At 38.8% G+C, this 72,089-nt stretch overlaps 1 protein-coding gene and 1 long non-coding RNA gene across 5 annotated transcripts; both read left to right on the top strand.

Annotated features, from left to right (window-relative positions):
- The first annotated feature begins 27,995 nt into the window (after positions 1–27,995).
- rab11fip4b (RAB11 family interacting protein 4 (class II) b) lies at positions 27,996–59,298 on the top strand. Of its 4 annotated transcripts, XR_008387262.1 has the most exons (15): positions 34,262–34,813; positions 39,753–39,904; positions 40,131–40,307; positions 41,078–41,206; positions 41,779–41,814; positions 43,501–43,603; positions 43,731–43,834; positions 44,141–44,281; positions 45,388–45,469; positions 48,322–48,459; positions 50,251–50,409; positions 52,413–52,556; positions 52,845–53,180; positions 56,856–57,134; positions 57,994–59,298. XR_008387262.1 is itself a non-coding variant. In XM_053638031.1 (13 exons), the coding sequence occupies exons 1-13, from the start codon at positions 28,358–28,360 to the stop codon at positions 52,959–52,961; spliced, it is 1,542 nt and encodes a 513-aa protein (XP_053494006.1). In that variant the 5' UTR covers positions 27,996–28,357; the 3' UTR covers positions 52,962–55,245. The 4 variants fall into 4 exon arrangements, 3 of the variants coding, with proteins under 3 accessions (XP_053494006.1, XP_053494008.1, XP_053494007.1); XM_053638031.1 differs by lacking the exons at positions 34,262–34,813; positions 56,856–57,134; positions 57,994–59,298 and adding an exon at positions 27,996–28,417 and having other exon boundaries at positions 52,845–55,245; XM_053638032.1 differs by lacking the exons at positions 56,856–57,134; positions 57,994–59,298 and having other exon boundaries at positions 34,725–34,793; positions 52,845–55,245.
- On the top strand, positions 28,592–29,939 carry LOC128615722 (uncharacterized). The gene is made up of 3 exons (XR_008387263.1): positions 28,592–28,629; positions 28,857–28,906; positions 29,098–29,939. It is a non-coding gene; the product is annotated as an uncharacterized LOC128615722 (long non-coding RNA).
- Positions 59,299–72,089: the final 12,791 nt, after the last annotated feature.

Consider the following 72,089-nt stretch of genomic DNA (forward strand, 5'->3'; position numbering starts at 1 on the left):
ATATTCCGGTTTAGTTTTTTAGATTCAATTTGAGGACAGATTTTCTCACACAGCTAATCATTACAACTGTGTCTGTTTGAAATATATGATTAAATAAGAGCACTTTGATACATAGATATATATATGTATATATATATATATATATAATCAGCTAATCTATGTATATGTATACATGTAGGCCTATTTACGTGTGTGTGTGTGTATGTATATATATATATATATATATATATATATATATATATATATATATATATAAATTTTATTCCTTGCGTAGCTGTTGTTGTCATGTCCAAGCAGACAGACAGATGGGTGAAGCTAATAGTTGATAGTGATAGATGTAAGGGGATATCAGTAGGGCTCTCAAAGAGAATGATTTCTTCAAATCCCAGCAAATCGCTGCTTAAACGAAACATTAGAGGCCTGAAAGCGCCTCTCGACCCGACAGCATGACATCCTGTAAACTACCGCCATTATGCTCTCACACTTAGTGTGTGTGTATAACACACAGTTTAAAAGCTTAAAGCCTTTCACATAACATGGTGGATGAAACCAGTGTAATAAACACATTTCTTTTGAATTTGATTAGAACAAATAAGATGATGTTATAGATGCAATTGATCGAACATGGGGGGGGGAGACATAATTATTTTTGTCTTTGAAGGCATTAAAGAAAAGCATAGTTTATAGTTAACTCTATAGTTTTTTTTTGTTTATTTTACTATTGTTTTGCAGACAGTTTGTTCTTGCTAAATTATGTATCGTGATATGCATCGTGTATCGTAGAAATGGCGTCAAATATCATGATATGATAATTTTGTCACATCGCCCCACCCTAATAGTAATGATAATGGTTTTAATGGTTAGCTGATGGTTTGTTATGATATTTGTAGTGGAAAGCATTAGAAGTTATGTGATGGTTTCTACTGGGGTTTTTTTCAGCAGGGGTATGAATATCCACCTTAAAAGTGCTGTGAAAATATTATAGAAGCTGTAGACACAGAAACCAGGGCGGCTCTCTGTAAATCAGAGGAACAGGGTGTAGTGTATCTCTGAAAATAAACTCTCATATCCTGGATAAATTTAGCAGAGTTTTTTTTCCTTTCAGCGAAGGTCAGCTTTTAGCCATTACCGTCATCACATCAGAGCTGTCTCACACCTCGTTCTCCATCAGACACGCTTGCTCCATAGATACTTATATCTGTGCTGGAATGGAAGCGATGACTTCGTAACGACATAATGACTTAACGAGATGTCAGAGAGTGACAGATTCAGCCGTGAGGATTCTGTGAGCAGCTCTGGTTAAGACAGTATTGTTAATGGCGGCGGCGGTGGGATTGATCTTGGGATTAAAAGGCATGTGTGAGTTTCTGTCGATACAGCACTTAACGCTTTAGTGAGTTAATCAGGCTTTTAACCAGAGAAACAGAGCGATTGATCCTGTTTGACCCTGTGTACACCTTCACTACAGTATTAATTCACAAGATGCAATCACGTGAAATATTCTTTCATTATGTGAGGAAGAACCCGACGCTTGGGGTGCTGCTGTAGAGAAATAATCGACAACGGGGTGGTGTGATGAAGTTACTTCATGTTACTTCCTGTATTATTTCCCTACAACAGCACTGTTTTATTCCTCTTATACTGTACCACAGCAATGTATCAACAATTCATTAAAGGCTTTTTATCCTTTTATAGCTACATGTAACAAGTCAATTCCTGTTCTCACTTACATTATAGCAGCTATAAAGACTTGTTCCTTCACCAAACTCATCTTTTTTCACTCTCTCCAAATTAATAAGACAAAAATAACACGTCTCGTCATGTTACAGAGAAACTGCAAAGAAGTGTAAATTCCTCTGTCATGAAGATGTCAGAAAACTTCAAGGTACAACTTTACCTCTGATTGTTACAAAGTGCTGACACTGGAGACTCCTTACAGAAAACTTCACCATATCGTTGATTACACACGTTTTTTAACCCGTTTATATGGAGCGTCCATGGTACACATCCTTGTGAACGAGCTGTTACTATAGAAACAATAACATATTAGAATAAGTGCATTAATTTAAAACCTGCGCTACTGTCAAAGCTGCTGTTATAGAGAATTAATCAACACCTTCTGACCAATCACAAGAATTCATATTTTTTTGTAAAGTAGTTGATTAGAATATATAGTACAGTATATAATTACAGATTATTTCAGTATAATGCAAAGTAGCAAGATGCATATGAATGAATGAACTTCTAAAAACAAATAAGACAAAAATTGATTGCATAAAAAAAAAAAAATGTTTTGTTTCATTGGCTATAATGTGACTTATCTGTAACCACAACAACACTCTTATCAGTGCTAGCTAATAATGTTAACGTTCGATCTAGTTTAGATTTATTATTAGCTGTAATTTAACCCTGGCATTTTCTTACATTCCTAGACAAATTTCTGTAACACAACAACAAATAAATTGTGTTTTTGTTAAATTCTATATTAATATGTTATTATTGTTAACATTATTTAATGATGAACTGCATTAGTGTCTATTGTGTCTTATACAGAATTCTACACCATGACTTTCATTACAAAAGCAACAACATTCTGATTATGATATTCAAATGTAAATAGATTTATTTTGTATTTAATGACACGTAATGACACATGAATCAGTCATGTGAGGTGAGGAGGTCAGGGGGTTTACAATGTTTCACTCGTTTACTTTCCTGTCGTTTACATTCAGTTGCATTCGAGCAATAAAGTTAATGTTTATTCAGCATCTGAGCTGCTCATGTTTGCTTTGTAATTTGCTTTATGGACCGTATCCTGCTGTGTGTGATACAACACACACACATACACACGCACGCACACACACACACACACACACACACACACACACACACACACACACACACACACACACACAGTTACATGGCATATTTAACAACCAAGGAGCATACCGCTATGCAGCGCTGTGTAAAAATATTATCTTTATGTCTATAAAATAGATATTAATATCATGTATCTCTAGAGACAGAGGAATATAGAAATGGAGATAGTTAAAGCAGAGAAAAAAACAATTTAACAATAAATATGAAACAAAGTACAACACTGAAGAAAAAATGTAAAAGAGAGAAAGAAAGACATATTCTGTGATTTAAAAAGAGAGAGCGAGACAGAGAGACAGAGAGAGAGAGAGAAACAGACAGAGAGACAGAAAGAGAGAAAGACAAAGACACAAACAGAGAGAAAGCAAGACAGAGTGAGAAAGAGACAGAAAGAGAGGGAGAAAGTGAAAGAGAGAGAGAAAGTGAGAGAGAGAGACAGACAGATGGACAGACAGACAGAAAGACAAAGACACAAAGAGAGAGAAAGTGAGATAGAGAGACCGAGAGACAGAAAGTGAGCGATACAAAGACACAAAGAGAGAGCGAGAGGGAGAAATACAGTATATAAAAAAGAACAAAAAAGCAAATAGCGAGGGAAACAGTGACAGACAGAAAAGAAAAAAGAGAACAGATGAAGTAAATTCTCTGAGGAAAAGAGAAAATACAGAGGGCAGAAACAGCTGAAGAAAGAGATGTAAATACATAATATATGATATATGATATATATATGAGAGAGAGAGAGAGAGAGAGAGAGAGAGAGAAATGATAGACGTATAGAAAGAGAGAGATGGAGAGAGAAATGAAGAGAATAAAAGACAGGAACACAATGAGAGAAATATTAAAAGACTGAGAGAGAGAAAGAGAGAGATGGAGAATGACAGAGGAAGCAACTTTCAACAAATGTGCCTTTTCAGGCAACCAACTGAAAATAACAAATAGGAAAAAATATTATTAATATTATGAATTAAATATTAACAGTATTAGTTAAAGAGTAAAACATTTTAAATAACTTTTAAATAAAAAAATGGTGTAAGAATATAGATTTGCACATATTAATTAGATACAACGAGTGGAAAGGAAGAATGAAAGAAAGGAAGGAATAAAAGAAAGAAAGAAAGAAAGAAAGAAAAGAGAAAATTTGCAGCGAGGCAGAAACACAGCTTTGGGAAATAAAAAAGATAAAGAAAGAATAACAGATGGAGAGAGGTCAGCATGTGTGTGTGTGCGTGCATGATCCCAGGCTTTATATATATATATATATATATATATATATATATATATATATATATATATATATATATATATATATATAATTGTTAGTTTAATATCCTGACATCATATGGAAGCCACATTCCCAAACTTCATAACCCTCCCTCTATACACTCCTGACTTATTTATCTTATTTATGTGTGTGGGGGGGTGTGGGGGGGGTGCGGAAATAATATACCATTGCTTTATGAAAGCTGCAGCAGTCTGGAGGCGCAATAATGATAATGCAGGATTCCATCACAAACACTCAGACACACTCTTTTCTCTACTAATGACTAATACAGAGAGTGAGACAGGGAATATGAGACAGAGAAAATGAGAAGGGGTTAATGAGACAGGGAGGTTAAGAGGGAGAATAAGACAGAAAAACTGAGGCAGAGAGAATAAAATAAAGAGAGTGCGACAGGGGGAGTAGAACAGAAACTGAGACATGCAAAGTGAAACAGAGAGACATAAGGCAATGAGAGACAGTGAGACACAGACAGAGAGACATAGACAGTGAGACAGAGACTGTGAGACAGATAAAGAATCAGAGATAGTGAGCCAGAGACAGAAACAGTGAGACAGAGAGACAATGAGACAGTAAACAAACAGAGAGACAGAGACAATGAGGCAGACAGAGAGACAGAGACAGACAGGTAGACAGAGACAGTGAGACAGAGACAGTGAGACAGAGGGAGACAGGGACAAAGAGACAGTGAGACAGACAGAGAGACAAAGAAAATGAGGCAGACAGAGAGACTGAGACAGTGAGGCAGACAGAGAGACTGAGACAGTGAAACAGACAGAGAGAAAGACAGTGAGACAGAGACAGTGAGGCAGAGAGACAGTGAGATGGACAGAGAGTCAAAGACAGCCAGAGAGAGAGACAGTGAGACAGCGACAGTGAGACAGAGACAGTGAGGCAGAGGCAGTGAGACAGACAGAGAGACAGAGACAGTGAGACATACAGGGAGACAGAGACAGTGAGACAGACAGAAAGAGAGAGAGAGAGTGAGACAAAGAGATTGTGATAGATAGATATTCAGTGACAGTGAGACAGACAGAGAGAGAGACAGTGAGAAAGAGACAGAGATACAGAAACAGTGAGGCAGAGACAGCAGGACAGACAGATTGACAGAAACAGTGAGACAGACAGAGAGACAGAGACAGTGAGACAGTGAGACAGAGAGACAGTGAGACAGAGACAATGAGGCAGATACAGATAGCCAGAAACAATGAGACAGAGAGACAGTGAGACAGACAGTGAGGCAGAGACAGTGACGCAGAGACAATGAGACAGAGACAGTGAGGCAGAGGCAGTGAGACAGAGACAACGAGATAGAGACAGTGAGGCAGAGACAGAGAAACAGTGAGACAGAGACAAGACAGTTTGGCAGAGACAGAGAGACAGCAAGACAGAGACAGCGAGACAGAGACAGAGCGACAGAAACAGTGAGACAGAGACAGTAAGGCAGATACAGTGAGGCAGAGACAGTGACATCCTGAAAATCCTGAGTTGTAAATCTGGACGTTCTGCTGATATTATTATTAAGAAAGAAAGTAAGAAAGAAAGTAAAAATAAAAGAAAGAAAGAAAGAAAGATATTCATAAAAGACATTAATGGCCATGTAGTGTTAAAACGTTCAGCCACTAAAGCAGCAGAACAGCGAAAGACACTAAAAATCCTACTGGATAGCCAAAAACCCTGAGACACCCAGAAAACCCACAACCCAACCGCCCAACTATCCCCCTACCAAACACACACACACACACACACACACACTCCTGTCTTTGTGGCTCAGACATGGTTGCTAATTGAGTTAGCCTCATGTAGTGGCCTGTGGGATTCCTGTCTGTCTGCAACCTGCTCACATCACAGAACACACGTCCATGTGGAACTTCACTCAGAGCTCCAGATTAAGTTAACACTGAAAGAGTGATGAGAGGTTCCATCCATTCATCTGTTCATCCATCTAATCCATCAATCAATCTTTCCATTACATTTCCCTCCAGAGAAAAGAGTCGCTCTCTTACTCATTAAATACTTCAGTGCCAAGAGGGACTGAGAGCGAGCTACAGAGTGGGAGGGTCTCCAGAGCGAGCTACAGAGTGGGAGGGTCTCCAGAGTGAGCTACACCGTGGGAGGGTCTCCAGAGCGAGCTACACAGTGGGAGAGTCTCCAGAGTGAGCTACACCGTGGGAGGGTCTCCAGAGCGAGCTACACAGTGGGAGGGTCTCCAGAGGGAGTTACACAATGAGAGGGTGTCCTGAGCAAGCTACACAGTGGGAAGGTCTCCAGAGTGAGCTACACAGTGAGAGGGTCTCCTGAACGAGCTACAAAATGAGAGGGTGTCCAGAGCAAGCCACACAATGAGAGGGTGTCCTGAGCAAGCTACACAGTGGGAAGGTCTCCAGAGTGAGCTACACAGTGAGAGGGTCTCCTGAACGAGCTACAAAATGAGAGGGTGTCCAGAGCAAGCCACACAGTGGGAGGGTCTCCTGAGCGAGCTATACAGTGAGAAGGACTATTGGATGAACTAAACACTAATAAGGCCTCTTAGAAGAGCTAAACACTAAGACAGCCTCCTGGAAGAGCTACACACTATGAGGGCCTCCTGGATGAGCTGCACACTGAGAGGGCCTCCCTGATCAGTTACATAGTGAGAGAGCCTCCTGAAGGATCTAAACAGTCAGAGGGCCCCTTGGATGAGCTATACTTTCAAAAGGCCACCTGAATGATCTACACACTGAGAGTGCCTATATTCTATACTCTATATACTATATTCTTTGTCACAGAGGAAAAATATCTCCTACCTTTAATATCACACTTTAAATGCCCCCCCTCCCCCACACACCCCCAAAAAAAAAACAAACCAAAAAAAAAAACCACAACCTCCAACTAAACAACCAGAAAGAACTGGTTTCCTGCAGGCTTCCCTCAGCATGGGTTATGATTAATGTGCATGTCTGCGTGATGGTAATTTTATTGGGTACATTTTATGAGGCTGGTAGATTTTACTTGAAATTAAACTTGAAAAAAAAAATTCTTGAAATATGCAAACTGTTAAGTAACATTTAATGGCTTTTGTGAGGTGTGTGTTTTATACAGTATGAAATGAGAATTTCATTTTCACCTGGTGTTGATTATACCCAAAATCCCAATCTGCAGGTAATAACTGAATTATTTTACAGAAATGTAATTTGTAAATGCAAATGTATTATCAAATACAAAAAAAAATTCAACACCCCCCCCACAAAAAATCATCTGTTACAGTGATGGGTCTCCTGACAGAGCTGCACCGTGGGGTCGAGCATCTCAGCAGGAAACCAGACAGTGGAATCAGATTGTCTGAAGGCTAATTTCCTGTGACACTTCTTCTGGTCCGGTTGTCGAGTCCCTCAGGCAATCTGCTGAAGCTGCCGTGGAAATGAGAAGAGAAGCTTCTGCTGCCCTAAGCAATTCACACACACACACACACACACACACATTGTGTAGGAATTGTAGGAATGTAGGTACTGTACTTCATTTTCATGTACACTATATACAGTATATACTTTACATCTATTACATAAAGATGTTTTTCTTTTTGTATATTATATACAATTTAGTATTTTTATAAATTTCTAAAGGTTTAAGGTTTAAAACATACACAGCAGTCAAAAAAGTGCAATCTTCATCAGAAAAAGCAACAATGTTTTGGGTGTAAGCTGCTTTAAGCAACTTCATTTTGCATAAAGTATTGATTAACTAGTTTGTTTTTTATTATTTATTTGACAATATTTATTATTATAAATATTAAACATTTTTTATTATTCCTTCATGATTTAAAATAATTTAGATAATAGATTTGTATCAAATTATTTTATTATTGCAAACAGTTTCATTAATGTGCATTATTATAAATAGTCCATATTATAATCTGTAAATCTTCGAAGCACTATGAGATTTTGGAATTGTAAAATGTAAAAATGACTATATATATGTATAATAAAATTTTATACATAAATGTTATTAGAAAAAGTGAAAAATCATGAGGACAATCATGTTTTTTTTCTAGTAGTAAAAACTGCAACAACAAAAAAAGTAAACAATGAAGTCCAGCTAAAAATAAACACAGCTAAATATCGCCTCCTAGTGGACTCTGTAAATTATAAACCTTTTGATATACAGTAAAGTAGTATTTGTAAACGTTATGACGTCACAGCAGCACCAAAGTACCCTGTAATAATTATTGACATGGGTATACATTTATGGAAATGATAGCAGTCTGAAAAATATAATTAAATAAAATATCAAAAAATAGGCCACGCTGAACTATCTGAAGCCCAATTCTTCTTCTCCTCCTCCTACTACCACTACTTCTTGTTGTTACTGTTGTTGTTGTTGTTGTTGTTTACATGTAGTGGGGGGGGGGCAAACAATGAGCAAGTGAATTGTACTTGCCTCTTCTGCAGGTTTACCTCTTCTGCAGGTTTCAGCTAATTCCTGGTGCTTGTACCATGAAGCTGGTTAAGGTGGCTAGCCAGGTAAGTTACAGTTTAATTTCTCATATTTCCGCATAATAATTTGTTGCTTTTCAACCGCAAGTATGCACACCTGCTTTTTACCCATGTTGAACGCTATTGGCTGTTCGGTGCCGACGTCACACATTTACGTGCACATGCTCTTGGACTAATCATAGCTTAAGGATCAAAGCCTAAGTTGACAGAGAAAGTTGATAACCAGCGTCATGGTACCAATAAAGCCTGATTGGATTAGTTTGGTTTTGTCAACTCAAAACTAATCTCATAACCCTGAGTTTATTCAACTAGCTTCATGGTACAGGCCCCTGGTCTGGGAAATCAGTAAACAAGATTTCCCCCAAGTGAAGGAAATAGTCAGATCCGCTGCCTGGAAATACTGAAAATCTCATTCTTAATGTTATTTCCTGAAACGTTATGATTGCTACAAATCACAGACTGCACCTTTAATACTTTAATCAACTGCAGATAGCTTTCTGTGTCTTAAAAAGTTCACATGCTTGAAACATGTTATACACAAACACCTGAAAACACACACACACACACACACCTGCCCTGAAACATTCACGGAGTAGAGTTCTCTGAAACATATATAATATAATATAATATAATATAATATAATATAATATAGTGTGTGTGTGTATATATATATATATATATATATATATATATATATATATATATATATATAATATATATTGTACTATATATTATATAGTATAGTATATTACTACTATTATTATTATTATTATTACCGGTTTTGTCCACTGGGTGCTACTATATTTATTGTTAAACCCATCCAGAAAACTTCCAGCAGCCTCTCAGCTTTCCTGAACACAGCTTTACATAGAGTTGTGTGTAATAAGTATCATCATTATCGATTATTGGCACACGTCCAAATAATTACACAATGAGCGGGTGTTGTTTTGTTTTTGGACGCGTCATGTACAGACTTGTGCACAGGTTAGTTCAACTTTTTGATAAGTCCTGCATCTAGACACTGGATTTCAGAAAGGGAGTCTCGGATTTATTCCTCGTCCTGTTAGTTCGACTTGTTTATAATTATTGTGTCTAATTTGTTTTAATCTACTCACACATAAAGCTAATTATGAATCGAGAGGAGGAAGTGAGCTGAAGTTAACATATCTTGTGCCTCTGTAGCCTCTGTAACCCATTTAAAGGTGCAATACACATTTTCTTTATTTATATGTATTTAAACTTGTATTTACAATTTGCAGTTTGTTTAGTGTAAAAGTAATGGTCCGGTCTGTGCAGGGATCCGCATTTCATTTGGTGCTAAGTTAAAGGATCGGTTTGGATCATGTTCAAGTGTGACATACAATTACAGTTAAAGGTGCAAACTGCATTAAATGACAAATTATAAAAACCTACATTCTAACATCTACATGCACATTTAGAGGTGCTAGACATATTTTCCATTGTGCTACATCACAAATAAATAAACAATGCATGTTTTCATCAAAGAATTATTCTGCATTATAAGTCATGCAAAATGTATTTAAAGGTCCAATGCATATTTTTAATAAATGCTCAATCAAAGTTAAAATCACTTTAAAGAGGAAGCTTCGAACATAATGTTAAATGTGTTTAAATGAAAAATGCTTTCTTTAAGCAGATGACAGTATTTAAGATAATCTAAATGAAATTTGCATTTAATTATATGGTTTGGGTTTGAACTGAACTCCTGTTGGACACTGAACAGAAAAAACTGGATATAAATGAGTGATGTTTCATTAACACAGAGTGGATGTGTGGCGTTTTATTGATTTACAAGTGAGATGTGTATTGCGTACCCAATTTATATTAGACATTTCGGACTGATTATTGACATCTGACGTAGGCTCGTTAATGGTGTGTTTTTGTTGTACAGCAGTGAGTCAGTATCAGTATGTGATGAAGTCAGTGCATCATATTACGCTGCGTTCACGTTTACATTAATGACCAACAGCAATTTTGTACAATTTTCAAAAGTTCTATGTTACTTTATACAAATCGCATGTTCACAACTGGAAACCTTTGACAAAAAATCTCACGTCTCAATATTATCAACATTTTGAAGGTGCAGGGCCCTAAGGGGACATGGTAATGGAAAAAATATGAGGATATGGGAGGAAAATTTCAAAACTTTCACGTCCTCCTGTCCTTGAGATCATACAAACAGTATTCTGGTTTAATTTCTCGCTGGCAGCAGGGCAGTGGTTCAGACATAACACGTTCACAGTGGAGCATTTCATAAAGTTTTATTTTGAGCTTGGACTCAAGTATAAAGAAATAAAGTCAGTGGTTAATTTATGGCATGGTTTTCACGTAAGTGAACGACACCTGAAAAGGATATTATGCAAAAGAGGAATATCTCGACAGAAAAGTTTCTAAGGCTTAGTGAAATCGCGAGAGAATGCAAAGTTTCTCGGGGGAACGCAAAAAAAAAAGCATTGAAATGTAAATTTTCCTCTCATCTCATATTTTTTTCCATCACTATGTCCCCACTATGTCTCTGGATGCAGAGAGTTCAAGGGGGCGGGGCTACAGCTAAATATTTTGTGGCTGTAGAAGGTTAAAATTCTGGACATAAAGTAAATCTATAAAGTGAGACAGAAAAAGGACAAATTGTTGTGTGAATCCCTGTTGTCTTATAAGGCATTTATTTATTTGTTTGCTTTTCAGTTTATTTATTCATTCATTTATTTAATTAGTTTGTTTGTCTGCCTATTTAAAATAGATATAAAAAGTATACACATCCCTGACAAAAATCTGCTGCTTTAACAGGAGTGTGTATACTTTTTATATCCATTTTAAAATTGACAGACAAACAAACAAATTATACATTGCAATTTCACATTAAAGGTAGGAAAAGTTCTGATATTATTTATCTTAGTTTCATTCTTTTACTTCATTTTAACAGGGATGTTTTTAAAAATATTTATTTAGAATTTATATCGTTCTTTATATACACCCAAGCTCGCTTTATTTACACAAAACATGGAAGAGGAAAAAAATACAAGAAATAATATGGTGGGTAATAAAATAGAAAACAGGAAGCTGTAAACTGACACTGTAATGTTCTGCAAACAATGAAACACAGTTCTTTTTTTTCTCTCAGAGATACAATCTCAAGTGTGAAAAACCTTTGTTTTGTTTTTAATAACAATTCGTGAGGATTTTAACAGTGTTAAATCTAAATCCAACCTGCTACTTCCCTGTATGGAAAAGATAAAGGTCAGTGTACTAAGGAAGGATCAGGTGGTATATTACAGGCAATGAATAAAACACAAGCTGATGAAAGATAAAGAAGGGTAAAGAACAGGACCTGAGTGGGGTTTTTTTTACTTGTTACCCGCGACTAAAGTTTAACAGCGTCACTTATTACCAGTAATAACTGTAAATGGCCTTGTGTCAGTTTCTTCCTCGTTCTTTATTATCACAAACACAATGACGGCATGTGAGTTCAATGTTTACTGACATTAGCACTCCCACTGTGTGGATCTGGAAACATCACGATTGTCTTTCTATTGCTGTAAAGATAGCTGTTGGAAAAGAAAAAAACAAAACCAGCAAATCAATATGAGGAAGTGAGAGTCAGGTGAGACTGGAGTTTAAGTGGTTGAAATTACAAAGAGTTGCACTCAAAATTATTCAACCCCCACTGCAAATCAGGTTTATTGTCAAAATTTACAGACTGTCAGCTGTTTGCAGTGAACAAATCAAACAAAAGCAATTGAAATAGTTCAACACAATGAATGCTTCAAGTGGTTTCCCCAAATTCAACTGTAAATGCAATTCATAATGACTTCTCCAGTTTCAAAATTATTCAACCTCTTCATGGCAAGCATCTTTAGTACTTAGTAGAGCACCCTTTTGCTGTTATGACCTGCTGCAAATGAGATGCATAGCTTCTGGCAGCATTCCTGAGGATTCTTAGCCCTTTCCTCATGAGCAATGGCCTCCAGTTCAGTAATATTCTTGGGTTTGCGTGCTGCAGCCGCCTTCTTCAAATCCCACCAGAGATTTTCTAAGGGGTTCAAGTCAACTGACTGTGATGGCCTTGTAGAATAAGTACAATTCTGTAGAATCATCCAGGACTTCTTCTGCAACCATCCTTGGTGGAATGTGAGGTATGCTTGGGATCATTGTCCTGTTGGAAGGTCCAGTGACACCCAAGCTTCAGCTTCCTCACAGACGACATGATGTTTTCTCCTAGGATTTCCTGATACTTTAGTGAATCCATCTTTCCTTCCACACGCTGCAGGTTTCCAGTGCCAGAGGATGCAATGCAGCCCCAAAGCATCACCGAGCCACAACCATGCTTGAGTGTGGACAGAGTGTTCTTTATTCATTCTTCTTCCTCCAGAAACACTGCTGATCCATCGTGCCGAAAAGTTCCAGTTTTGTTTCGTCACTCCACAGAACAGAATCCCAAAACTTCTGTGGCTCATTTATATGATTTTGAGCCAGCTTTTCTTGTGCTTTTGGGTCAGTAGTGGCGTACATCCTGGAGTTCTGGAATGGAAACCTTCTGCTTTTAATATGCGCCTTACTGTGCTCACTGAAACCTCAGTGCCTGTTGCCACCAAGTCTTGCTGCAGGTTTTTTGCAGTCAGTCAAGGGTTTTTCACAACCTGCCTTCTCAGAAATCTGGTTGCAGCTATTCATAGCTTCCTTTTTCTGCTCCGTCCAGGTATTTAATATGTTTTCTGCCCCTAGTCAATTAAGGTATTTTATGTGTTCCAGCTCAAGCACACCTGGTGCAACTAATGAAGCTCTTCACCTATTTTGCATATTTGTGATGTTGTGAGGGATTCTGTTCAGGGGGCTGAATAATTTTGAAACTGGAGGAATCATTATAAGTTGCATTTTCAGTTGAATTTGGGGAAACTACTTGAAGCATTCGTTGTGTTGCATTATTTCAGTTGCTTTTGTTTGATTTGTTCATTACAGCTGAAAGTTGACAATAAATCTGATTTGCAATGGGGGTTGAATAACTTTAACTGCAACTGTATCTTCCTCGACTGTTAAACAGAAGAGCAGTTTCTAGATATCGTTCTACAAAAAACGCTTTGAGCTAAAAGTCCCATTTAGCAGCTTGCTAATGGATGTATATGGGAACACATGAGCTTAACACTCTCCTTCTAAATCCTGCAAATGGACACAAAGATGCTAAACACATCTGACTGTTAGCTCAACGCACATCATCCACTCCATAATCCCTCTTTCTCTCTGACAATTTTTGCAAAACATCTTACTGCCACGTTACCTGGAAGGAGGCAAGCGTGGGCCGAGGATAAGCAGATAGGAGAGCGAGTCATGAAGCGTGGAGCACAAAGTCCGAGGCAAACACAATAATCCAAAACGTAAATCCAGAATCGTAGTTGAGAATGAGGTGGAAGTTCCAAAACCAATGAAGATACAATGTTTCGTAGAGAGCGTGGTAACAAGCCAACGTAGAGAAAGCTTTAGCGTTACTTCGCGCAGGTGTTTGCACTCAGTATTCCGGCGAACTTGAGCGCGGGTGTGGCTGGGATGTGTAGTCCGCGCCGGCACAGCAGCCGCGAGTTCGCCGTGGCGTAACAGAGCCCCCCCCCAAAGGGCTCACTCCGGGAGCCGACTTCTTCCGAGGCCGTCCTCTCCTCCGGGGTGCCGGTCTGTCTGGATGAGCCACGTGGAAGCTGTCATGCAAGCTTGCATCCAGAATGTCCCGGGATGGGATCCAGCATTGATCCTCTGGGCCGTAACCTTCACAATCTACCAGATACTCACGCCCCCCTCTCCTGCGTCTGGAGTCCACGATCTCCTTCACACGGTAGGCTGGGCGACCTTCAATCTCTAACGGGTCAGGCGGGGTATTCTCCGGAACCACTGTGGCTAAAGGGCCCGGTGTTACTGGCTTGAGGAGGGAGACATGGAATGAGGGAGCGATGCGGCTGTGTTTGGGGAGGTCTAGGCGGTACGTAACCTCGTTTACCCGTTTCAGGATCCGGAAAGGGCCGGCATACTTGGGTCCCAATTTGCTGCCTGAGAGAGGTGTTCTGAGGTTCCTCGTAGAAAGCCATACCCTGTCCCCTGGCTGATAATCAGGGTGCGCTCCGCGATGCCTGTCCGCTTTCCACTTGGCGATGCGAGAGGTTTGTACCTGTTGTCGATGTGCGCGCTCCCAGACCTGCTCGCTGTGGCGAAACCACTCGTCCACGGCCGGGGAGTCAGTGGTGGCGGCATTCCAGGGGAAGAGCGGCGGTTGGTAACCCAAGACGCACTGGAACAGGGTTAGTTGGGTGGCGGAGTGTCACAACTGGTTCTGGGCATACTCCGCCCACGGGAGGAAATGACTCCAGTCCTCCGGGCTGGTGGCGCAGAACGTTCGGAGGAATCAGAGAATCTCCTGATTGGCCCTCTCTGCCTGCAGGTGGTAACCGGAGGTGAGGTTAACAGTGACCCCTAGGTTCTCCATGAAGCTGGCCCAGACTCGAGATGTGAACTGGGGCCCCCTGTCGCTCACGATGTCCTCTGGGAGGCCAAAGTAGCGGAACACCTGCTGGAACAACAGTTCGGCTGTGGTGAAGGCAGAGGGGAGGGCCGGAAGTGGGATCAGGCGCAGGGACTTAGGAAATCGGTCCACGACCACGAGTATAACTGTGTTGCCTTGTGATTCCAGCAGATCGGTTAGAAAATCCAGGGCTAGGTGGGACCATGGCCGTGCGGGTATGGGAAGTGGCACCAATTTCCTGACGGGTAAAGCACGGGGTGTCTTGGAGCGGGCACAGGTGGAGCAGGAGGACACGATATGCTGTATCTCCCTGGGCATGTGGGGCCACCAATATTTCTCGGCGAGCAGATTGTAAGTGCGGTAGGCTCCCGGGTGTCAAGTCACTCGCATCGTATGAGCCCTGGTGACAAGCTCCAGACGGTGGCGTTCCGGAACGAACTGCTTCCCTGGGGGACAGCCCTCGGGGATGCATGATCTCGGGAGGCGAGTTAGGGTTCTGTCCAGGGCCCACTCGATGGCGCCCAACACGCAGGAGGGGTTTACTATGTACTTCTCCCGATCTGCCAGGCCTTCGGGAGAGTGGATACGAGACAGTACATCCACCTTCATATTCTTGGTCCCTGGCCTGTATGACAAGGTGAACTAGAACCAGGAGAAGAACAGAGACCAGCGTGCTTGGCAGGGTGTGAGCCGCTTAGCCGTCCTCAGGTACTCGAGATTTTTGTGATTGGTGTAGATGAGGAATGGATGGTCGGCTCCTTCCAGCCAGTGTCTCCACTCTTCGAGGGCCAATTTGACGGCCAGGAGCTCCCAGTTCCCCACATCATAGTTGCGTTCTGCCGGAGACAGTTTTCTCGAGAAGAAGGCCACGGGGTGCAACTTGGGTCTGTCCCCGAACCTCTGAGACAGGACGGCCCCCACTCCCGTCTCAGATGCGTCGACCTCCACGACGAACGGTCTGGAGGGGTCCGGGTGATGGAGAATGGGGGCGTTGGTGAACCTCCGTTTCAGCCTGTTCAGGGCCTCCTGGGCCTGAGCGGACCAGACGAGGTGCCGAGGTTTCCCCTTAAGGAGGGAGGTCAGGGGTTGTGCAATCTTGCTAAAGTCGCGGATGAACTGCCGGTAGAAGTTTGCAAAGCCCAGGAATCGTTGTAGCTCCTTGACTGTTCGGGGCTTGGGCCACTCCACTACCGCCCTTACCTTGCTTTGGTCCATGGCAACCCCCTCTGGACTGATGACATACCCCAGAAACTTGATGGTGCGTCGATGAAATTCGCACTTTTCGGCCTTCACATACAGCTGGTGTTCCATCAGACGTGCCGGCACTTGGCGGACCTGCTTAATGTGCTCCTTCAGGGACATCGAGTAGATCAATATGTTATCGATATACGTGACGAGGCAGTGCCCCAGTAGATCCCTCAGGACGTCGTTGATCAGGTTTTGGAACGCTGAGGGAGCGTTAGCAAACCTGTACGGCATGATCAAATATTCATAGTGCCCGGAAGTTGTACTAAAGGCCGTCTTCCACTCATCGCCCTCCCTGATGCGGATTAGGTTGTACGCACTGCATAAGTCCAGCTTCGTGAAGAAGGACGCAGATCTCAGCTGTTCAAGGGCGGCGGGCACTAGTGGCAGGGGGTAACGTTACTTGACAGTCACCTGGTTGAGCCCCCTATAATCAATACATGGTCGCAGGCCCCCCCTTTCTTCTCCACGAAGAAGAATCCAGCCGAAGCAGGTGACGTGGACGGCCGAACGTACCCCTGCTGCAGTGCCTCTTGAATATAGGCATCCATGGCCCGCTGTTCTGCCTGGGAGAGCGGGTACACTCAACCCCGTGGTGGGCTAGCGCCGGGGAGAAGGTCTATGGCACAGTCATATGCCCGATGGGGAGGTAGATGGCTTGCACGCTCCTTGCTGTATACCGTGCGGCGGTCATGATAAGCAAGTGGCACGGTGACCGGGACTGAAGACAGGGGGCTTTCCACTGTAGTGGCAGCTACCGGAGCTGTGGGGCCCATCAGGCAATGACGTAGGCAGAAAGGAGACCACCTGGTTATCTGTTTGGTGGTCCAGGATATCTGGGGGTCATGCCATTCGAGCCACGGTAAACCAAGAATGATGGGGTGACGGGTAGATACCGTGATATATAGGACAATGGTTTCCTGATGGAGGGCACTGGCTTGCATAGTGATTGGGGCCATGCGATGGGAGATGACCCCGCCTCCTATGGGGGACCCATCGATAGAATGTACCTCTCGTGGCTGGAGCAGGGCTTGACTAGGGAGGCCGAGGGTACGCGCTGTCTGCTCATCTACAAAGTTTTCCGCTGCCCCCGAATCGATGAGTGCCGAAAGCACAAAAGATTTCTCTGACCATTTGAGCTACACAGGTAACACTAGAAAATCAGCTTTAGATAACTGGAACACACTCACCCAGGGACAACGAGGTTGGTTGATGGGACCCTCCTCTGTTGATCGCGCCCTCCGCTGTGGGCACTGGCGAACGAAGTGAGAGCTCTCCCTGCAGTAGAAGCACCGTTCCTCTCTGCGTCACTTCTCTCTCTCCTCCTCACGGATCCGTGCCCGGCCGAGCTGCATGGGCTCCATGGGCGGAAGCGGCTCAGTGGGTGTGGGATTCCACATCGCGGGGCAATTAGTGCGGCGAAGGCCGCTAGGTCGATGAGCTCGTCGAGGGTCAGCTGTTCACCGCGGCATGCTAGTTCCCGGACCAGCTCGGGGTTGAGACCTCGCCGAAAAGCGGTCTTAAGTGCCGGCTCATTCCAACCACTCCGTGCAGCTACGGTGCGGAATTCCAGGGCATAATCCACCACATTGCGAGGACCCTGTGCAATCGCGAGGAGCTCCTGCCCAGTCTCCCAGCTGTCTGGGGAATGATCAAATGCGCGTTGGAAACACGCGAGAAACTCTGTGAGCGCTGGTCTGACCATTCCACCTTGCGCCCATTGTGCCGTGGCCCACTCCAGGGCGCGACCGGAGAGTAGTTCAATGAAGTGCGCTAACCGGCGCTCCTCCGGCATTTCCGGGTTATTTTCGAAGAATAAGGTACACTGCAGCATGAAACCCTTACATTGGTCGGGCTCGCCGGCATAGCGCTCTGGTGTCGGCATGGGCGTATAGTGTACAACCGGCGGGGCTGGGGCAGCTGGAGCTTGTGCGCGGAAAAAAGCGGAACGAAAGCCGGCTGCAGCGGGAGCCACGGGTTGCCCCTCGGTGACGCGGAGCTGCTCCAGTTGTTGCGTGAGGCAGTCAATCTGTTCGTCTTTCGCGCTTAGCAATAGGGCTTTCTCCCGACACACCTGTGCCCAATCCGGGCCGCCCGCTGCCTCCATGATAGGCGAAGTAATCTGTCACGTTAACTGGAAGGAGGCAAGCGCGGGCCGAGGATAAGCAGATAGGAGAGCGAGGCGTGAAGCGTGGAGCACAAAGTCCGAGGCAAACACAATAATCCAAAACGGAAATCTAGAATCATAGTTGAGAACGAGGCGGAAGTTCCAAAACCAATGAAGATATAATGTTTCGTAGAGAGCGTGGTAACAAGCCAACGTAGAGAAAGCTTTAGCGTTACTTCGCACCGTGTTGTTGTTAATAGGGTCTTAAATACCCATGGGCGGCGCGCAGGAACTTGAACTTGGGTGTGGGTGTGGCTGGGATGTGTAGTCCGCGCCGGCACAGCGGCCGCGAGTTCACCGTGGCGTAACACTTACAATAGAAATGGTTCTGTACATCACGGGCACGCTGTCACACTGCACTTACACGTTCCCTTTATTTGCAGAAATTCATTAGATTTAATTCTGATTATTTGCTTTAAAACAAAATTGTTGCAACTATTTTTTTAAAAAGTCAACAAAGAAAAAAGAACACACCACAGACTTATCTACTTTTCCCACTATATGTACCTGACATTATGACTTTAATACTGGCTAAGACACACACTATTGGAATGATCGTAAATACATTTAAACAATTCTAGCAGGATTATTTTTTTTATTTTAGTTATGGTTTTGTTGGTTATTAGTTGTTGTTTTTTTATTTAAGAAAGGAATTCATGAATCATTCAGTCTAACAGTTTCTATTCCCACACTTCATTATCCCTTATTGACGACCTGTCTGCTTCCTCAGCGACTGATTGGTTAAGTGATCAATTTTACGATCTGTAATCCCACATCATTGATTGGTCAGTTTGTTCAGCACATTTTCCTCATCTGAGTGGCCAGTTCTGTTTTTCTTTTAAAGGTGGAATGAATGTGTCCTCTTTCAAAAAGGATACCAAATAGTCACCTATCAGAGTGAGAAATATGAACAAATATCAACAGAAACTTTAAAAATGTCTTATTGACTGAGGAGCACGTATTTTCTTAGAACCTTCATCAACTAATATTAGTAATCAGAAGAATTTGCCCCCTTCAGATGACGTGTATTTTTTCATAAAAAATTTAACTGTTTAATATTGGTATGTTTTGGAGCAAATAAACAATACACAAACGGTATATTACTTTTTGTATTACTGTAGCTGAGATTGTGAAGTAAATGTTTTTAAAAATAAATAAGTAAGTAAGTAAATAAATAAATAAATAAATCCCTTTAAAAGTCACTGTGAGTAATCTTGACTAAATGTTCACCAAAATGTCACACCAAAATTCCTCAGATTGCATTTCAGACCTTACACCTGATTTACTCCAAATTATTTTCTGACAGTAAAATTACTCTCCTGATTATATAAGCTGGAACATCCATGCTAGAGTCTATTAATTATCTATTTATAATTAAATATAATAATGGCTAAATGATGCCTTTGACTGTATGAAAAATGTCCTTGTAGATAATTGACGTGTTTGTGTTGATTTAGGTGCAGCTTTGACTTTCACGTACTGTACATGTTCCTGCTGCTTTTAGCCAATCAGAACTCACCATTTAGGATGTAACTATGCAAAGAAAAAGTTGACAAATATAATTGGAATAAAGTTTGCCCTGGGGACAAAATGGTGACATGCAGTATGAGACAGAGATGAAATGCTTCGCAGCTCATAACACAACTTAAATATTTTACAGTAGGCCTAATTGAAGTTTGGCTATTAACCAGGACATGTGCTGCCTGAAGGGAGGATCGGCCCTATTGCCCTAGTTCTGAAGGGCATACTCTGTCTAGCTGGTTTTATTCTATAGTGCATTAAAGAGTCACAGTTCTGTAGGGTCTCTTTTTCTCATATTTTCATAACTTTCTTACCGAGCTACAGGGTTTACCAGCTATCTTTATTTATATTCTATTACATCTAGTGTAATTCAGTGTAATTCACGATTTTCACAATTTGACTGAATCTGGGGCAGGGCTACGCACTAGCTCAGTTTATGATGTCACTAAATAAGCCCCACAGTTTTTTCCACCAATCCTGTCCAAGACTAGAAGATATCTAGAAACCTTCAGCTGAAGAAACTTTGTAGTAAGTTAACTAGCAAGCAAAGGTGTTTAATGTTAGTGATGGACAAAATTGTGGTTGTTATAGTAACTTGTATTATATTTTTGTAAATAAAGTAGTAAGGGTGTAAATTAGGACTCGGTTAATCTGTGAGTGTTAGTGATATTAGGCTGTTAGGGCTTGCAGGAGGACATGGGGGCGTTTCCCAATTTGCATAATCATGCATATTCATAGTTCATTTAAAGTTGTGGGTGATTTGTTGGCTAAGACTTTTTAATAACTAATAAAAAAAAACCTCAACCATTTATTCTTCTATGTAGGTTATTTGTAATGGTTTAAAATATTCAGGACTACTTTAAAATGAAAAAAAAAAAACAATTTTATGAAGCAAAAATTTTGACCAATGGAATACGTAAGTCCAAAATAATATATATTTTTTTAAATGCTGAATTTTTTTTATGAAATCTAAAGCAGCCAAGCATTTAAAAAAAAATTATTTTAATTTGAAATTCAAATTCTATTTCATATTAAATATAGCTTTTTTTCAAAGCTTGGATATTTTGAATTTCATTCAATTTTGGAATGTGATTTTTTTCAAATGCCGGATTATCATATCCGAGACAAATGGGTCATAAAAATAAAATCAGGATGCATTCCTCTGGTAAAGTTTTGATTTGTTTAGACTGCTGACAAGTAAGAAATATAAAACACCACTGGTTAAGCATGTTACCAAGAAATCATAAAGAACCGTGTAAACTCCTCTGTCCTGAAGGTGTTGGAAACTTACAGCTACAGCTTTACCTCTGACTGTTACAAAGCGCTGACACTGGAGACTCCTTCCATAAATGTTACAGTAAAACCACCACATCGACAATATTTGGTGAAGCGTCCTCTGTGAATGAGCTGTTATTATAGAAAAGATAACATATTAGAACGAGTGCATTAGTATAAACCTGCTTTACTGTCAGAGCTGCTGTTCACGCCATAATCCTTCTTTCTCTCTGACAATTTTTGTAAAATATAAAAAATGGTTCTGTATAGTACAGTACAGGCACACTGTCAACCTGCACTTACACGCTCACTTTATTTACAGAAATTCATTAGGTTTAATTCTGATTATCTGCATTAAAACAAGAATATGACTTTAATACTGGTTAATTCACACTCTGTGCATATTGGAATGATCATAAATACAGCATATCAGTTATAATTACAAGTGAGAGAATGAAACGGATGCTTTCACTGGTTCTTTTAAATACAGTTTAGATTTATTCATCACTGATTGCATGATGTACACCTTTTCGTATGAGGATCAGTAGCTAAAAAGCTGATGTTAGATGTGTAACAAAACCTTTATAAACATGACTTAGTAAGTCGGGAAAATAATCTGCAACTTCCAGCATTTAGAGTGTCATAGGAAACTCCAGCAGAATTATATGTTTTTATTTTAGTTATGGTTTTGTTGGTCATTAGTTGTTTTGTTTTTTTTACTTTAAGAAATGAATTCATGAATCATTCAGTCTAACAGTTTCTATTCCCACGCTTCATTATCCCTTATTGATGATCTGTCTGCTTCCTCAGCGCCTGATTGGTTAAGTGATCAATCTTACGATCTGTAATCCCACATCACTGATGGTCAGTTTGTTCAGCACATTTTCCTCGTCTGAGTGGCCAGTTCTGTTTTTCTTTTAAAGGTGGAATGAGTGTGTCCTCTTTCAAAAAGGATACCAAATAGTCACCTACCAAAGTGAGAAATCTGAACAAATATCAACAGAAACTTAAAAAATGTCTTACTGTAAATGATAAATTTTGGATTTAGGATGTAACTATGCAAAGAAAGTTGACAAATATAATTGGACTAAATTTTAAAAATGGACAAAATGATGACATGTGGCATGAAACAGCCAACTCATAACACAACTGAAATATTTTACAATAATTGAAGTTTGGCAATTAACCAGGACATGTGCTGCCTGAAGGGAGGATCAGCCCTATTGCCCTAGTTCTGAAGGGCATACTCTGTCTAGCTGGTTTTATTCTATAGTGCATTGAAGAGTCACAGTTCTGTAGGAGTTGAGCTTGTCAATTATGACAGAATTTAGGACCATAGTGTGAGCCGTGACAAATTAATTTACCTTCTGATAAACTAAATTGAATATTTTCAGTTAATTTTACAGGCTGTATGCAAAAGACAACAACCGTTAACCTGTTCCACCTTGTAAACAAATACAAAAAAACTCAGTGTTCAGTCTTTGAAGTCTGCTCCTCTTAAATATATTTAAAGCTACACTATTAGACATTTTCCAAATACTCCAAAGTCAATTCTCAAACTGCTCTGCATATATTGTGTATATACAGTATCTCACAAAAGTGAGTACACCCCTCACATTTTTGTAAATATTTGATTATATCTTTTCATCTGACAACATTGAAGAAATGACACTTTGCTACAATGTAAAGCAGTGAGTGTACAGCTTGTGTAACAGTGTAAATTTGTTGTCCCCTCAAAATAACTCAACACACAGTCATTAATGTCTAAACTGCTGGCAACAAAAGTGAGTACACCCCTAAGTGAAAATGTCCAAATGTGGGGCTCTATATTTCTGCTCTCGACGTCTTCTTCCAACGGTGGATTGTGATCCCTTCACCCCTGCCCTGTGTAGGTTGTTGATGTCACTGACTGTTGTTTTTGGGTTTTTCTTCACAGCTCTCATAACATTTCTGTCATCAGCTGCTGTTTTCCTTGGCCGACCCACTCGGTGTCTGTTGCTCAGTACACCAGTAGTTTCTTTCTTTTTCAGGACATTCAAAATTATTGTATTGGCTATGCCCAATGTTTGTGCAATGGAATGATTGAATTTCGCTCTTTTCTCAGCTTCAAAATGGCTTGCTTTTCTCCCATACACAGCTCGCTGATCTTCATGTTAGTTTATTCTTTTTAACAACAAATACTGTCTTCACAGGTGAAACCTACAGTAAGGCTCAAACTAAGAGAAGATGCTCAGAGCTTTTAGTTCTTTAAACAATCAATTTAATAGTTCATACCTGGGCAACAAGAAACACCTGTTAGTCACATGTTCCAACATAAATATGAGGAAATATGAGGAAATATGAGGAAATGAAAGCTGAAATTCTGATCTAGTGTCGGTTTTGTGGAGCTAAATCTAAACTGGTGCTAGTGTCAGAGCTGCTGTTATAGAGAATTAATCAACAACTTCTGACCAATCACAATCCAGAATTCAGCAATTCAGAATTCAGTGGTCTAAGGATGTTGAATTGAATTTAAGCAGTTTTCTGATGGGACTCGTGTTATAGAGTTCATGCAATAATATTTCTACATTTATGTCAGATTAAGAAGACTCTCGGTTCAGTCTGACCTTTTAAGCATCATCTTTAAACTCGGAGTTATCTGAAAAGAATCCTGATGAGCCTCATCTGAGAAACAAACACACAAATGTTAAACACACAGCCTGAGGGAATTACAAAACCAAACTCACTCACTCACTCACTCACTCAGAGTCCACTCAGGAGGGTACATTCCTTTCCACTTCATTAGCACTCATCCCTCTCTCCCTCTCTCCCTCTTTCTCCCTCTCTCTCTCTCGCTCTCGCTCCCTCTCTCGCTCTCTCTCTCTCTCTCTCTCTCTCTCTCTCTGTACTACAGTCCAGTTTTCCTGACAGACCGCTGTGTGATGTGAAAGTGAAGCCGCTGTGACTTGAGGAAGAGAAGAAACTTTATTAACTCTTGTTTTGATGTTGCACACATTGGAGGTGATGAAGCTGCTCCTCCTCATCAGAGCTGTGTGTGTGTATTACTATGTTAGAGGAGATCACACACAGCATGATTGTGACTTCATGAGTTTTCTGGATTAACTTTAAAGACAAAATGACCAACCTCTTTAGAACAATGCAAAATTCACATGAATCGTTTCTCTTCATGTTTATAAATTGTTCTCACCATTAGGAGAGGTCAGAAGTCAGAGGTTAACCAGCTGCACTGCAACAGATCTATGTCTCTGTTCTGAACTCTGATTAGCGATACAGCAGCCGGTAGAGATTAGATTCGTTTCCTTCACGATCCTTGGCTTGGTTAAGCTCTTTACCATGACATATAATTAATCCATCTTGTTCTGGAGATTTACAATTATTTTTTTATAACTCTGGACTTTCAAGCAGAAGATAATCTCACTTCCTGAATGTTGGTGTTGTTGTGTTCAGTGACACACTTTTTTATGTTGGTCTTGAGCAACAGGAGCTCATGTTGAGAAACACAACTTCCACCTCTGTAAATTGAGATTTAGTGAACAATGTGTGTGTGTGTGTGTGTGTGTGTCTGTGTCTGTGTGTCTGTGTGTGTGTGTGTGTTTGACACCACTTCTCTGCTCAGCAGCTTAAATTCAATTGACTAATCCTTCAGTAGCGAATTATTATTCTGAAATGAGTATTATTCAGTAAATGAGTCATTAATATTACATCTCTCATAAACATCAATCTCTAATCTGCTCTTTTAACATATTTATGAGTACTTAATAATTAGTAATAATTAGCAAACGAATTATTTTATTAGTAGTTATTTTTTTATCATTCTTTCATGACATTTAATGTCCTTTTCATATATTTGTATTTGTTTTGTTTGTTTATTTAATAATTGATTAATTAATATAATTATTTCATCATAATAGGATTAACCCACTGCACAGTTATTAATTAATTAATTCCTTCATTCATTATATTACAGTCAGCTCTCCACATGTGTGGGTTTAATGTTCATATATTTGATTATTTGTGTAAAAGGAAATTATTTTTAGCACTTTGCAAAGTTTAGCAATTTAGCATAAATGCATTATATATATATATATATATATATATATATATATATATATATATATATATATATATATATATATATATTCTATTTATCATTTACTGCCATAAATATATACACAAAATTATTATAAAAAGTTACATTATGTGTAAAGTTTTAGTTGGCTGAAGAACTACGGACTACACAGTGTGTTTGGGGAGGTCACGCTCTCGGCCTCACTCACCTGTGAGTTTTGTCTCTCAGTGTGCGGTGTATCTCCCATTTCTCTCAACTTATTGCAGTCTTTAAACTGTAGTAAAATATCGACTGTAATCATGAGTCCAAAAGGTAATGCTTCTAGTGCTTCTGAAAGAGTTCCCAAGAGACAAAAGAAAGTGAAGACCTTACAAGAAAAGGTCAAATTATTTAGATATGCTTGGTACAGCGAAGTCAGATGCTGCAGTTGCTCGCCATTACGCCATCTGTCGTAGTACAGTGTATTATTTCACTTTGTTTTTGTGTTAAATATGTGGCCTAGAGATATTCACAATTTTTCCACATTCGAATTCGGTCCTGCACCTCTAACCCCTATCAATGTGGAGGGCCGACTGTACTATCATTAGAGGTGGTGGAAGTCCTTATTCAAATAAAATTTGTGCAATTTGTAAAATTTCACAAAATCGAACCATGTCTGTGCTTCACACTTCACCCAAGAAACAAAGAAAAAGCTAACTGACGGCAGCTACATCTCGACTCTCTCTAATCTTAGCTAGCATGGTAACAACTTGGACGATTACAAGTGAACTGAATGCAGAAAGCTACAGCAGCTACTCCCTTTGACAAGTGGAAATGTCTGTCTGCTGATTGACCTAAAGCTAATACGTGTGTATACACTTAAAACTAAAGATACTTCAATGGTTCTTTATACCACCATACGTCCTACAAAGAACTTTCTTCTTGTCAGGAACCATTTTTCATTGTATAGGGTTCTTGATTTTGGCTGTATGGTTCTTTACAGTTTAAAGAAGTTATGTTTCATTATAGGTTCTTCAGAGCAGTGTATTGGTTCTTCAAGGTATCATCCTTTAACAGGTTAGAATGAACTTTATAAAGTTTTTTTGTGGGAGAGGAAAAGGTTCTGCTGGCATCACTCTAAACCTCTAAAAACTTAGGCTTTTATTTTAGAGAACTTACTGTATGATATCATGGTTCCTTGTGGCATTGCTGTGAAGAACCATTTCTGTGTTTTTTAAAGCACCAGTAAATACATGGTTCTCTGGAGAACTTGAGAGTAAAAAGTCCTTTGAGGCAACTTAAAAAGGTTCTCCTATGGCATCAGGCTGAAAAATTCTTTCTGGTTTTAATCGGAACCTTTATTTTTAAGAGAGAGAGAGAGAGAGAGAGAGAGAGAGTGTGTGTGTGTGTGTGTGTGTGTGTGTGTGTGTGTGTGTAAGTCATTTAAAAGCAGGAAGTGCTGCTGTGTGTAACTGTTCATGCTGTGAGCGGCCATTTTGTTTTGACCTCACTTGGGGTTGAGGAGACCTTTCTGAGTCCCCAAGTAGGAATTCTGAGTCAAGGGGGTGTTTTCTTTCTTTAAGTCAAATGCAGCATCATAGCTAGCTGTCACAATACAAACTGCTGTGATAGAAAGAAAATAATTATCAAAAAGTCACTTTATGATGTACAAAACTTTTTTATCTTCACTTTATGAGTAGATTTTTTTTTATCTTTTGCACTGTAATGACTAAAAGCCAAAAGTAAAAGAAAAGTGAAGTACAGAGACATCTGAGACTGAAACTAGACTGATGTTAGCTAACACTAGATCTGTTGCATGTGTGTAATTTCCACTTCCTGTTTTTTTGTTGTTTGTTGAATGTTCCTGTGTAAATGGTGAAATTCCCGCTCACGCTTCCGCTCTCTACCACAATATCAACAGAGTTATGCAGAACTGTAACCTTATAACTTTATATACTATTTAGTTCATTTTATTTTCTGTGTTTGTTTGTTTGTTTTGATTCAATTTCTATCCGTATCTGTCTTTAGAACTCATAACTCATTGTAAATGAGCGTTCAGGTGATCACAGATTTCTAAAGTTTTCAATTAAATAAATAAAAACAGCGAAATAAGAGTGTAAGAGTGAGGATTAATGTATTTGGCTAATATTTGGTTATTAAAAGCATTTTTATTATTTTTTGGCCTAATTATTTATCTATTTTTTAAATCAAATAATAATATAATATTGTCCACAAATCGAATAGGTTCTAATGGATAAAATTGAGAAATTGAGATTTATTTTATTTCATGCACAAACTTCCTGTTTTACTTTTACATGAATTATGTCACATTAAAAAAAAGAAAAACAAATTCCAGTTTAATGAGTAACAGTGTAAGAATTTAGCATTTTAAAGTCATAATTACATTGTTACATAAACAATCGCAGCATATATATATATATATATATATATATATATATATATATATATATATATATATATATATATATGATTGTAAAATTAGTTGTGTTTAAAGTGAAAGTGTGTGTGTGTGTGTGTGTGTGCGCGCGTCTTTTCAGGTCTCATTTCCCTGTTTCTACGGGATCTCATTAATATGCAAATCAGGTGACGTCTGAGGTGAAAGGCCACGCCCCCGCATGCCTCCCTTTTGAGGACCGGTTGCCTGGCAACAGCCTTATAGAGAGTGAGAGAGTGGGCGGAGTTTAGCTCAGTAACTCAGTAACTCTTGGCAGCTGCGAGTTGTGTTGTTCACTCGGAGTTTGTGAATTTGTGTGTGTTGTGTGGATAACAGACCAGTTCATCAGAAGAAGGAGCGAAAGGAGATTTTTTTTTTGTACGGAATAAACCTCACCTGTTGGGACCGGGACCGTATGTGTGTGTATGTATAAAGTGTATAGAGCGTATAGAGTGAAGTGTTTGTGTGTGTGTGTGTGTGCGCGCGCGCGCGCGCCGAATGTCCCTGGAGTGTGAGGAGTGGACACACACCGGCCATGTGGACGCAGTGACACACATGGTAAGAAACTCCAGTGCTACATTTTATTACGCTGATTAATGATTAATTATTCATTATTTACTGATTAATTTTTTAATGGTTATTTCCCCACGTTTCTTGTTTCACGTTGCTTCACCTCTAATCTAATCTCTTATCTGATTACTTATCCCTCTATTGTAAATCTATCTAGAGATTAGCAATATGACCAAAATACATCATATCACGATATTCTGGTGATTTTTTATTTTTTTTTTACGTTTTTGTGATACACGATATCTAGCACGATATCTTTTTAAAAATGAACCTGCTTTTATTTGTTTGTGAAAAACTATTTAGCTCAACATTTTAATATCTTTAACACCAGCTGCTTCAAGTCGGTGGGTATACGCGTCTTTGTGATTTCTCCGTCACATGACTATAACAAACTTGTTTTTTTTTTTTCCTTCTAATTAATATCAAGAATGAGAATAATTGGCTGCTGAGGGAACAAGTGTTTATAGCTGCTATAATGTAAGTGAGAAGTGGAACTAACTTGCTTCCTTAACTATAAATGGGTAAAAAGTATGTCATTCTTTTAACAAATAAGAAATTAGAATTATTAAGTTACTGTAATATAAGAGGAATAAAACACTTGGGGATGTGCTGTTAGAGGAAATAATCAATGTTGGGGGGTGATAACAATTACTCTTTCATCACACAAGCTTGGTGCAATACGAGTCTGTTCCTGTCCTGATTGTAAAACAAAATGTGATTGGTTGGAGTGAGAACGTACTACGATTGGTCAGTGCAATGTGACTGTTATCTGATTGGCTTGAGTAGATGGTGGGCGGAGTCCAACTATTTGTGGATTTGTGTGCACTCTTGAGGCTAGAAATTTTTCAAAATCCACAAGCACGCGCGCAGCAATGCACAAACACGTGCAGCAATGCACAAACGCGCAGGACGCGATCCATAAACGAATGCAAGACAGAGTTGTTTGTGACAAACATTTGTTAAAAAAATATAATTTTATTTGCAAGTCTCATTTGATTTATTCGTTAACTTATTTTTGTGAAACTACTAACATATATTTGTGGATCTCATTCAATACATTTGTGAATTTATTTAATTTTTGTAAATCTCACAACATTTATTTGTGGATTGTAATCTATTTATTTGGAATTATGAAACAATTCTAACCCCAGACACCACCCTGTCATTCAGTACTTTAGTGTGGCACATACATACACACATGCACAATGAGTGTTTATAACTTCTTATTCTGTTGCTCTCTCTGTCTGTCACTCTCTCGCACTCTCTGTCTGTGTCTGTCTCTGTGTGTGTCTCTCTCGCTCTCTGTGTCTCTCTTTTTCTCTCTTCATAATGAGATTAGTGTGAGGAATTAGGGACAGCTCATTTATAGACTTGTCTCTGGTTTATTAATGCACACACACACAATGCAGTGATAGAAAAACCACCAGGAGTTCCCTTTTCAAACAGGTACAAAGTTAATGTGAAACCAGAGTCACCTTTCTGATGGTTTTCTCTCTCTCTCTCTCTTTCTCTCTCTCTCTCTCTCTCTCTCTCTCTCTCTCTCTCTCTCTCTCTCTCTGTGTATATGTATGTGTGTTTGACAGAAAGAAGAATTGAAGCACACTAAACACTCACAAACACACTTGTTTTAAAGTCAGGAAGCTGTGGCTCTCATCTCTCCTTCAGTACGATGGTGTTTATTAGGTCACAGCCACTCATGTGTGTTCTGTGTAACATGACCTCAGAGCTCTTTATCTGTCCACTCAGCATCTAAAAGATTGAGAGCATCCAGAATCCTCTCTATCCATCTGTCCTTCGTTTTCTCTCTATCGGTCTTTCTCTCTGTGTGGTGCTCTTTCTCTGTCTCACTGCTTATTTAGGCAAGACAGACAGACGAAATGATGCAGGCATGTCAATCTGGATAAGTGCACAGGCACTACTTAAGATCGTGTGTGAGAGACCACAGAAATGTGCGTCAAACCCAAATGTTCTCACACAGAAACAGTGGGATTAAGAATGAGCTATTAAAGGAACAGAGAAATACTGCAGGAGGGTGAGCTGAGAAATACGCTGTGTGTGTGAGAGAGAGAGAGCGAGAGCATGCACAACTGAGGGGCAGGTGATGGAACAAATGCTCACACACACCAGATACTAGTTTGTCCACTTTGGTTTCGGCTTACGCTGACCCACTTCTGTGTGTGGAAGGAAACACAATCTGTCCACATCAAAATGTGTGCAAGTTATCAACTTCGAGTTTCTGTACATGTCTGAGCCTTGTGATTTGTAATTTATAATGTTATAATTTATGCTACTAGATGATAAATCACAAAGCACCTCATTTATCTCTATTTTAGTAAAGTTGTATATAAATGTTTACACTGAACTAAACCTTCATGCCTAATTTACAAAGGTTTTGCCGATTTTCTTTGTACTAAGTGCATTCATGGCACGGTTACATTTTGTGATGTCCACAAAACAACCAGAAGCTAAAAAAAAGCATTTAAATGGTGAAAGAGTGCCTCCTACGTGCATCGTGTGCTAAATCTTCCATTAATGCAGTTCAGCAATTGCAGCGCATCAACTTCCATAGACACACGCTATTGCCAGCTCCTTTCATAGAGTGCCATTACTTTTGGCTTCACTGGAACTGATATTACTGACGCCACACCTCCTTCACTGGGACTGATTATACTGAGGCCACACCTCCTTCACTGGTATTGATTATACTGAGGCCACACCTCCTTCACTGCAACTCAGAGGCTACATCTCCTTCACTGGGACTGATCTTACTGAGGCAACAGCTTGTGAGAGTAACATAATGTTTTTAATTGGTTATCATAATCTGAACAGTGTTTACTTTATTAACTGTGTTAATTATTTCCTTTTTTATTTTTAAACTTAGCAGCGTTAGAAACCCATCCAGGGCTGAGCTAATTAACGTGAGTGATGTAGCTTAGCTAGCTAATGTTAGCTAACGTTAGTCACAGAACACTGACAAGGAATCTAAATGGCCAAAGACAAAAATTCTGACTTTTCTCACTCCCTGTCTGTCCTGAACCCTGCCTCCTGTACACCAGACAGTGAAGATACAGAGACTGACTCGGCCAGTGAAAGTTACAGTGGAAGGTACAGTCACCCTCACCGGACTAGGTCAGTAATTACCACATGTTGATAGTGAAGTGTGGCTAATTGAGTCTCCTGTGTCCTGGCTCCTCTGCACCGAGAGACAGTTTAAATCAGTATGGCTACAGGAGTGAAACGGAAAATGCACTGAACCCTGAACAGACAGGGAAGAGAGAAGGCAGTGTGATAGAGCAGCCCTGAGAGAACACTGAAGCACACATGAAGTAAGAACTGTGTAATGTGACGTATGGGGTTTTTTTTTTCTTTCAACATTTGACATGTAAACTCCTAAATAGTTTTGGTTTAGGAGCCAGTGGCTCCTTAAGAAAGTGTACCTGTAACTACACTATAATCGGCTGTTACCTGCTCCCTCTACACACCACGAATACAAGCACAGGTTTGTGCTTCATCTTTCAGAGCCAGGATCAGGTGTGTGTGTGTGTGTGTGTGTGTGTGTGTGTGTTTGCTGAGGTTGCTGTAGCACTGTGCACCATGGTGCTGTAAAATGACTCACTGCTTCCTGTACATCACCTCAGTGTGTGTGTGTTTGTGTATGAGTGTGAAAGAGTCTCTTTAGTGCTGTGCAGTGAATCATATTCCATATTACATTCTGAATCGTGTGTTGGGAAAGACACAGCAGAAGGAAACAGGATGGCGAAATTGAAACTGTAGGATGAGCTAACGTACATTTATAGACTATCCTCCATGTTTGGTGCAGAGGATTGTGGCATTTCCTGCATTGAGAAAGAAACGCACACACCGGCTACACTGGCTCTAAACTGGAACACAGGGGAAGTTAGTGTTTGGCTTTAAATCTGCTGGAATATTAAAGCGGTTCTTCAACAGGGTTCTAATAAACCAAAGAGGGGCGAGAAATGTGAATCAGGAAGAGTGTGTGATCAGACCGCTTCTGTTCTACTGGTGTATAGAGAGACCGAGTGGGCGAGTGAGGGAATGCTTTCTCACCACTCACTCACTCACACACTCAGACACTCACATATATATTCCTTATCACATATGCATTTTCAAAATTCAGTTTCATGAAGAGAGGAAGAGAGAGACAGATGGAGGGAGAGACTGACACAAGTGGAGAGAGACAGGGAGAAAGATGGAAGGAGAGAGATGAAAAGAGAGACACAAATGGAGACCTACACGGGTTTAAAGAGAGATCGAGAGAGAGATTGTCTGTCTGTCTATCAGGTAGACCAAAAGAGACAGACGGGTAAAGACAGCAGAGAGACAGACAAAAAGAGAGACATGGGCAGATAGACAGACTAAGAGTGAGACAGACAGAAAAAAGAATTGCGTAAGTGATGAAGTATGTGGGATTAGCATGAGTAAACACCAGCAGCCATGTTTCTCACATCTAACTCCTGAGGGTGTTTGGTCTCCGTGGAGTGGTTTCGATTACGATGCCGCTGACACCATCTGATGACTCCATCTGATGACACTGTCTAGATGCTCACCTTGGTGTGGAGGAGGAGGAACTTTTATCTAATCATTTTTACTGCCATTCCATATCAATACTTTTACCATCGGTTTATCTCACCTTTTCAAATTTTAGTTCCGTCTTTTATCTGTAATTCTCCATGGCCTTCAGGAAGGGAGACGGACCTGATGAGCTCCTTCAGGTGGTGAGACGGTTAAGAGGAGCTTTCCTTTTAAAAGTGAAGACCGTTTCGAGGAGCTTCTTCAGGAAGGGAGACGGGTTTGAGGAGCTTCCTTCAGGATGGGAGACCGTTTAAAAAGAGTTTTTCCCTTCATGTGCTTCTTCTTTTAAAAAAGACTAGCTTCCCCTTCAGGAAGGGAGATGGTTTTGAGAAGCTCCTCCTTCAGTAAGGGAGCATTTCAAAATGATCCACTTTCAGGCAGAGGGACAATTTTGAGGAGCTACTTCTCCAGGGGTGAGACAGTTTTTAGAAGTTTCTCCTTAATGAAGAGGGAGCCTTTTTTCAGGAGCGGCTTCTTTGAAAGGAGGGACAGTTTTGAGGAGCTGCTGCTTCAGGTTTTGAGAAGCTTCTCATTTTGCAGGGAAGAATGTTTTGAGAAGCTTCTGCAGATGCATTTTTTTTAAGGAGCTTCTTCAGGGAGGGAGACCATTTTGAGGAGCTTCTCTTTTATATGAAGGGAGACTGTTTGGAGGAGCGTCTTCAGGAACGGAGATGGTTTCGAGAAGCTCCTCATTCGAGAAGCGCAGAGTTTTGAAATGATACTTTTCAGTTGGTTTTGTGGTGAAAGTGTGTTTGAGTCTCCTTAAAAAAGGAAAGTTTTGAGGAGCTTCTCCAGGTGCTGAGACAGTTTTGAATAGCTTCTCCTCTTTTTTTAAGAAACGGAAAAAAAATTTCTGGGGAAAGAAGACAATTTAGAAACTGGAAGAGAGACCTTTCTGAGGTTCTCCTTATTAAGAATAGGACACAGTTTTTAAAAGTTCCTGTTCACAGCGTGTTCTTTTCATACCCTGTACAGACTGTGTGTGTACACATTGTATTTCTTTTCACTTGACCTTGACTTTATCGACAGCTGAGCGCCAGTCTTAAAAAGTCTAAACATTTAGAAATCAAACTGTGAGAAAAAGGCTCTTGAATGTTCAGAATTAATCTCACTGCACATCTAAAAATAAGACCTGGCCCACACAGGACCCAGCGAATTTAGGCAGCTGATTTAGTTCACAGTTGAAACTTTTATATCTGCCCTCCATGTTTTTCAGACTTTCACATTGCTGTTGTCTGGAGAACAGAATTACAGGGTTGCCTTCTCCAAGAATCCAATGAAACACCACCAAGAAACATTCATAAGCAGAAATTTCCCTCAAAACTGATGATGGTTACAATGTAATCTAGGCAGTTATTTTGCTGAGATGGAGTTTTTCAAATTATTGTACGGGAAAATTTTACTTATCAGTTTTTGTTTTAATAGGAACGTGATTTGTCCTGGGTTTGTTTCAGGAGCTCTGGTGTGTCGTGGGAGATTTTCCTCTTTGTCAGATCAAGTCTGTGCATGACCTCTGCGTCATAAACTCTGCGCTTGTTTTCAACCTGTTGCAGGCGTCACCTTGTTATATCAGTGTGTTTGGATATACTAGTCCATGTGAGCTTGTGCAAAACCCAGAACGGGTGTGTACGAGGGCAGGTGCTCAGGCTTCTTTTAATTCTCCTCGCACGTGTTTAAATGCACCTCACCTCAAACAACGCTGAGATTTTCTTACCTAGAAGATCGAGTTATTGTCAAGTCAGCACTGATCAGACGGGATCTGCTGTAAAACGTGAGTGTGTGAACAGCATGGTAAGCCTAAATACTGTCCGATATGTTGCTGGTGCTGTTTCTCCTTTGATGTTGTAGTTCCTTTTCCTCCTGTGATGAGTTTTTTGTTTTGAGCTTTGTTTTCTGACTAGCATACGTTGTAAAACTAAGTAAAAAGTTGCTTAGTGAGTGAGCAGAATAAGCATATTAATGGGACAGATTGTTGTAAAGATGCATAATTCCTTAAAAAACAAACAATATATGTGTGTGTGTCTGTGTTTGTTTATATATATATATATATATATATATATATATATATATATATATATATATATATATATATATATATATATATATAAATAATATAAATTTGTTTGTAATATAATATAACGTGTGTATGTTTATATATTTAAATCTTTTCCAAGTAATCATTTTAATAAAATTTTTTTTTACTGGTTTTAAGGTTCTGAAAGATTCATTCTATAAGGTTTCACCTATAATCAGTGATCCAAGTAAAAAGCTTATAAAAAGAAAATAATTATATTTCATAATAATTAGACTTATTTAAGGGGTCTTCTTATATTCGTAAAATGATTATAAAGTAATACTATTTCTGGTAAAATAGTTTAATACCAGTAGGGATGTCATGATACCAAAAATCTAGTAGTCAGTACCAATACCACCAAAAGTACATGATACTCGATACCAAAGTTGATACCACAGTGTGGTATAAAAAAAAATAAATAAACAATTTTTAAAATAAAATTAAAAACTCCTGGAGGACATCCTCCTCTGGCTAATACTGGCAAAAAGAGAGAGAGCGAGAGAGAGGGATATTTTAGTTATTGAACACTGTCTGACAATGACTAATAAAACCGTGCTAAGTGTTAATAACGAGTGCTAAGGTGCACGCCTAAACACGCACACATACCCCTTATATTCTGAATGCAAGCATTAGTTTAAATTCACTGATATAGTGGCAGGCCAAAAAGATTTATTAAAAGCATGAACATTTGAATAATTATTAGTGACATTAGGCTACATTTAGCTGACAAGACACGGGCTGAATGGCGATGCATGGTGGCCCATTAGGAGGTAGTTTATAACATTGCAATGTGTTACCGTCGTAAACAAATAACTGGCTATTGCTAACATTACATGGAGCATAACGTTAGCTGGTTTCACGGCTACGATGCCAGCTGTCTCAGACAAACATTTATATAGGACCGTCTTTCAGGTGCTTCGCCAAATTCCAGGTGTTTCCTCGCTTTTTTTGAAATGAACGATGGCAACCGATGCTACCTTTTTTCTCTCAACGGAGCTAAAATTGTCACCATCTTCTGTAGTTTTTCCCGTGTGCATGTAGGCGTTCTTCTTCTTCTTCACCACTTGTGGACCGACTAAAACACTTGTGCGTATTTGCCACCCCCTTTATTTCCGGAAGAATTGCATCCTCGGTACCTTCATTACCCACGGTACCTAAGCTACTGCTGAAAAACAAGTACCGTCACGTTTTAAGAATGTTGATACAGACTTACCGACTTGGTACAGAAGTATCGGTTGTTGTGACATCCCTAAATACAAGTAGGGCTGCAACAACTTATCGATAATAATCAATAATTAAAATAATCAACAATGCGTTTCATTAGGGAAAGTCGGGTCTGTGACGTCACTGATGGGGTTATCCACAGTGACGTCACTTCACAATGGTGAAACACATTTCTATGAATAAAACACCAGTGGAAAACAGCGGCGGTTACAGAGTGAGTTGCTGCGGGAAAAGTGCATGATCCAGGTCGTCCAAAACATGAGTGTTTTTATTAAGCGCTTCAAACAAACTGGTAAGTGTATTAAAGTGGCTTGTCGTGTCAGATGCTGTGAGAGATGCGTGTGTTGTTCAATGTCTTCCAGACATGTTTTCTTCAGTGCAGAAATGACATTTTTACCTTTATATCCTTATCTGTAAATGTTAGAAATTCACTGTTACTGCAGAACATTTAACCTCTTACCAGTTGACGCTTAGTTTGTGCTTTTTTAATATAGTCATTTAACTTCTGCTTTAAAGCTTGAGGACAATCATTTGTTTTGTTTTTTGTTTTCAAAATATAAAGTTAATATTAAAAAAAAAAAATCCATTGCACAATGTATAGCATATCCTAAATAGATGTTTAATACCTTTTTCATAGCCTTCATTTTGCACAAAGTTTGAAGGACAACATCAGACAGATTGTGAAATAACGTGTTTTGTTTTTTTTTTTGAGGGGAAAAAATTACAGAAAATAAAAATTGGCCTTTTAATCCCAACTAATCGATTAATCAAAGAAATAATCGACAGATTAATTGATTATCAAAAGAATAGTTAGTTTCAGCCCTAAATACAAGTGTATTTAATTTGTTATAGCTTCTCTTCTGTGACCTTCTGTTCACTATATGATGATGATGATCAAGACATGGTGCCCGCTAATATTTGTCTAAAGGCTTTACAGCACCTTGTTATGGAGTTCTGGATTGTGATTGGTCAGAAGGTGTAGATTAATTCTCTATAACAGCAGCTCTGAATGTAGCGCAGGTTCATATTAATGCACTCGTTTTAATCGAATGCGTTATGGTTTCTGTAGTTACGGCTTGTTCATAGGGACTCTTACAGCGGAAGCTTGACTGATGATAAACATTAAAAAAAATCATTGAGGAGAAATGTTTAACATTTATGGAAGGAGTCTCCAGTGTCAGCGCTTTGTAACAGTCAGAAGTAAAGCTGTAACTTCCAAGTTTTCTGAATCTTTTGTTTGGGAACAGTTTGATTTGTACGTTTATCACCTACTGAGTCATGAGCGATTCCTCGCATGTTATTTAACCCTTTTTGTTGTTCTGCTGATCACATGACTTTCCGCTTAAAGGACCATAAAACTGACCACATGAAAATCATTTAAACTATAGCGCCAGGAGTAAAGATTAGTAAAGATTTTAGATTCTTGATGTTCGGGCTGGACGATATATAAATATAATATCAATATCGTGGTAAATCATTTCACGATACACTTTTCGGAGACATCGGTATGGTTTTTAGATTTGTAATAACTGCAAATTAAATGGTACTGAATGGATGCCATTGATTTTATTTATTTTTAAACTTGCTCTTCTTTGTCTTTGTAGGCGTTAAAGTAGTCAAACTCAGTTTAATGGTTTTTGTTTTGCAGACAGTAATTATATATCGTGATACGTATCATGCGTATCATTTTTGTCATATCGTCCAGCCCTAGTTGTGTACTATATTATGTTTATGGTGTACATCAAGCTGCTATTTTTGGTCCACACTAATTTATAAATATCTTCATTTATTAGAAGATTTTTATTGGAAGAATATATGATTGTTTCTTTTGTTGTAGACGATGTAAACATTTTCGGACATGTGATCTCACTAACACTTTAATTGTTTATAATGTTAGTATAATGCTTGAATATTTGTATGACTTATGCCTCCGGTGTTATTTTAGCCTTTTTGTGAAGCAGACACGCACGTCTTCCTGTCACGTTCCCGGTCGTCATCACTGACCCAGTCATTGTGTTTCTACAAAAGAGTTTGATTTCCGTCGGCTTTTATCCTTGCATCCTTCTATTATGGCAACAAAGAGTGTCTGAAATTCTTGCGTAATCAAGACTTTGGATTATAGGTGCAGGGCAGAGTTCAGGCCTCAGGTTGGACGAACACTGAGAACAAGTTCAATGCAGGTGCATAAATAAATAGACATCTGGAATAATAACTGACAAAACAACAATTTATTTAATGGACAAAACTACTCAAATACTGAATATTGTGTAGTTATAAATATACTCACTGATTTAATTTAATTATTATTTAAAGTTGAAATATTATTCCACTCCTTGACATGTCTATTCTGTAACATCCAATCACAGGCGTGTGTGTGTGTGTGTGTGCCACTAGTGCTTTGTATTAAATATAACTGCTTGTCCTCTGTCTCTTTCTAATCACTCAACCTTCATTTGCTTGAAACTGAGTGAGCAGTCAGATATCCCCCCCAACACACACACACCAGTGTCACTGTGTGAGCAATATTGCTCGTTATTTCTGTTAGTTGTGGAACTGGTTTGCCAAACCACACACATTAGATCCTGTGTGGAAACACACACACAAGATGGGAGGTTTCACAATGATGTATTATGATACTGTAAAGCCATTACACTGTTACGTTTGATATTAGCAAAGAAATATAGCAAATAACTTTTTTTCCCTGGTTTTTTCTTCCTGGTTTTTAAGGTCCCGCTGTTTCCCCATTCCCTACGTCCTTATTTTATTGATTCCTATGTCCATGTGTTGCTCCTTTTGCTCATGCTCTAGTTTCTTAATCGTACCGTCCCTATGTCCCTGGGTCACTGGTTCCTGGATCTTCTATGTTGTCCAATCCTTAGGTCCCTTATGTTGCCTGGCTTCTAGGTTCTTGTGTTTGTGTTCTCATTTTGCACCCAGATCCATGTTGCCTAGTCTCCATGTTGTTCAGTCCCTAGGTCCTCCTTACCCACTCTATATGTCACCAGATTGCCAGTTTCTGTATTTCCTGGTTGCTGTAGGTCTGCTTGTTGCCCAGTCCTTTTATTTTCCTGGTCCCTAGGTTGTTATGTGGACCCATCACTGTTTCCTGAGCCCGAGGTCATTAGGTATTTATGTTGCTTGGTCTCTAAATGCCTATATTGCTATATGTCCTGATGCTACCTGGTCTCTTTAGTTCTTAGTCCCTGGGTCCCTGTGCTGATGTGGGTGAGCATGTTGCTCAAGGTCCCTAGGGTGGGGCCAAGGTAGCGCATGAACACTTGATTTAATGTTTTCCATTATTGTGTATATTCACCAGTCAAAATATTATGTTCTCTTTCTATCAGTTATTAGAGCATCTCTAACAGGAGGTGAACAAATGCAGAATGTCAACTAATTTGCGTGGTCCTCACATATGTCTATCGCTCTCTGTAGCTCAGGGAGGCCATGTCTGTGCAGGAGCTGTACGAGGATGAAGAAGCTCGGGAGTCGGACCGAGACAGCGCCATCGAGAGCGCCGCGGGATCTGAGCTCTCCGATGGAGGAAGAGGAGGAGACAAAGAGGAAGGACTCTTACCTGGGCAAAAGTTAGTCCTCATGAGTGTCAACAAAAGCACACACCTGCACATGCTGACAATGCACACAATGCATTTCATTCCAGACTAATGTTGGTAACTATAAATGTCTGTTTGTTTGTTTTTTACTGGAGGTGTGCCACTCCTGCAGTTACTGGAAGGTTATTAGTTGTTGGCATGTACAGTGATTAGATAGGAATATAATAAGCTAAGATTGTGGGGAAACTCGATGTTGCAGGAGTGAAGAGCTGAGCCTGAACCCGTCTGTGACCTCTGACCTTTCGACTCGCTCGCTAAACGAGGAGCAGTTTGAGGATTATGGAGAGGGAGACGAGGTCGACTACAGTCCTATCAGCCCCGAGGACGAGTCTCACACTAATGGGTTCTCCGACCTCGGGTCTTCCGTACCTTCCAGGTGTGTGTGTGTGTGTGTGTGTGTGTGTGCACGCATGTGAATGAGTGAGTAAATAAAGTGAATCATGTGTGATTCACAGCTGACGTCACAGCAATAGTAGATGTTGAAATGGTTTCCTGTAGCTGCAGATCTGCACCCGATACTGACTCAGTGTTCTCTCACGCGCACACACACACACGAAATAATTTTTTTTTTGTCATTGAAGCTACAGAAGTAATTGTAGAAGTAAGCCGACTTCCTCCCTGAGTACATGCACTCCACGTTCACGTCAGCACAAATGAAATCTAAATCCCTCTGTTTAGGTGTGCTACTGATTTGAGGGATGATAAAAAGAATAAAGTTTTTTCCATTATTTATTTGTTTTTTTTATTTTTTCACTATTATCATGATTGTTATTATTGTTTTATTAATTTTTGTGCAATTTTCAAAATGTATTTAAACATACCCTCAGAAGTGCAACAATTTAAAAAGTGTTATGAAGCTAAATGGATTGTGAAACAATAAGAGTGATGAGGAAAAGCAAATAATGAAAGAAGGAAGGAAGAAAAGAAAATTAGGGAGAAGAAGGAAATGAAAGAATGATGGACAGAAAGCAATAAAGAAGGAGAAGGAAATGACTAAGAGAAAGAAAGAAAGAAAGAAAAGCTAAATAAAGAAAATGAGGGTAAGAAAAAGAAAGAGCGAGAAAAGAAATAAATGACAATCTCTCTCTCTCTCGTGCTCTCTCTCTCTCTCTCTCTCTCTCTCTCTCTCTCTCTCTCTCTCTGCAGTGCAACTCACACACCACAGAAGGTGAGACAGGTGAACGGTGATCATGAAGTGTTTTGCTCAAGCTGCTGCAGAAAAGTCGCTCAGCTCAACGAACTCGAAAACCGGCTCAAGAACTTCAAAGCAAACAGGTAACACGCATGTACACACACACTCGCATAATTTTTGTAAGTACCTGCTACATGTTTCTGCTGAATTGAGAATGTTACTACTACACTTCGTATACTGAATGTACAGACTTGTGTGCAAAAGTTTTCACCCCAAATTATTTTTCATCTATTGTCTATTTAATTCTGTCATGTAATGTAAATAATTATTTTCTGTCATGTAAATAATCATATCTAGTCGTCATAATCATTGTTATGAAATAACAGGTGTGAAAAACAGGGTGGGCCTTTTTTATTTTGGGAAAAACTTTAAACATTTATTATATTGTTTATCAGGATTCTGAATGTCTCAATGTATCGTGTCACCGATTACCAGCACATGCCTGCAGTAAAGCAAGTGAGAGTTCGTGGAAATTAATCCATAATTATGACAATTTTCACGTCATGTTAAGAGAGTGCTCATGAAAAAATGCTAATGGAGAGTTTTGTTCAGCTAAAAGTGGATGAGTTACTTTGTGAATTATTCGGATAAATAGCATAATTGTGTTTGTGTGTGAGCGAGAGATTGATGGTTTTCTTTTTTTTTTTTTATTCAGCCCAAACAGGAAAATTTCCAGTACAGCATTTGGCAGGTGAGTGTGTGTGTGTGTGTGTGTGTGTGTGTGTGTGGGTGGCTTGGCCAGTGGTTAATCATTAAACACACTGTCCTTCACACTCAATTAAAGGAGAGCTGTGTGTGTTCTATTAACAGTATGGTGTGTGTCATACGCATAGTGTGTGTGTGTGTGTGTGTGTAGTATGTATGAATGTGTGTAGTATGTACAGTATATGAATGTATACAGTATGTATACAATAGTATACAATATGTAAAATGCATCGGGTGTGTTGGCTTGGCCAGTGGTTGATCATTAAACTAACACACACTGTCCTTCACACTCTATTAAAGGAGAGCTGTGTATGTTGTATTAACAGTATATTGTGTGTGTGGAATACACAATTTGTATGTATGTATGTATGTATGTATGTATGTATAGGTGTGTGTTGTGCACAGTATGTAAAATGCATTTTGTGTGTGCGCACAACTTGTTCAGTGGTTAATCATTAAACACACACACGCGCGCACACAGTCCTTCACACTCTATTAATGGAAAACTGTGTGTGTTCAGAGTCTTCTTGTATGAAGGTGCACACACACACAGTTATGGCATGTTTATTGAGCTTAATTTCAAACACACACCGAACAAAAAAACACATTTCACAATGACAGTTTAAATGTGCACGTGTCATTTCAGCAGTTTTTAACCGAGATAATTCTGAGGTGTGTTTCTGTAACACATTCTGCTGCTACCATCATGAGTTACATCATCAGTAAAGATTAGTGATCCTGTTCCAGAAGCAGACATGCAAGCCCAAGCCATGACACGACCTCCACCATGCTTCACAGATGAGCTTGTATGTTTTGGATCATGAGCAGATCCTTTCTTTCTCCACACTTTGGCCTTTCCATCACTTTGGTAGAGGTTAATCTTGGTTCCAGAACTTTTGTGGATCATCTCTGTATTTCTTTGTGAATTCCAATCTGGCTTTCTGATTATTACTGCTGATGAGTGGTTTGCATCTTGTGCTATGGCCTCTATATTTCTGCTCTTGACGTCTTCTTCCAAAGGTGGATTGTGATCCCTTCACCCCTGCCCTGTGGAGATTGTTGATGTCACTGACTGTTGTTTTGGGGGTTTTCTTCACAGCTCTCACAATGTTTCTCTCATCAGCTGCTGTTATTTTCCTTGGCTGACCCATTCGGTGCGTGTTGCTCAGTACACCAGTAGTTTCTTTCATTTCAGGACATTCCACATTGTTGTATTGGCTATGCCCAATGTTTGTGCGATGCCTCTGATAGATTTTCCCACTTTTCTCAGCTTCGAAATTGAGATAATAGTGAGGAGTGGTTGTGTACATTACAGCTCATTTTTGTGTGTTTCACCATTTAAATTGGTTAATTGTTGTTGCTGTAGCAACAGTGATGGTGTTTCCAGAATTTGAACAGTTAGAAAGGTGCGTGTGTGCGTGTGTGCCCATGGTTGCATCCTACTGTTTGTGTGTGACTGTAGTGGGAGGTGTTTGTGCAAGTGGGACAGGGGAACTGTGTGTGTGTGTGTGTGTGTGTGTGTTGGGGTGTGATGTGGATGCGCTAGAGTCCGGCTCAAGCTTTGCTGCAGTGTGCATCTCCTCTCTCTCTCTCTCTCTCTCTCTCTGCCTCTATTGCAGTAGAGGTGAGTGTATTCTCACTGCGCTTTGTGTGTGTGTCTGTGTGCACACAGGCAGCTGCTCCACCACAGTAATCTCAGCAGTAGGAACGGCAGCACAGAGGACCTGTTCAGAGACGGCAGCATTGATTATTGTGACACTGACTTCGCTGACAAGGTAACACACACAGTTCTCCAGATGATGCAATAAGACCTCATCTCAAAACACCACATTGCTATATATATATTTTTTTTAAATAATGGTTCAGCACATAACTGCAAGTGTGTGTGTGTGTTCTGTGCAGGTGAATCAGTTGGAGAAGAAGCTGTGTGAGCTGGAGAATGAGTGTCTGATGAACGGCGATGTGAAATCCAAACTCAAACAGGAGAACACGCACCTAGTGCACAGGTAAACACACGCACACGGGAAACACACACAGCTACTTTTACAGTTGGATTCCATCAGATTCCTATAGGTTTCCTTGAGGGATTTCCTGGTTACACTAGAACCTTCAATCATAGGTAGATGGTTGTCATCAGAATAACATTACACCACATTCCATTAAACTACCATTACAGACCATTAGAAACACATTAAAATCCATATTAAAACTTGCCTACATTCGGCTAGGTGTAATCGTGTGTGTGTGTGTGTGTGTGTGTGTGTGTGTGTGTGTGTGTGTGTGTGTGTGTGTGTGTGTGTGTGTGTGTGTAGGGTACATGAGCTGGAGGAACAGCTGAAGGAACAGGAGGCGCGAGCCGAGCACATCATGGACGATGAGCTGCGGAGACACCGAGAAGCCTTCAACAAACTGGAGCGAGATAAGAACACACAGATCGAGATACTCAATAATCGGTATGCACACACACACAATCGAGTTACTTCCATTTAACTCCTCTTGAATATCATGTTTAAGATTTCACGCACTTAAAGGGGCGGTATGTTATGTTTTAAAAGTGTTTATATACCTGTATTAATCATGTAATTACAAATATATCTTACAAAAACATTATTCACAATATTACCACACAAAATAAAAAATAATAACTTTTTTTTTTTATGTCTGGCTTGACCCTCAACGAAAGCAGAGCTGGCCATTTTCAAACATAACATGAAATATATATTTAAAAATTAAAAAAATTCCCTTAATGTCAAATAATTCTTTGTTCATGTTATCTATAAGGTGCCCTGTCTTGACAGCAGTGACTCACGCATGTTGTCGATTTTTCCCTTTTTGGAATAGGAAGTTTGAATGTGTTGATGCACCAGCCAGTAGAATTTGAGATATGCCACACCCCCAACTAAATATGCTGGCTAAATATGAACAGTGAAGTCACATGACCACCAACTCTCACAAACTTTGCCCTCTTCCACATGAATATCCTCTACCCATTTTATTTCTCAGTTGGAAATAGGAACAGACTGAAACCAAAAACACAGGCAAACCACACAGCTAACAAGCTGCTGTTGTATGGCAAGACACACTCCTGGGGTCATGGCATAAACATTTTAGAGAGCATTTAATTTGACAAATGCAAGACTGGAAAATGATAACTCATCAAAACCTTTTAATACATTTCCCAGAAGTGACAAACTAGATAATAGTTTATCTTTAAGCTAGAATATTTTTAAAATAATTTATTGCTATTTTTTATATCCTATTATATTGGTGTCCATAGCAGTAAGGAGCGGGGACAAAAAGCTCTAAAACACTGATTTTTGATTTCAGGAGTGCGTTAAAAGACCAGACGTGTAGGTTAAACAGAGAGGGTGGGGTATGTGTAAGCTTGTTACTTTTTATTGTAATCCACCTCACCGGCAGTAGAGGGCACTAAATGTTACACACTGCCACTTTAATGTGAGAGACATTCCTACTGGACAGTGTAGACTTTACATTTAAGCCCAGTTCTTTATGAAATCATGTGTGTGTTGTTTTTAACTCTGTGTTGTATTGGTGTCAGGATGCAGCAGTTGGAGGTGGAGAACATGGAGATGCTGGTCAGCGTGAGCAGGCTGAAAACACAGACAGAGAAGCTTGACGAGGTGTGTGTTCGCGTGTATAGGTGTGTGCGTGTGTTTGTATGAATACTTTAAGTATGGGTGTATGTCGTCATGTTAACGAGAAGATTCAGTGTGAACCGCTCTTGAAGTTTCTCACAATGTTGTGACACAGTGTCAATGTTTCTCAGTATGATATGAGACTTGGTTACTAAAATAATTTTAGCATGATTTTAGCCATACAGGGGTTTGTTTGATTGTTTTGGGTTTGTTTTAACATTAATGTACCAACTTATTTGACGTATCTGTTCTGGATGGTTCGGTCTCTTTCCACTCTCACTGGGTTTTTATGCTGCCTGTATAAAAGACTTGATACAAAAAGACTTTGCTAGGTATAGCAAATTGATTATAGTCTATGGCCAAGTTTCACTGTTGCCTAGCGACAATAGAGACAATAGCAGTGTTGTGCTCGAGTACACAGTATATACAGAGTACATGCAAAACTGTGTGTGTGGAGCAGTCGTTTTATCACAGCTCGTATATATTGTCGGTGAGGTACTGTAAATATGGTCTCGCATACTAAATGCTAGTTCGCTGTTTTAAAACCCGTGCATTCGGCATGTGTTTAGCGTAGCATGCTAAATGTCCCGAAAAGATTTTCTCCGAACATATCTCTAAGAAAATCTGCAGCTTGAAGGGTTTTTACACAGCACTGAACAAACACAACTTTGAAATGCTGAATCTGAGTTTAAGTGTTAATTGACACCTTTCTTGCGCTTCAATATGACAAGAACAATATGATTTGAATGTTTTCTTCCCTTTGTACTTTGCACAGAGTTGTACAACCCTCAACATTAAAACGAATAATGTCTATACGTGTCTCGTTTAAAAACATAAATTCGAATATTATATATTCAGTAAATATAATCTGAAATGTTTGTTAAATTGGCTTAAAATCAGTTAAATAAAGGCACATTTAAATGCTTTTTTAAAAAGTACATACACATGTAGAATATAGATAATGTCTGCTCCCTTTACTCACAAGCTAGCATCCTATTCAGCTAATTTGCTAACTACCTATTTAACAAGTATAATTCTATAAGTCTCAAATGCTCACTTGCCAACTACTAGAATGATAAACCTAGATGATAAAATAATACATTTAAAGTTGTGAGAAAAGTTGTGTTGCTGGGCAACTTTGAAACATGGATACTGAGGCTATGCTAACTAATGACTGAGGGAAGGGTTTTGCTAGCTAGCACATAGCAAGTAGATGTTTTACATGGACAGAGGAGCTTCAAAATATACCTTACATCAGGAAATTCAATATGTACCTCAGGTGTGTGGTTAAATTTATTAAAGAAAAAAAACAAAAAACTTTCTAGCTAAAATGATTTAGCTAGCAAGCACATAGCTATTGGGTCTTTTCCAAACAATGTGAAGAGACAGAGAGAGGGGAAATGTAACAGAACCATCTGGAACATCAAGAATTACCTCAGATTTGTTGGTAGATTAATAAGAAATGGTTTTGTATGGCTGAAATTAAACTGTCTTTACACTTAGCATCAATCGCTAGATAATTTTCACATATGGTTTGTGTGTTCACTGTGGATTAGCAAATGAACAGCTATACATTTTCAGTATGCTAATCGACCAAGCTAACATGTCAGTATAACAGTATCTGTGGAAAAAATACTAACACAAAAGTTCCCGCTGTCAAAAGTACATATGACTAATCTCGTATGTAAAAATAAATAAATAAATAAATTTAAAAAATTCCAGTTCACACTAGATGATGGAACCAAATAAAAAGGGCCCACATGTTCAGTTCCTTTCACCATTTATAATTTATGACATGCTAACATAGTCTGACTTCTATAAGATGAAGAGCAGCATTCTACCATTCATGAAAGTTTTGTTTAATCCCAGTTTAATTTACAGCTAGCGAGCTGCACTACAAACTACACTTGCTAAGTTGATACTCTTCTATTTAATTAAAAAAAAGAGAATATACGGTAGATAAAGTAATTCGTTAAAATGGCTAAAGTGGCTAATAAATCTATGTTCAAGTTTGAGATAACTGCAGGAATTTCCAAATGATACTTTTTACATACGAGTCGATTCTTCAGAAAGTTCACATAGACTTCAGAATGGGGTGGACATATGTGGGGAAAATCTGGCTATTTTTGGCAATTTTTATTAAAAATGTTATACAATTTCTGGGTGGGCAATATGAGTTGGTACTTTTAATGTCTGCAAAAATACTTAACATTTGTTGAATAGGAGGAAAAATAAAAGCAATTGTGTCAAAAAAAAAAAATCTACTTTAGTAAAAACGTCAACTTTATAGAACATGTTTTTATGAAAGATTCAAAACTGTAAAAACAAATATGAAGATTCAAAACTTTACATTTTTGTTAGATTTAAATCTACAGAACTTTTTTTATTAAATATACAAAACATGTTTTTATGAAATTAAGCACTGTAAAAAAAAAAAAAAAAAAAAGTCAAGATTCAAAACTTTACCAAATGTTTTTATTAAAGATTTCAATCTAAAAAAAAGTTTACAAAATGTTTTTATAAAAGATTCAGAACTTTACAAAACATTTTATCAGCTGCGTTCAATTTGTTTGTAACTGTTACTAAAACATTATAACGTTTCTTAACGTTATAACCCGACTAACTTTTAACTTGGTTAACTTTTGTTACATCATAGAAGTGTAAAGTTGACTGTAAACTGTGATTTCTTTGTCATATATGGCCATATTCAGCCACTCGGTGAGATGTGTGTAATTGTACTACAACTTGCTTACCACAGGATAATTTTCCTGTTCATCTCTCACATGACGTGTGCATGTGCTTGGAAAAATTTGCATGTGATTTGTTTATTTGTCCAGGAGAAGCAGCGGATGACGGATAAGCTGGAAGACACGAGTCTCCGTCTGAAAGATGAAATGGATTTGTACAAGAAGATGATGGACAAACTGAGGCAGAACCGGAATGACTATCAGAGAGAGAGAGAGGCCATGCAGGAGGTGAGACGACGGGACTAATTAACGATAAGACGGACTGAAAATAAAATCTACACAATTAGCAGACAAGTTTTTAGTGTCTAAAATGTTCATTAGCTGCGAGGCTAATGTGCATAATAAGTGTTGGACGATTATAGCCACCGGTTTAGCGCTGTGGAAAAGGAAGATCTGAATTATTAGGCAGAATTCAAAATTTCTCAGTCAAAGGTACTCATCTTTTGTATTTGTCTATCAGTCTTTGCTTGATTTAGTCTTCACTCTAGCAGATACAGTATAGGAATGTAAATGTCAAACTAAATTGATTATATTTTAACTGAAATTATTACTCTGCAATCAACAGCAACGATGTACAGTAGAAGCGGTCTTTTAATATCCTTTCTATTGTTTATATCTCCATCTTTTATACATTTTATGTCATTACATATAAATGAAAATTAAAATGTAGAAATCTAAACTAATAAATGCTAACCGCATTTTGTTAATTAAAACTAAATTGAAGAAATCGGGGTGGGGGGAGGGGTATATAACTTTGCTTTGGTTTCTTTTGGATTATTTGGCCCCCAAAAAATTTTTATTTAAATAATATATGTTGTTATTTATGTTGGGGCCGGGAAATATGACATTTATTTATAATACTTTATATCATGTATCATTTGTATCATAAGACATTTCTATTAAACATGACATACTGTAGATTATGATATGAAGCATACAGTATTAGGGATGTCACGATAGCAAAACTGTAGTAGTCGGTACCGATACCACCAAAAGTACACGATACCAAAGTCGATACCACGGTGTGGTATAAAAATTTTTTTAAAAATAATTAATTAAAAACTCTCCAAGAGAGAATTTTAGATATCAAACACTGTCTGACAATGAGTGGAGGTGCATTCCTAAGCGCGCACACACACCCTATACTCCGAGTGCAAGTATTAGTTTAAATTCACTGATATGGTGGCAGGCCAAAAAGATTTATTAAAAGCATGAACATTTGAATAATTATTAGTGACATCAGGCTACATTTAGCTGACAGGACACGGGCTGAATGGCGATGCATGGTGGCCCATTAGGAGGTAGTTTATAACATTGCAATGTGTTACCGTCGTAAACAAATAACTGGCTATCGCTTACATTACATGGAGCATAACGTTAGCTGGTTTCACGGCTACAATGGCAGCTGCCTCAAACAAACATAATATAGGACCGTCTTTCAGGTGCTTCGCCAAATTCCAGGTGTTTCCTCGCTTTGTGTGAAATGAACGATAGCATCAGTTGCACACCGGAAACCGATACGAGCTTTCCTCTCTTTTCCTCTCAACGAGTCGGGGCGGAGCTAAACTTGTTAAACTAAGCTAATCTTCTGTAGTTTTTCCCATGTGCTTGTAGGCATTCTTCTTCTTCACCACTGGTGGACCGACTAAAACACTTGTGTGTATTTGCTGCCCCCTTCAGGTCCGGAAGAATTGCAACCTCAGTTTTAAGAATGTTGGTACCGAAGTATCGGTTCTCGTGACATCCCTATACAGTATGTAGATCGTGATATTTAAGTTTGCTAACAAACTGCGTTTAAAATTTTTTTTTATTATTTTGCCTCCTTTTCAATGAAATATTTTTGTCAATTTTTTTTTTTTACATTTAACTGTGTTGTCTTTAACTATTTAGCTAAAATATAGAAATGTATACTATTAAATGCTAACTGAAACTAAACCGAATTTCAAACCTGAAAAATAATTAAAACAAAAAATATTGAAAAAGAAATCTGATCTGCAAATCGGTGATCTGTGTTTGTAGCTGATTGAGGAACTACGGCGAGAGCTCGAGCACTTGCAGCTCTACAAGCTGGAGGTGGAGCGCGTGGGGCGGATCCGAAGGTCGTCCATCAGCCTATCAGAATTCACCACACGGACTAGAGAGAGCGAACTGGAACAGGAAATGAAGAGGCTCAAACAGGTGAGAAGAACTCGATACGACACTTCACTTCCTTTCTCTGTTTCAGCTTTTTAATGGATTGTTCCTATTAGATAAGCAATCTAGTGTACAGTATGTTGGTGTACACTGCAGGAGCAGAATTTACCCTGAATGCAATGTGATAGTTTGTGTATGTGAGAGAGAATAAAATCTCTGATCTGCTGCTCTGAACTGCACTGATCACATCTCACTGGACACACTCTCATTTGTCTGTCTGTCTGTCTGTCTGTCTGTCTCTCTCTCTCTCTCACGCTCTCTCGACAGCCAGAGAGAGACAGAGTGAAGGAGGATGATAGAGACTGACAGACAGATAGATGTTGGAACTGAGTTTGGATAATATAGAATAAATGTTAGAAACAAACATGTCTATACATGATACAGAACCTGATATACCTGAACAAGTTCTCGTTTCCACCCCGAAGAAGAATCGTGTGTGTGTGCGTGTTGCTTGGTGTTGTGTGGTGCTGTGTTTCGCAGGACGTTCCCCCTAACCTCCAGCAGCGAGTGTGTGCTAGCGCACAGCTCTACGTGGTAAAGCTCTCTGAGTAAATCACTCATGAACCGCAGATAACCACACCCGACTTTCCTGCTTCTAAAACTTCTAATAAAGTTCATATCTGTTGTGTAGCTGTCAAACGAGTGCTGCATTCTCAATTTACATCGTTGATCAGTAGTGATCAACGTTGATCAGTGTTGATCAACGTTGATCAGCGTTGATCAGTAGTGACCAGATTAATGTACACTTCACATTGACTCCTCATTCCATCAGCTAATTTCATGAATTCATGACGTCATGACCTTTTTAGCTCGTCTGTAGATTTGCTTTCATTTAGACCAACATCAGTTTGTTTATAAACTCTGTGGCCAAAAGTATGTGGACACCTGAGCATCACACACATGTGGTTCATCCTAAAGCTGTTACCACAAAGTTTGAAGCACACAATTGTATAGAATGTCTTTTTGTATGCTCTAGCATTAGTTTCCCTTCAGTGGAACTGGATCCCCACATCCATGCTCTAAAATCTAGTGAAAGCCTTCCCAGAAGAGTGGCGCTTATTATAACAGCAAAGGTGGAGAAAACTCACAAATGGGATGTTCAACAAGCACATATGGGTGTGATGGTCAGGGGTGCACATACTTTTGGCCATACAGTGTATGTATATTTTATATTGTGTGTTTGTAGTAGTCTCAGATTGAGTCATTGGATAATTTTGGATAATTAAATCCCATATTTTCTAGACATATTTTCTTTTTTTTTTTTTTGTAAAGCAATATTATAAGGCAAAATAATATTCAATGCTGATTTATTAGATAATAGATTGGTATAGCTAATAGTCCCTCTTTTTTTAAGTTAATGTTATATAATATTATTATTTTATATCTGTGTATTTATAGAATGCATTTACAGAGTGTAGTGTCAGTAGGTTTAAGCATCTCAACGACTTAGAAGTCACAAACAAAGCTGTCCTGAGGAAAGACCAAGAGATCAAAGATCCTGGATTAGAATTTAAGCTGTCTTTAAGAATAATAAGACATTACAGTTGATGTTAAATTAGAAATAATGATGATATTAGGAATAATAAGATAGCAGATAAGATAATCAGATCAAATATAAAGCTGGATATAAGATTTAAGAAGACATTACAACTGATCTCAGATCAGAAATAAAGCTGTTTTTAAGAATAAGTCAGATAAGGTTTGATCTCAGATAAGACATAAAGCTGTCTATAATAACAGTAATAATAATAAGACTTATCCACACTGATCTCAGATCAGAAGTCACAAATAAAGCTGTCATTAAGAATAAGAGATTACAACTGATCTCCAGTCAGAACTAACACTGCTGTTTAAGAATAAGATGTACAAGTGCTGATCTCGGAGCAGAAGTAAATTATGAATCAGTGCTGAGAGAGAGGGGTGTTATGAGAAATGATCTCAAATCAGCAGTAGGTTTGAGGTTGTATATTGTGTTTTGCCCCCTGCAGGAGAACCAGAGACTCCGTGAACAAAACGAAGAGCTCAATGGTCAGATCATCAGTCTGAGTCTCCATGAAGCTAAGAACCTGATTGCCACACAAACGAAAGCTCAGTCTCTGGCCGCAGAAATCGAGAATGCCTCACGTGACCAGGTATCACTTCCACAGCTCCTACACATTCCTACAGCCAGTGTAGACATTTTGGGGTGGATAAGGAATATAAAAAAGTAATGATGTAGGGAGAGTATGTTCTGGTTCTCTCTTTAGTTCCTTTTATTTGTTTTTCTTTGATGACCTCATCTTGTCGCACTGCAAAAATTTGTTACATTTCTTTGAACAGACCCTCAAATACATTCAGCCGAGATGTTTGCTAACATGTAATGGAAGCTCCGGTGTAGCATGGTTCGCTAAATGCTAATCGTCTCATCTGTCTTTCCACAGTTAATGGATGCCCTGAAGGAGCAGGAGGAGATCAACATCCGTCTCAGGCAGTACATGGACAAGATTATATTATCCATCCTCGACCACAACCCTTCCATCTTGGAGATTAAGTACTGAAAACAAGCTCTTGGTATTTACAACTAAAAACTGGATGCTTATCGCCCCCTGCTGCCCTGGAGGAGGAACTGCATTCTTTTGAAAGAATTTGAACTTCCTGGTGTGAAGCGTGTTCCCTTTGTGAGATTTCAGGACGTCCTGGAGTTATTCATCATCGGTACTGTATATGACTGATTGAGGGAATAGTCACTGGAATGGCAGGATGAAGAATTAAGAACTGTAAGAATTGAGAACTGTAATGGTCTTTTTCTGTATGTTATTTTTGTACTAAGCGCTCATCTCAGAGCTGATGATTTGGGATTGATTTTGGTGTTAAGTAAGTTGATCAGAGGGAAATACGAGTCTGAGAAAGTGTCCGAGAGGGGAACCAGAAGTGTGAGATGGAAAATGAATTGTTTAATAAAGCACATCCTGATATTGCCATGGCCGGTTTGAGGGGCAGAGCTTAACTTAAATCCTATCTGCCAGTTACTGACTTAATTGTGGCTGTGATACAGGTGCGACACTGGTAACCCTGCTAATACCTCAAATACCTCAATAGTTCTCTAGCTATCATTAGGCTGATGTTATATTTTGTAATCAAAATCGTCATTTTACGTGAAGAAGTGACTCAGAGCAAAGCAGTGTTTTTGTTGATGTGACCTAATCACATTTGTGATTGGCTGATCAGATTGAACTTGTGCTCTGCCCCTTTTGACCCAGAATTTCCATTCACTTAGTGTAATCCGGACATTACATAGGCATGAGCTGATATTACATTTCCACCTGCTATTATCACAATATTTCTACCTGTTCTCATTGGCTTACATTTGGATTATATTACTCCAAAATAAGGGCTTTTAGAAGATTTCAGAATAATACAGACTTTAGCAGGAGCACAACAGCTTCCCCAAAAAATGCTGCCTACCTAGAAATGATTCACTAATAATATTGCACACCCTCATTATCATGGTATATGGCATAACTGATTACCAGTACATGCCTAGTTAGTAAGAGCAGCATCTGAATGATGACTCAGCGTTATGAATGTGCGTGTGTTATGACTCCTCGTCATATCATCACAAGTGCTTCCTGTTTTTAAGCTGTTGCAAAGAATGATGATGGAGCAGACATCTGCATCATCATAATCAGGGTCTTCATTTCAGAAGTGTTTTTTATTTGCAGCATTCCCTCATTTTATTTTTACTCTAATGCTAATTCATCTGTTGTGTAAATTAGTTCTAAATTGAATAACGAAGCACCAGTCCGTTTGAGGGTGAAAGGAACTTTGTGTATATTTCATTTTTAGCCAAAGTTTCACATTTAATTACATTCAGGACATGTTACTTACATATCAATGGCAGGTAACGGCTCAGTATCGGGATTGGTGCATCACTAAAATTGGTTAGTGATGATTTTGGTGGCTGGGTCAGTTTTGATGATTTGCTACACACCTGTTTTGGTTTCCCCACTAATTTGCTGTTTATTTTTTTTAATTTTTTTTTTTTTTTTTTGCAAGGTAGAATTGTGTCACATACACTGAGCAAATTTACCTTTGCACTATGAACACAAACATTATCTTTTTTTTTTTTTTTTTTTTTTTTTTTTTTTTTTTTTTTTTTTTACAAGTTCTTTCAAGTGTTTGTGCCTCTTATAAAGCAACCCCACTGACAGATCTGCTGATTGTTTCTGTCTTGCACCTTTTTGAATCATGTTCCATTTCAGTGCAATTTATAAGCAACCTGTAAATACTGTATAGGTAACTATAATGCTCACTCATTTTCTATACCTACCACTCAAGTTACTACTTTCAACTTTTTCTACACCTGTGTTGTATAGTTTAGCTTTCACTTTTTTTTCCCCACAAAATATCTACTAGCTCTGAAAGCAATATTTGTATCACTACTTTAGCGACAGAAGCCGAATGCTAGCTGGGGTTAAAGCAGGAGTCATGTGTTGACCAGGCTACCATGGCTTATGATGTCCACTTTTACCCTCTTTAATCCTTTGCTAATCAAATTTCAGTCATTCTGACTGTTGATTGACACTTTTCTATAGATATTTCATACACCGGAACATTTTAAATGCCTCAGATTAGCACCTTGTTAATTTATTAGTGTAAACTGGAGTATTGTTACATGTTTTCTGGTCTTCAGTTTAAAAAAAAAAAAAAAAAAAAAAAAAAAAAATCCAAATGGGATATACTGTGCCGTCCTGAACATGGCTGAACGACTCACCGTTAGCATGTTGAAGATGAGTAGAATATAACTTTGGTTAGAAATGTTGGCAATAAAAGCTAAATTCAGTCTGTGGTTTCTTTGTAATAATTTTTTTAATGATCCATCAAGTCATATAATTTTACATTTTCAGGAAGCTATTGCACAACTGACATAGACTAGCATACCTGTGGCACTTAGATTTATATATATGTTAGCTGAGTAGCATTAATATTATTTAGTGTAATTAGTGTCCCTGGTTGTTTTAAATGCTCTGATTTAAATATGGATTAAAAAAAAAAAATCATCAAAATAGAATAAATTACCTAGTGTATTTGAAACGGAACTATAAAATATGTATCAATGTGATCTCAAGGAAACAGAATCCACCTGCCCTATTTAGAAATGTCACGTGATGTTAGAGCCAATCACATGAAGAAACTAATTAATTAGGTAATGAGGTTAACTAAATTATTTCACACATTGAGCTGGGTTTAACGGTCAAATGTACTCGTTTTATTGACTGTTAATCGCATTTTAAAACTAAAGAGTTATTTATGGAGAAAGCATATTCAAATAGTTTTGTAGTTAATACTAGTTTATACACAATGAAGAGTTAAAAATCAATTTAAACAAAAAGAAAAACAATGCAATCGTCTACGATCGGTAGGGCGTCATAAAAAGAGTCGATTCTGTGACTCTAGGCTTTCTAGTGTTCAATCCAAAGCGGCGAGTCGACTCTTAAGTGATTCACTTCACAGATGCTGTAAATCGAGAAACTGGAAGTCTGGAAGGGTTTCATGTTGGAGAAAGTAGAGAACAAAGCAAAATGTAAAGGGGGGGGGAGCGTTGGAAATATGCCAAAAATAACGGCGCATGTATTAAAAGATTCAAAAGCTAAAGACTCAAAGAAGCTGACTGGAGAATCAGGTAAAGCCTTAACTTCCACCTTAACTGATTTTAGATCTATCCTGCTCCATATTACATTGCTAAACTTTAATGATCATTAATGTTCAGTTTGACAATTCAAAAATCTGACATTAGATAGCTGTAACTTTAGTTCAGGTTCAAAAATAGTGTGTTCCCGACACAACTAAGTCAACACCTGAAGCTGAAAGTATAACGGACAAAAACGGACTTTCTGATTTAAAAATGTCAAAGGTTCAAATATGTGCGCGTGACGTGCTAGCGATTTTAACAGAAAGCTCGAGAATTGGCCTTGGTGAGTTTTGACTATTGTGATGCAAAGATATGTAATAGGTTGTTTTAAATATGAGCACAATTAGTTTATTTCTCATCATTTTATTGTCCATTAAACGTTTAAATTGTTAGCTTTGTTACTGTTGTTAGCTTTGGAGACATTTTGGACGTAACTTTAGTTTGTCAGCTAAACTTGCTTTAGCTAGCTAACTCTTCTGAATTTATGTAGCTAAATAGGGAGTTTTTTTCTTAGTCACTCACTGTTTAAAGAAAACGTGTTTGTAAAATGATTGGCATACATCTGAAGGAACTGTAAAACCCTCAAATCTCGAGTTGTATAAAAGTCTATTAAAGGCTACTTTTTACTCTATGAAGGGCCAAAGAACATTAAACCACCTGCTTTAGTTGATCCAAAGAGCTCAGATTGTTCCAAAATATTAAGTAACAATAAACTGAGTTTCTAATTCTCTAAAATCAGTGATCTTTTTTGTTTTTACAGGTTGATTGCATAAAATGCCCCAAACCTTATCCAAGTGTAGGTGTCGATCACATGTTTTCACCTCAACACCAAAAGCTGGTGAAAGACTTCAGGACAAAGCAAGAATATGGTGCAACCGAAATTGGTTTAAGCAGAAAAGGAAGACGGATAAAGCAGATTTTGTTCCAGTTCAGACAAAGACCGCTCATGTTCCTCGAGAAGAGGACTGGGAGCAGGAGATCGAAGAGATCTCGCGCAGGACGGAGAAGGGGAAAGAAATGAGCAATAAGACACCCTATGGTAATCTTACACACTGAAGATGTGATGTGTATTCATTATTGCACTTTTTAACTTGCTTTGCTTTTTCTTCAAAAAGAAGTAAAAATTTCCAGGCCTTGGCTGTACCAATGAAGGGACTCAGTTTTCTGCTGGTTGTGTAAGTATTAAGGATCTGGATAGGTGTCCCGGAGGTGCCAACATTGCTAAGAAGAAACTTCTAGCAAGCCATGAGAACAAAACAACAGAATCTTACCTCAGAAATCACCAAGCAACACTAAGACAACAACAAGGCAAAAGCCTAATTATAATTAGCAGTTCCTCTGTATTTGTACATACTCTTTTTGCTGTAACTATTGAAAAGACGACTGGTAAAAATTAATCTGTGCAACTCTTATAGTTTCAAGCCATTTTATGTGCACTTCAGGCCACTTTAGGTCCTGTTGGTGAGACCAGCCTCTGGTCAATATTTGATCCAGTTTGGTCCAGTCTTCACGTTTGACAGTTTTCCATTTGACCATTCACATTTTTTTCCAAATACAGCAAATGTAGTCAATCAGCTGAGACGTATTTGGTGCCTGATGTTTGCTTCTTTAGTTTTGCACTGGAGGTACAAGGCTAATGTAGCACTTAAGGTTAGCATTTTATGAAATTCATAGCTTAATATCCAGCACCTCCACATCTTGTGCTCTTGAGATGAAGTTTGTCCCATTTGGAAGTCAGTGTAATGACAACTTTTCTCTTGTTTTGGAAAATATTGGAGGAGCATCACCTTCAGAAGTCAGTTCCATAATTCTGTGTGCTGATTGCAAGTTTACAAGATGGTCTTTTGGTGTCGTATTAACCCCATGACCTATAATTCCTTGTTGTTTTTCCCATGTAGATGCTGAGGAAGATCTGGAAGTAGCGCTGTGCGAGATGAGCCTGTACTCCGTTCCCCACGCTCCGAGACCACACCAGCAGCACTACGACCCCTCCACACATCACACCCCTCCCGTCAAATGGATCCACCGCATCTCCTGCATCGAGACTGGCCAGTTCGCCGACGCCAAGGAGTAAACGGACCCTTCCCATGATTCCAGCGGTAAAAGAGACCAGAGGGAGGGGCTGAGCCTGGGTGGGAGGAGAAATGGCTTGTCCTTATAGTTTAGCCAAATTAATTATTGTTAGGTTAATAAATTAATAACTGTTAGGTTCTAACTATTTTAGAAATGCATTAAGAAAATTATTCATTTGAGTTCTAGTGTGTTTTTCTTTATTTTAAGTAATCATTGGATGTTCATTTCTGAATTTACTGATTTAGAAATACTCTGTATTGGTCAAAAATATATCTTTTACTTGTAGAATTCAGTGCACTTGGCTCAGAGATATTTATGTTAAGCTGTGTGGTTTTAGGGAGAAGTACTTAAATCACAGAAAATAAATGATTTAAAGTGAATTTTGTCACTTAAGGAAAGTTGTTTTGAGATGCTTTATCAAGTCATAAGTTTTTATCATATCTGTACACACACACACAGAGCTGGATGAAATGTCCGGCGTGTAAGTCAGTGAACAAAACCTCATACAATAAACATGTAGATCCATTATTCACACCTACAGTACAGTATTTACTGTAATAACTAGTTTGTTGATATCCATAACTAACCATGTAAACTAGAATTCTTAGCCTAATTTGAATAAAATGACTCCTGTAGTGGATAAGTAGATGATGTGCTGTTTCTTCTGAATCTCACCTCTGCCACTTTCTAACAATCTGAACTGTGTTTTATTGTAAGAGCTTTAGAAGTAGTATGAGTTAAACTACCAGCTATTTAAAGAGTCCATCAACAAGTTAAGTTCTGGATAATAATTTTTAAAAAGTTCTGGTCTGAACTCCAGGTGTCGCTAAGACATCGATCCCAAAATAGCCCTAATATTAATGTTAAAGAGCCTCTGAGCAGCAAAGCAACGAAAATAAAGAATTGAGCTTGATGAAGGGATGTGTAAGTGAAATCTGTAAGATCTGTAAGATCTGTAATACAGCCCTGTTCAAGAGTACAGTAGGAAGTGATTGAAATTTGCATATCAAACCAAAAGGCAAGTGTAAATGTTTGATTATTACTGCAACTGATTAGCTTTTGCCTCTGTTTTTGCAAATAAAGAAATGTTTACACACCCATGTATTAAATACTGTTTGTATAAAGGTGCAAGACTGTAAATCTTTCATAAGTATAAATAAAAGGTTGACTAATGGACAGTACTTGATTCTGAATTCAGATACTGAATTATTATTAGTAGTAGTAGTAGTATGATTATTTTACATCAGAAGCTGTGTGGACGCACTGTAAGTATTCTCTAATTTAGCAAGGTGGAAATAATTGATTCTGGCTGAACGACTGGAATTTGTGTCTGTGATCAGAATGAGATCCAGTCCCATGCTGATGCAGTGACTCAGTCTGACATGTCTGATACTCATGACAGATCAGTGCAGTCCTTCTAAATGGGTGAATTCATAAAGATTTCAGGAGAACTGATGACCAAGACTTGATGGTTAATATTTCCAGAGCCCTCTGTGATTGTGTTTCAGAGCGCACTGACCACATGAAGCCTGCAGATGCCAGCACCAGTTAAGGTTTACTCTGAACTAAACCATGCACTGAATTCCTATCCTGTAACTTCATTCATGTGCTGGCTACAAGTTTAATTATTTTTATTTTGTAAGTTACTAAAACAATTAAAAATGGATGCAGAATCTAATCTCCAATCAGTTCCTGTAAACCCCACTTCTGTAGTATCAAAGTATCAAGATTTTTTTTAAGACTACTTTTTATTTATTTATTTATTTATTACTAGGTTTTTACAAGCTATTCAAAATGCAATACTATTATTTGTACTATAATACTACTATTTCATAAATGCTTATATATTTTAAGCCATAAAAAAAACCTTGACTTCTTTCCTGTTCCTTTTGAGACTTTGTGATCATATGGCAAAGAAGCAAAAGAGATTTTGCCAATCCCAGGAGACTTCCCAGTTAAATAAATGTTAAACAAAAAGAAACGAAGAGGCTGGTTCTGGATCTGAAGTTCTGTTCTGTCCTGAGTCACAGTCCTGAGTCACACGATTTGGTGTTGTAATTAAATTTCTCCCGCTGCTCTGTTTACCGGGTTTCCAAAGACAAAGAACGACTTCTTTTAAAAAAAAATGTATGTCACAAGACGCAGTAGGGTCAAATAAATCTGGGTATGATGGTGAAAGGGAATTGGAGGAAGTCAACGTTTTAAAAGCGTATGTAGAAATAGCTGGCAGGGACAGTAGCACACATCTTGATGTTGCTTCATTCCTATACAAGAACCCGGTGTAACACACAGAGCACCGTCTGCGTCTAATAAGAGGACATCCAACTAGGCCGCAGTGTGTCAGTGTAAATCACGATGACTTTGACTTTGGAAAATTGGGTACAGCACATCATTATAACAGCCATTTTAATTTATTTCTTTATAGGACACAGGATAGCGGAGTCCTTATAGTGTGTTAACCTGCATGCATAAGTATTTACTCCTCCTTTTCTTTACCAGATCCTAACTTTGACACAGTGGTGGTCAATATGTTTCTCATCAGTGTAATGACAAGTTTGTGCCCCGCGACCTGACTGTAATATTCCGCTCCATGCATCAATGTTCTTACTCACAGTTGCTCTTCTGTTTTTCCTTCACATTCCCGCTAATGAATCATCTGGATTAAATCTGTATCCGGAGTTCTGTAAAGCTGCTGCTTTGTGACAATGTCTCTTGTTAAAAGCGCTATATAAGAGAAAATTGAATTGAGCGCTGTCGAAACACTGAAAATGCAGATTCATCTTTTAAGGGCAGGTAGATCTTTTCCTTTTGCCGTCTTGATCCAAAATCGAGATCAAGTGAACCTGCTCAGCATTTTATACAATTATAAATATTTTTTGATATTTTGTCCCACATCAGTGTGTATGTATAAGCATATAAAAAATTTACGTATGCTTATAAAGACACAGCATATAAATGTACCATTTCTAATCCGAACTCATGCTTCCGCCGAGGCACATGAAGCTATCCTCTGCAAGTGCTGCTCATGTGACATTACAGGACAGTGTACCATATTCAGATGCAAGTACTATCTGCCCTCTTCCTCATACATGAGCTCACAGATACCAGCAATTCTCTAGTGTCACTGTGATTGACAGGAGAGAGAGAGTATGCTCCTCCTACTCAGACAGCGTGATCAGTTTTGTTTTCTTTGAAATCACAGAAGTGAACACAAAATCAAAGAAACTCCACAATATTCGTAGGAGCTTGCGATTTTTCAAAATTATCGCAGATTTTTTGCAGATTTGGTCTGTGACGTCATCACAACGCTCATTTAGCCAAAGTCCTCTTCGATTCACGTGCGTCGAACATGAGTACAGCTGAAAGGTCTCATTTACCAACAAATATCACTGTGAAAAACTATTTCATACAATTCAAGTAGTCTTGGACTCTACTGGCTTGATCTTGTGATCGCCGGACGATATTGCAAACACTTTTTATTAATGCATCAAATATTTAATGTGTAAAAACATTCCACAGGGATTCTATGGCGGGTTAGTTAGCAAGGATGGGTCTAGATAGGGTTCAGTTTGGAATATGTTAGTGTTCACACTTGATTCAACTAATCAGATCATTAGCAGCCATTCTTCTTCCACTCAAAGTGGGAATGTTATCACAGGACAGGCACTTCTCCAGGACCAGGGCTGGGAACTTGTGCTGTTATTGATATCTGCATTGAACCTTTATTGGTTCCCCCAGGACAAAGCAAGGAACCATTTAGACAAAACCTCTTTTGCTTCCTCAAAAATATATCGCTGTAGCGTGACCTTTATTCTGAACAGCAGTTTTGAATTTTCCCCTCGTTATGTATACAAAACAATAACAAAGTAATTATTTAAATGCCGTCTTTAACATCTATATTGTAGCCTATGTATATATTGTACGTCTGTGTGTGCATTGTTTGTTTATGTTGTAGGGGGCTCTCTCTCTCTCTGTGTCAGACCGCACATCCCCTGCAGACTCACTAGGGGGCGTTCTGTGTCTCTGTGTCTTATTCACTCTGGGATTCGGTGGTTGAGATTCAGAGCTTGTCTGTGCGCAGTTGGTCATGATATCTCTCTCTCTCTCTCTCACACACACACACACACACACACTCTCTCTCTCTCTCTCTCTCTCTCAACCCCCCACCTCCCTGTCTGGGCCAAGGTGCTGAATAATGAAAACTCTTCTGACTGGGCAGAGAGAGAGATGGGAATTCAGGTGATCACAGTAATATGGATGGATTTGTATGTTTGTGTGCATCTGTGTCCGTGTATCTGGCATGTTAGTTAATGCATAGAGGTGTATGTGTGTGTGTATACACACGTTCTCAGGTCTGGTTTTGATCACTCGGCCCAACACCACATCCTCATTCTTAGCATTACTAAGAGCTCTGATAAAGACGTTCTATACAAACCCCCCCCCCCCCCCCCCCCCCCCCCCAAACATTTCAGAGGTGTGTGTGTCTTATCAGTCTAATTCCTGTAGTCAATGTAACTTTCCCTTTCTGGTGGACTTTCAGAGTTTCCATTTTAACATGTTTACTCTCTCCAAGCTTTTTAAAAATGGACCTGAATTTCATGTGTGTGTGTGTGTGTGTGTGAATGTGTGTGGTGACACAGTTTTTCCCTACCAGCGCAGCATCCTCACAGAATCCAGGCCAAGCAGGAGAGAGCAAGGTCACCTCTTTGTGATGCTACGCTCAGAGGAGTGGGTGACCTCCTTCACTCCCACCGCTAGCAAAATGAAGCAGGGAGAGAGACACATACACTCACTCACACACACACACAGAGTGACGACGACGATGATGTGTGAGAGAAAGGCACATCATTTCACACATTTCACTTAATGCAAATTAGAGTGCATGAGAATCAGTGCTGTCAGATTGCATTGTCTTTGTGTACATAACCACTTAAACAGGCAGGTCCAGATTTCACTCTCGTGGTCATCTCTACAGATCTTTTCTTGTTTCACTATACTTACTGAATAATCAGTGTGTGTGTGTGTGAATGCTGAGCTGAGTGTTAAATGTATTTTTTTTTTTTTTTTTACATGAACACTATGATACAAACAGTAAAAACACACTCAGTCTGGACTAGTGCAGTTCTTTGTTTGTTTACTTACTTCAGGCCATTGCATTTCAGACTCTGAGCTGTTTCAGCCCCGACTGGCCAAGTGTGATCTGTGTGTCAGTCCCTTCAGGATTTTGTCATCGCAGAAAGGAACACAAAATCAAGCAATACTCCGCAATATTCGGAGGAGCTTGCAATGTTTCTAAATTACCGCAGATTTTCTGCAGGTTTGGGCCGAGATGTGTGATGGGATGTCATCACATCACAACGTCATCACAAAGCGGTCTTCGATTGATGTGCGTCGAACATAAGTACAGCTAAAAGGTCTCATTTAACAAGAAACATCACCGTGCAAACCTATTTCATGCAACAAAAGAGTGTGCATATCTATTTCCTGCAATTGCAATTTCACCCATTCAAGTAGTTTTCTGCAAAAAAAATATGAAATAAAGCATAAACTCCAAGTCACATCGCAAATTTTGCAAAAAGCAGCAGCAAAATCAAACAGTTTTGGCCGCAATAATCACAAAAAATTCCACGAAATCCTGTATGGACTGAGTGTGTCCAGAGATTTGATTTTTGATCCTTGTAAAAACGGAGGTCTGGGGTTCGCTTCAGCTGAACTGCTGCATTGTTCACATCAGGTGTGGAAGCTACATGCACTCAGGATCACATGCCGAGTAACATGATAGGTTGAACTTGTCACATTAATTCCTGTTTGTACCTTCGTGACCCCGGGGAAAGGGTTATTCTAGTTGTCACTGAGAGCACGGTGAAAAAGCAGTCTCATGTCAGCTTGTAAACGAGATCAGCGCCCTGTTCACAGGTATTCCTTCAAAATGATGTCACACATCCTAAATTCTGTCTTCAACGCTTGAGTCTGGGTACCATAAGAAAATAAAAAATAAAAAACTAGTGCCTCCATTTTTCAAACCTATGTGCATGAAAGTGATGTATGGATTTGTGTAACTGAGCCACGCTTTGGAACGAATTCTTCTAAGTGAACCTGCAATTATAAGCCCCACCCACCAAACGAGCCCAGAAAGGTTCTGAGTGTTCGGACCAAGTGTGAAAACAACTTTAGTCCAGGAGCTCAGGCTTGTCTCCAGTCAGTCCAGCAGCATGTCTTCTTGCAAAGGCCAAACACAAGGCTCTGATCCTCACCTCCCCACACTGGTTTCCATTGAATTTTCAGATTCATTTTAAATTCTTGCTAATGTAGTATTTCTGAATCTTTGTCTCTCTCTGTAATAATGTGAGGTCTTGTAGAGCTTCCATCCAAGGGCTCCTAGCCATCTGAAGGACTAGGCTTAAGCATCAATCGTGCAGCCTGCTTTTTTTTTTATTGTCAAACTTTTATAATATTAATTTTTAATAGTTCTTAGTAGCAGTTTTGCTTATAATATTATCTGTTTTATGCTTCTTAGTAGATATGGCATGATACCACTTTTTTTCTTTTCTGATACCCATACTGAAACCTTGAGTATCAACTGATACGGATACTGCTTTCTTTAAAATTATACCAGCATTGTTTTCTCCAAAAACTACTAAGCTTTTAAATGTATTATTTTTTTAACTGAAGCACTTTACAGTTAAATTCTTTCACACAAAAAATCACTTGGATTGTAAATATAACATGAAGTAATAATAATAATAATAGTAGTAGTAGTAATAATAATAATAATAATGTTTTATTTACATATATCCTTTCCACAGCTCAAGGACACTTTACATTCCAAACTAATAGACATAGGAGAAGAAAGAAAGAAAACAATGGAAATAGAGAGGAAGAATAAAGCAAACGAAAGAACAATGTAATAAATATTACAGCTCTTAGGAGAAGAGCCAAAGTTCTGAAGAAATGAATGTTTTAAGTTGGGATTTGTAAGTCGAGATAGCGGTAACATTTCGGTGGGTCTGTGGGAGTGAATTCCAAAGTTTGTTTTTTTTTTTGGGGGGGGGGGGGGGGTGGATTGAAAGGCTTTAAAGTACTGAAGGGCTTTAAAGTACTGAAGAAAGATTTGTACTGAATCCTAGATGCTACAGGTAACCAGTGCAGGGTATGTAATATGTGTGTAATGTGAAAGTGGACCTAGAAGAGCAGGTGAGAACTATAGTGGCTGCATTTTTAATATCTTGTAATCTGGTTATGGCCTTGGATGGTAGTCCAATTAAAATGGCATCGCAGTAGTCAAGAAGGGCCATGATAAATGCATGGACGGGAGTTTCTGCATCTTTATGACTGAGAAACTCTTTAATAACGGAGCTAATGTGTGGTTCGAATGTGAGTAAGGGATCAAAAGTAATGCCAAGGTTCCTAACAATTTACAAGGGTTTGAGAATATTGTATGCAGTCCAATAAGTTTTAAAATTTTAGTTTTAGAGTTTAATTTTAGAAAATCACAGTTCATTTATTGTTTTATGCCAGTTATACAAGCAGCTAAGGTCTGAGGCAGATGGGATGTGTGAGCACTAATGGTAAAGTAGATCTGTGTATCCTCTGCTTAGCGGTGATCATGGATCCCTTGATGCTGAATGATGAAATGACCAAGGGGCAGCATGTAGACAATAAAAAGCAGCGGGCCAAGGACAAAACCCTGAGGAACACCTTGCATAAGGGGTCTAGTGAAGGATTTGTGTTTGTGTATACATGTTCCAGGTAAGATTCGAACCAAGAGAGAGCAGTGTTGAAGATACGAATGGCGAAAATCCGTTAATATAATCAAATCAATCTTACAAAGAGACTTTTTTTTCTTTTGTTATAGAAACATTTCCAGTTCTACAGATAAGTTTACATGCATATTATTTGCAAATTGCATACCATATGAATATTGTGTTTTTCTAAATGCCACTTAATAGTGATTATATACGGATAGATATACAAAATATAGCTGTTTTCTTGAGCTTAAATAGAAGTTTTTGAAAGGCTAAGGCATTTTTAAAAGAAGAATTTGTGGTTTATGATCCAGTGTAGAGCTGGATTTCTGTGGCTTTTCAGCTCGTGACTTTCGTTGTAGCAGTAAATGAGTGCTGGGACCACTGTTCAGTTCATGAGCCTCACATACTCGATCTCATTTGTCCGTGTGGAGGAAATGGAGGTCATAGAGCAGAACCAGCACCTGATCTAAATCTGTTAGGTTAGGTCTGATATAGCCAGGGAAAGAGAGAGAGAGAGAGAGAGGGAGAGAGAGAGAGAGAGCTTCAGAAACATGGTGGAGAATGTGGCATAGTAAGACAATGAGGCTCATCTGCTTCATTCAGGACGATGTTGTCTTACACAATCATAGTCGGATGCGTTTTCACTTTACACTAACGTTAATGTTTGTGGCACGGTGCATATTTAAGTCCTGAACCTCAGTGTGACAATTTTCCCTTCAGGACCAATGAAGCTAAAGCAAAGTCATGTTTTAAAGCTGTTGGAAAATAAATGAAGATGTTCATGCGCAGAAATTAAATAATAACTCACTGTGAAGTACTCGATACTTGGTGTTTTCACAATACACAATATATAACACAATAATTCTAGTAACAGCAAAGTGTTAAAAAAGAGCTAGCAGTCTCATATTTTATAAATAAATAAAATAAACACCAGTAAATTCTTTATTCGAATATAAACCTAATAGACATATGAGGAAAAAAGAAATGACTCCTTAAAATAAGGCTCAAATGAGAAGGTTAGATTTTTAAAAAAGTGTGATCAGATTTAAACCATATTTGTTTAACCAGCTTAAACAAATCCAGATTTCTTGAGCTGTGACTGAGTTTCCCCAATGAATTTTGGATTTGGCGTTGCGTCTTCATGTTTTGTTCTGCTCCTGATATTTTCAGAATTGCATCTGAATTACCCCTGGTAAAGTCTCCATGCTAACTAACTAGCTACTATGGTTACCATAACAACTATTACACTACAGTCTGAACAAACAAATAGGATCAGTTTTAAAAAATTAACCTGAATTGTTTTTTCTTTGTTGTGTGAACATGATGCGAATCGATTAAGCATCTGAGTTGGTCAGATTTGATCATGTGAGTTGGTGGTGTTTTTTTTTTTAATGTCCACGTTGTTAATGATGTTAATAGGAACATGTTTTTGGTGAAGCTCGGTGCTAAAGTGTTTGTCCGTCGCTGACTCAGTGAACAAATGGAATGAAGCCTGCATTAACACACAGGCCTGGCATTCCAGCCCTGCTACCTCATCGTCCTCGAAATCCCCAACATTCTCTATCACACACCAGTAAACCAGGCGGCTGGGAACTTTCTAGAACCCGATTCATCAGGTTCAGCTCTTCTCTTCTGAACCTTCATCGAACTTTCTGAACACTAAAGGTGCAGATTGTGTTGCAGCGTTGCTTACATGCCACTCATGTTTTTGCCACAGTTCAGGAATGGTTACATATAATGATTAATAACATCTCCTGATTACTAACTTTCCCCTGAAGCCTCTTGTGACTCTTTCACAACCTCGGCCTGGACGAGAAGCTTCAGATATTCGCGTTTCAGAATCACCAGACCTCCATGTGGAATAAGAATAATACACTTTGTCTGTCACCCTTCGCCTTTCTGCCCCGGTCAGCCTCTGTGTTTCAATCTGGGGCATGATGATGACCGCCCCAGTGAACTTTCACTGCAGGGTTTGCGTAAAGCTGTCCTGGAGTAGTTAGCACTGATGAGAAACAGTATTAGATATAGAGAGCTTCTAAAGCCAAGTACAAATGAAACACAAATGAAATAAGGCACTAATCACTGTGAAAATCCAATCAATTGCCAAGTGAATTAGCTGCAGTAGCTACATACTCACCACACGCACCAACGCTTTCTGCAACTTTTTCTTCGTGAAGACTCTATACTCATTTAATGAGGTCAAACATGACAGGATGAGATGAAACCACACTTATAAGGTTTATTTTGGTCTTTCATTTTGTGTATTAGCCAGTAAATGGAAACTAATCGCTGCTAGGAACTGAAGAAACGTTGGACCACGCGTGCCATAAGATTGATCTGAGGAATCATTCAAGTTGATCGTTTCTTTACAGCTTCTGTCACTTCTTTACAGCATTTGCATAGAAGGGGCAAAAGTTTCGTTTAAATGTCATTGGAATTGCAGTGCCATGTGATGAACGATAGCCTGATCCCCTCCTACAAGACACGTCATCGTCAGATTGCTCAGAAAAAGGTGCACGACTGTGTGTGTGTATCGTTCACGAAGCAGATTTAGGTTTTAACCTTGTCACATTTAAGTTTTAACCTTGGTCTTATGAGCCAACAGAATGAAATATGGTGAGTATTTTGTATTTGCGTGTTGATGAACAAGTTCAGTAATAACACACGAACAGGTCGAATGTGCTGAGCATCAGAGCTTCATATTTTTAGTATCTATACCTCAATTTTCTTATATAATATATTTGTGTTACAAGTTGGACAGGATTTGTTTAATACATTATAATATGTATGACGTTCATGCATGGTAAATATGTATAAATAAAGCCTTTTTTATACTCAGCTGGTTGTTTATAAATCCAAACATTTATGCTGTGGAGCCATTCTTTCCTCTGAGACATGTATATGTACTCAAGGAATTTTTTTTTGTTCTTTTTTGATTTTTTTGTTCTTTTTTTGTTAGCAAGATTAGAACCTGTGAGTTGGAAATATGTGCCTAATTATTGCTCACACAACATGGTGTCATCTCTTATTCATAACACAATGAAAATGAAGACTGGGCATGTGTGTGAAAATAACACACCTAATAGCAGAAATATTAATGACTCTGTTGTGTGTGTGTGTGTGTGTGTGTGTGTGTGTTTGTGTGAGCGACAGTTTAAGGCCGTATGTAAATCTGTGGGCTCCATTTTGGCCGTGAGGTTTTTAGCATGTTTGCCCAGGTGGGGTTTGTTTGAGGTCGAGTTCTGGCTGTCGGTGTGAAGGAACTGTTCAGCCACTCAGGTACGTTTGATGTGGGAGTGATGAGTCACCATCGCCTCTCCTCGTCTCTTCTCCTTGTCTCTCTCTCTCTCTCTTTCTCGATCTCTTTCTCTCTTTTATTCCTCTGCTCGTAGACAGGCTCTCACCAACGACGTGTCGTATAAAGCAGACTACTTTAGAGGTTACGACCCTTTTTCCAGTACCGACTCCTCCAGAGTGTGGAGTGTGGAGCTGACCAGACGCTGGCCTACTTTCCAAAAATATACACACACAGAGCTTTTGTTTGGCTCGGCATATACACCACTACTTTTACACACACACAAAAGAATTCCTTTGTATTTTGCAGTGATTCGCAAACCTATGGGTGAGCGATATGACAAAAATGTCATCATGATACTTGAACATTTCTACCATGCACAGAGTGTATTACAGTACAGATTTGCTACCAAAACAGTTGCTACTTCTTTAAAAAGAAGATTATTTAAAGATTCAAGAGATTTTTACTATTATATCTCAATCAATATCAGCTGCTTCCCATCAGAGTTCAAATAAAAGTCATAAAAAAGATACCAATAATATCTCAAGGAAAAAAAACCTCAAATTTATGGCGATATTGGTATTTATTTTTCCTCACTTTGCCCTGCTTGCTGTATATCGTGCTAAATGTTTAGAAATGCTCACAGTCCATGAACCAGAGGAAGAACCTCAGCTCCCTAACCCTAGCTTTGACACTTTAATACAACTTAGTACAAGTTCATCTATAAATCTATAGCTTTATATAGTCTTTACATATACAGTACTGTGCAAAAGAAATGCTGTAAAGTAAACATGACTTCAAAAATAATGAAATTCAATCTTTCTACTTAAAAGAAAAATACTACAATGAGAAGTAATCAGTAATATACTAAACAAAGTCGATATTTGGTGTGATGACCCTATGCTTTTCTCTTTTTTTTTGTTCTTTCTTAAATAATAGTCTCAGACTGGGCAGCAATCAAATCTTTGACGATACCGCTGAATCTGCTGTGATACAATTCGTTTCAGAAACCTCCAATCAATACGCAACCAACTTCGTTCAGAATCGGGCGTAGGCCTAGCGTTAATTTGCGAATGACTACGACATAACGAAGGATTGTTTTAAAACTATCAGTTCCAGGCAGTTTCAAACAAGGATGTGTTTAAATGGTCGCTCTGTGTGTGTGTGTGTGTAGCAGGAATATTTTCACTACCCCACTATCTTAAAAGCTCATATATATATACATATATATCTGTACAGCCCTGGGTTTGTGCTGCGTTTTTTTGGTTTGTGTATATTGTATATCTGCATCATTGCTTTGGTCCGAGTTGCAACAGCATGTCACTTTCCAAGCGTACACGGCAGGCTAAATCAACAGCTCCTGCAGTAGATCATCCGCAGCCATCAAAAGAAGCGCAGATCGTTCCATCGCTACTGTCTGTGATAGATTCATTGTGACTTCTTTGGATTCTCAATCGACTGGTCACACATTTACCTGTTCTGTGTGTGTGTGTGTGTGTGTGTGTGTGTGTGTGTGTGTGTGTGTGTGTTTTAGAGTTATAAATGGCTGTAAACACCTTTTGTAGAAAAAGGGGCCTCTTCGGGAACCATTTGTGCTTTTCTTTCTCTCTTTTTAAAAAAATGATTTTAAATGAACACCCATGGTGCTCAGGGGCAGGAATCACTCTTCAGCCAGCGCTTACCTGTTGGCAGGTATCAGATATCTCCCACCCCTCTGGGCTTTGTACACGATCACTCCGGCTCATGCAAACACTTTAATACAGGCAGACAGTTTGAATTTATTTCAAACGAAGCTCCATGTCATTGTTGCTTTTAACCAGATATTACCATTTTGAATGCATTTGATTGCATTAAAGAAGCTCCAGAATATGTGACAAACCCTGATGATGGATATCCAGGATAACGTTTCTCACGACAGGAGAGCTTGGAATGTCTCCAACACATTTACATCCGAGGAACGAGCTGAAACCTGTTCGCACAGGAAAACGGACACGTTCGTTTAACAATTTGCACGTTGTCCTCCTGTGTTAGCATGTCCATCATCTTCATGTCTCTATCCGTAGTTTGATGTTTTTACAGTTATTAAACACACTCTTAATGATTTATAAACGTTACACACCTTCCAGATGCCCTGAAACTCTTCTCAGGATGTGTACAGGACTTCACAAGGCTCAGGCCTCCTGTGGGAATATTCATCATTCACATCCTGTCGTGATGAGTCACGTCTCGGCCCGGTCTCTCCTGCCGCACGCCGGGTTTCTCCGTGGCGTTTTGGCTTTTCAATCAGCTATAAAATATTAAGACATTAATGCTTTCATGTGCAGGAAAATATTAAATATAAGATCCAAATTGGTTTACTGTATTTTAACACATAAACCATGATCCTAGTTTCTCTGGTGAAGCTTTACAAATTTTCTGCACAAAAATCATTGTTGGACCATCTTAGCTTATTTATTATTATGATGATGATGATGATGATGATGATTATTATTATTATTACTACTATTATTATTATTGTTGTTGTTGTTGTTGTTGTTATTGTTATTATTATTGGAAATATATATAAATTTTTATATTTTTATATATTCTGAAATCAGCTGCATAATGCAACTAAATTCTATTTTATATGTCAAAGAATATTACTATATTCCGTTCAATTAAAGTATTTTAAGACTTTTTATTTTAAGCATATTAAGTATTTTAGACCAAGATAATAATTTTTGTTTATTATGAAAGTGTTATTGTTTTTTTTCAGGTATAGCTTGACAGTGTGAATAAAAAAAATTTTCTTTATAAAGGTGTTGGATTTTTTATTATTTTTTTCACTTCAAGTATAATGTGTTTTTTTTTTAATACTCCTGGTTCATGAACATGGACA

The sequence above is a fragment of the Ictalurus furcatus genome, chromosome 12 (assembly GCF_023375685.1).
Source record: "Ictalurus furcatus strain D&B chromosome 12, Billie_1.0, whole genome shotgun sequence".
NCBI classification, from domain to species: domain Eukaryota; kingdom Metazoa; phylum Chordata; class Actinopteri; order Siluriformes; family Ictaluridae; genus Ictalurus; species Ictalurus furcatus.

What these genes read in the sequence shown, in the direction of transcription:
- rab11fip4b (XM_053638031.1), top strand. Translation starts at nt 28,358, where the DNA reads ATGTCCCTGGAGTGTGAGGAGTGGACACACACCGGCCATGTGGACGCA. An exon ending in AGACAGAGAAGCTTGACGAG is followed by an intron (nt 45,470 to 48,321) that starts GTGTGTGTTCGC and finishes TTATTTGTCCAG; the next exon opens with GAGAAGCAGCGGATGACGGA. An exon ending in AAATGAAGAGGCTCAAACAG is followed by an intron (nt 50,410 to 52,412) that starts GTGAGAAGAACT and finishes TGCCCCCTGCAG; the next exon opens with GAGAACCAGAGACTCCGTGA.